At 54.9% G+C, this 66,576-nt stretch overlaps 17 protein-coding genes across 17 annotated transcripts in view, besides 7 other annotated features; 13 read left to right on the top strand and 4 right to left on the bottom strand.

Annotated features, from left to right (window-relative positions):
- Positions 1 to 1,050, bottom strand: part of LPMP_180610 (hypothetical protein) — a gene marked incomplete at both ends in the record, with an annotated part of 1,569 nt that extends 519 nt beyond the window's left edge. The window contains one exon of the mRNA XM_010699593.1: positions 1 to 1,050. This exon is cut by the window's left edge and continues 519 nt beyond it. Within this exon, the coding sequence (XP_010697895.1) occupies positions 1 to 1,050 (1,050 nt within the window).
- A 460-nt stretch (positions 1,051 to 1,510) lies between these two features.
- Positions 1,511 to 2,048: a repeat region.
- Positions 2,049 to 4,475: 2,427 nt separating this feature from the next.
- Positions 4,476 to 5,912, bottom strand: LPMP_180600 (hypothetical protein; the record flags this gene model as incomplete). The annotated part of the gene is made up of 1 exon (XM_010699592.1): positions 4,476 to 5,912. One exon carries the CDS (start codon positions 5,910 to 5,912, stop codon positions 4,476 to 4,478), a length of 1,437 nt encoding a protein of 478 aa, XP_010697894.1.
- Positions 5,913 to 6,557: 645 nt separating this feature from the next.
- Positions 6,558 to 7,610, bottom strand: LPMP_180590 (hypothetical protein; the record flags this gene model as incomplete). Its single annotated transcript, XM_010699591.1, has 1 exon — positions 6,558 to 7,610. The coding sequence occupies one exon, from the start codon at positions 7,608 to 7,610 to the stop codon at positions 6,558 to 6,560; it is 1,053 nt and encodes a 350-aa protein (XP_010697893.1).
- Positions 7,611 to 8,443: 833 nt separating this feature from the next.
- Positions 8,444 to 9,682, bottom strand: LPMP_180580 (vacuolar ATP synthase subunit c, putative; the record flags this gene model as incomplete). Its single annotated transcript, XM_010699590.1, has 1 exon — positions 8,444 to 9,682. The coding sequence occupies one exon, from the start codon at positions 9,680 to 9,682 to the stop codon at positions 8,444 to 8,446; it is 1,239 nt and encodes a 412-aa protein (XP_010697892.1).
- Positions 9,683 to 10,080: 398 nt separating this feature from the next.
- Positions 10,081 to 10,559: a repeat region.
- Positions 10,560 to 11,524: 965 nt separating this feature from the next.
- Positions 11,525 to 14,725, top strand: LPMP_180570 (hypothetical protein; the record flags this gene model as incomplete). The annotated part of the gene is made up of 1 exon (XM_010699589.1): positions 11,525 to 14,725. The coding sequence occupies one exon, from the start codon at positions 11,525 to 11,527 to the stop codon at positions 14,723 to 14,725; it is 3,201 nt and encodes a 1,066-aa protein (XP_010697891.1).
- Positions 14,726 to 15,601: 876 nt separating this feature from the next.
- Positions 15,602 to 16,573, top strand: LPMP_180560 (peroxisomal enoyl-coa hydratase, putative; the record flags this gene model as incomplete). Its single annotated transcript, XM_010699588.1, has 1 exon — positions 15,602 to 16,573. One exon carries the CDS (start codon positions 15,602 to 15,604, stop codon positions 16,571 to 16,573), a length of 972 nt encoding a protein of 323 aa, XP_010697890.1.
- Positions 16,574 to 20,870: 4,297 nt separating this feature from the next.
- Positions 20,871 to 22,181, top strand: LPMP_180550 (RNA binding protein, putative; the record flags this gene model as incomplete). The annotated part of the gene is made up of 1 exon (XM_010699587.1): positions 20,871 to 22,181. One exon carries the CDS (start codon positions 20,871 to 20,873, stop codon positions 22,179 to 22,181), a length of 1,311 nt encoding a protein of 436 aa, XP_010697889.1.
- A 2,328-nt stretch (positions 22,182 to 24,509) lies between these two features.
- Positions 24,510 to 24,996: a repeat region.
- Positions 24,997 to 26,965: 1,969 nt separating this feature from the next.
- Positions 26,966 to 27,403: a repeat region.
- Positions 27,404 to 28,982: 1,579 nt separating this feature from the next.
- Positions 28,983 to 29,144: a repeat region.
- Positions 29,145 to 32,009: 2,865 nt separating this feature from the next.
- LPMP_180540 (hypothetical protein) lies at positions 32,010 to 33,938 on the top strand (the record flags this gene model as incomplete). The annotated part of the gene is made up of 1 exon (XM_010699586.1): positions 32,010 to 33,938. One exon carries the CDS (start codon positions 32,010 to 32,012, stop codon positions 33,936 to 33,938), a length of 1,929 nt encoding a protein of 642 aa, XP_010697888.1.
- A 2,039-nt stretch (positions 33,939 to 35,977) lies between these two features.
- Positions 35,978 to 36,238, top strand: LPMP_180530 (40S ribosomal protein S27-1; the record flags this gene model as incomplete). Its single annotated transcript, XM_010699585.1, has 1 exon — positions 35,978 to 36,238. The coding sequence occupies one exon, from the start codon at positions 35,978 to 35,980 to the stop codon at positions 36,236 to 36,238; it is 261 nt and encodes an 86-aa protein (XP_010697887.1).
- Positions 36,239 to 37,426: 1,188 nt separating this feature from the next.
- Positions 37,427 to 38,017, top strand: LPMP_180520 (hypothetical protein; the record flags this gene model as incomplete). Its single annotated transcript, XM_010699584.1, has 1 exon — positions 37,427 to 38,017. The coding sequence occupies one exon, from the start codon at positions 37,427 to 37,429 to the stop codon at positions 38,015 to 38,017; it is 591 nt and encodes a 196-aa protein (XP_010697886.1).
- A 1,124-nt stretch (positions 38,018 to 39,141) lies between these two features.
- Positions 39,142 to 40,944, top strand: LPMP_180510 (ATP-dependent zinc metallopeptidase, putative; the record flags this gene model as incomplete). The annotated part of the gene is made up of 1 exon (XM_010699583.1): positions 39,142 to 40,944. The coding sequence occupies one exon, from the start codon at positions 39,142 to 39,144 to the stop codon at positions 40,942 to 40,944; it is 1,803 nt and encodes a 600-aa protein (XP_010697885.1).
- Positions 40,945 to 41,782: 838 nt separating this feature from the next.
- On the top strand, positions 41,783 to 42,427 carry LPMP_180500 (60S ribosomal protein L10a, putative; the record flags this gene model as incomplete). Its single annotated transcript, XM_010699582.1, has 1 exon — positions 41,783 to 42,427. One exon carries the CDS (start codon positions 41,783 to 41,785, stop codon positions 42,425 to 42,427), a length of 645 nt encoding a protein of 214 aa, XP_010697884.1.
- A 2,516-nt stretch (positions 42,428 to 44,943) lies between these two features.
- On the top strand, positions 44,944 to 46,641 carry LPMP_180490 (hypothetical protein; the record flags this gene model as incomplete). Its single annotated transcript, XM_010699581.1, has 1 exon — positions 44,944 to 46,641. The coding sequence occupies one exon, from the start codon at positions 44,944 to 44,946 to the stop codon at positions 46,639 to 46,641; it is 1,698 nt and encodes a 565-aa protein (XP_010697883.1).
- A 792-nt stretch (positions 46,642 to 47,433) lies between these two features.
- On the top strand, positions 47,434 to 48,249 carry LPMP_180480 (serine/threonine kinase-like protein, putative; the record flags this gene model as incomplete). Its single annotated transcript, XM_010699580.1, has 1 exon — positions 47,434 to 48,249. The coding sequence occupies one exon, from the start codon at positions 47,434 to 47,436 to the stop codon at positions 48,247 to 48,249; it is 816 nt and encodes a 271-aa protein (XP_010697882.1).
- Positions 48,250 to 52,730: 4,481 nt separating this feature from the next.
- Positions 52,731 to 56,573, top strand: LPMP_180470 (hypothetical protein; the record flags this gene model as incomplete). Its single annotated transcript, XM_010699579.1, has 1 exon — positions 52,731 to 56,573. One exon carries the CDS (start codon positions 52,731 to 52,733, stop codon positions 56,571 to 56,573), a length of 3,843 nt encoding a protein of 1,280 aa, XP_010697881.1.
- A 161-nt stretch (positions 56,574 to 56,734) lies between these two features.
- Positions 56,735 to 57,316: a repeat region.
- Positions 57,317 to 58,564: 1,248 nt separating this feature from the next.
- Positions 58,565 to 58,924: a repeat region.
- Positions 58,925 to 60,713: 1,789 nt separating this feature from the next.
- On the top strand, positions 60,714 to 62,843 carry LPMP_180460 (hypothetical protein; the record flags this gene model as incomplete). The annotated part of the gene is made up of 1 exon (XM_010699578.1): positions 60,714 to 62,843. The coding sequence occupies one exon, from the start codon at positions 60,714 to 60,716 to the stop codon at positions 62,841 to 62,843; it is 2,130 nt and encodes a 709-aa protein (XP_010697880.1).
- A 2,178-nt stretch (positions 62,844 to 65,021) lies between these two features.
- Positions 65,022 to 66,576, top strand: part of LPMP_180450 (hypothetical protein) — a gene marked incomplete at both ends in the record, with an annotated part of 2,691 nt that continues 1,136 nt past the window's right edge. The window contains one exon of the mRNA XM_010699577.1: positions 65,022 to 66,576. This exon is cut by the window's right edge and continues 1,136 nt beyond it. Within this exon, the coding sequence (XP_010697879.1) occupies positions 65,022 to 66,576 (1,555 nt within the window).

Raw genomic sequence — 66,576 nt, 5'->3', positions numbered from 1 at the left:
GATCTCAGGCGGGCAATCCAGAGCACCGTAGCTGGCGTAGCGATCCTCCATCGAGAGGTGGTGATCAGGGAAGTGTACGTCAAAGTGCGGCTTCGGCAGCTGCGGCTCCGTCGGTGTGAAGTCGTACACGTGGACAAATCTGTTCGCCTTGGGGTCCAACCGAGCCTCCGCAAACAGCCGCCGAAGCCCTGGTAGGCGCAAGTGAAATGGATAGAAGGAGATGTGGTGGCTCATCTCCACGACAGGGTCGGTCGAGGTGAAGATGTACAACTTGATGTGTTCGCAATCGCGCGTGCGGAGCTGCTTGCACGCCACGTGGATCGTCATGTTCTTGCAATTACGTAGGAACACGCTCCCTTCGCACGCGGCAATCACCAGCTCGCCACCCTCACAGTCATCGACGGTCATGCTGTCTAGCTCATCTAGCACCGCCGTGTGGCAGTCTGTCAGATACTCGATCTGCACCTGCTGCCCGGAGACTTGATTGTGACGCATGAAATGACGCTTCTTCCACTTGGAGATGAAGTACGTCGTGTTCTCGCCACCAGGCTGATTGTGGTCGGAGGCAGTATCATCGATGTCCTCGGTGTTAGTGTCCTCTTCCTCAGCAGCAGCAGCCGGTGTCCCAGTCGCAGCGGTGGACGGCACCACCCCAGTTACCCTGCCATGCACAAGCGCCGACAGGCAAGGATCGGATCGATCGTCGACTGCGATGTGCAGCTGTTCCTGCAGCTCTGCACTGGTGCGCAAAGCCACTTCTTGCAGCCCAGCCTCTAGCTGCAGCACTCGTGCCGTGTACTGCAGGCCGAGGTACTGCAGATACTCTTGCACAATGCTCAGCTCTGTGACACCATTCTGCTTGGCATCCCTGAGTGCAACAGTGGGGTGAAACACCAAAGGCTGATGGACACCTGAGTTGTTGTTGCCGCCGGTGCTGACAGTTTGCAGTGCTGCCTCCATGATCATGGCCCGCATCTTTCCGTACTGCCCGGATGCCTCGAGCTTCTCGCGTATGATGCGCTCCGTCTCAACCAGGGTGCTAGACGCCATTACGAACGACGCTTTTCTGCGCGGGCTGCTGTAAATGTGAGCGCGTTCGTTCCGCCTGCTCTCTCCCTTTAGTGCTGTGAAGTGGAGATACTGCTTGGATCTGTGGGGAGGTGCGACACTGTGGTACATGCCAGTCCACACAAGCAGAGACGCGTGGCGTGTGCGGATGTACGCGACAAGTCAGAGCGCATAAAGATAAAGAAGGGAGAATACGCCAAGCAGAAGGAGAGAGGTTATGAGAACAATGAGGACGTAGGGGAGCACGTCAGGCATATAAAAGAGAGGAGATTCAGTAGGTGAATAGAGGCAGAGGAAGACGAGATGAGTTGGGATAAGTGAAGAGAGGGAGGCAGTTCACCGTAGAGAAAGAGAAGCACACGCAGGCAGGTATCTATAACAACTAAGAACCGACGTTTCTGCGAGTCTGTGTGCGTGCGCGCCTAAGAGCGTTTCTTGTTTCAATGTGTCCATTCTGCCACCGAACACGAGTCAAACTCTACTCTGCACCCGCCCCTGCCACAGACCCATCACCCGGTGCGAAGCAGCGGCAGACACACCTTACGGCATTACCCCGACTCAGTCACCTCAGCACGACCTCTGCATCAAGCACCACCCACCCCTGCCTCGCATGTAGCCTCAGAGCCGCTCTCATCATGCCGGCCGCTACCTGGTGCACCCCTCGGGGTGGCCCACGCTTCCCATACGAGCGGGCAGCGAGGGCCTGGTGGGATGCGTTCGAGTGACGCTGCCCTATCAATGTAGATGGCACAAGCGTGTTCACTGCTGCAGGTTGCTCCGACGCAACGTCATCCACAGCAAGACTGGCGACATCAGTGCCGATACATTGCTCTGACCTCCTTACGTTCTAGACGCTTGGACCTGTCACCGCCAGAAGCGGTTCGGCATTGGCAGGGATGAAGGGAGCCCATTTAGCCTCTTCACACAGAGTGAGTACTGAACCTTGAGATATCACACCAATATATTTCCCATCATCAGGGCTAAGCGCGGACAAAAGACAGCAGCCGCTGATCAGTGAAGAAGTGTGTAAAAGATGAGCGTCGCATATTCCTCTCCCAGAGCAGCCTCACTACACTACCCGCTTTCGACTCCACAGGCGACCTTTTTTTTTGGGGGGGGGGGCGAAGGAGCACGCACGCACGCACACACAGACACACAGGCAGATACATATACATACATGCATATGCGCATAAATGTACACTTTAACACAATCGAAAGGGGGGGAAAAAAGAATAGGTGGCGTAAGTAAAAAAAAAAAGCCAAGTAATCGTGGAAAGTGTCCACACCTTTGGTGATCTCTCTCAGTTACTCTTTCCACGCACACACAACCGCTGCCCTCTCTCTCTCCTTTCTCCTTTTAATACTCTGTTCACCTCTCCAGTGAGGTAACACGCCATATCATCGTTCTCCGTTGTTGTCGGTGTTGATGTGGAGGTGTACGCATGCATGTCTCTGTGTGTAGAGGTGGAAAGAATGTCATCAAGAAGGGGCTTTCTGTATGCTCTATCTTACGCCTTTCAGTCATGTCGCCGGTATAACTCACGTTGCCTCCATACTTCCTGCCCCGTCTTTTCTTTTTCCGAGCATCTACGCCTATGCATTATCCTCGAAGCCGGTACTTTTTTTTTCTTCCTTCGTCGCCATTCTTTGTGTGTGCGTGTGTGCTCCACTACTACTAAAACAAGTTGAAGAATATGCGCGTACCCCCACCGTTGACGACGATGACTCGGAAACGACGTAAAAACAAATGCAAAAGAGATACACCGCAATGAGCAAGAGCGAGTAAAGAACAGAGAGAGAGGTGATGCGGAGAGGTCATTCAGCCTGAACGACGACAGGGCAGAGGGAAGGAAAAAAAAGGAAAACCAACAACGGGGCGCGAGAGGGACACAAAACGGCGCGCGTGGTCAGCTTTTGCATTCGCTCTTTCGCACACCAACTTTACCCAGTTTGAGAGGAAACGCAAACAAGAGGGGAAGAGGTAGGTGGAATTGTTGAGGTCGTGGTAGTGGGGAGGGGGGAGCAGCGGGCTCGAGATCAGGAGTCGAAAACCAGACAAGCATCCTTAAGTTTCTCGCACCTTTTCTCTCTCCTCCCCGATTCAGCACTTCCTAGGCACAAAGACATACTTGCACAGTTTCCTCAGGGCCCACGCATTCACACGCAACCCATCACCACTTGGAAAGTGTTACCCATGAAGATGTCACAAAGCGAAGCGAAGGGGAGGAGGAGATGACATAAGCCCATGGAAACCACACCCCCCCACACATACAGGCCAATAGGGGAGAAAAGCAGAAACGTGCCCAAAAATGGAGAATGCAAAAGAAAAAAAAAGATGGAGGCTAACACAGACGCGCAAAGTGCACGCACGCACGCGGAGGATGTGATGGGAAGAGAGAGGGCGGCGGTGGCCATAGTAATGACTGCGGTTATAAAAAGAGAGCCGATTCCCTCATCTAAGCAGGCAAACCCAGAAGGAGGAAAACATCAAGACAGTACTGCACAAACGCACTCTACATACGCATATATAGATGGATGAAAATGCAAAGCAACACGCAGACATCAAAAGAAACAAGGTAACGCAGACGCAGCCGAGCGATGGAGAGAGAGACGGAGAGAGACGGAGATCAAAAGGTTCACCACGCTTACAGACAAACATACACTAGGCAGGGAGAAGCACCATGGGCACGAACAACGAAGAGAAAACAAAATCAGGTGCACAGAAACGATTAAGAAAAAAAAGGGTAAGAATAGCACACATGCACCGAGAAAAGGAGAGAAAGAGGAACACAAGGAAGAAAAGGTGTAGAGGTTTTATGTGGTTGTATGTTTTTTTCGCTTGTCTGTGGCGAGTGTTCCCCCTTTTTTCTGTGTTTTCCTCGCTCTTCTCTCGTTTCCTTTTGGTTCTTGTGGTGCATGCGGCGGCAAACAGTGAAGTCCTGGAGGACGCACTATCGCAAAACAAAAGAACAAGAATGGCAGCCACAACGAGGCAGCTGGGAGAGAGGGACATCAAAGAGACGCAATGGGGGAGAGAAGAGGGGGAGGGAAGCGGGTTGTCACTGTATAGCATCAGCGACGATCAGAACACAACACACAAAAGTAAACAAAAAAGTGACTTCGCAAACGATGGAAAACATCGACAGGAGGAGGAAACCGTACAGTTCGCTCAAAAGTCTGCGCTAACTTCTATTACATCCAACAGTCATTGTGAGCCCAATCAAAGCAAGCCTTACTCGCAAACCTGCACATACAAAAATGGTTGCCTTGCTTTCCCACTCACTCCCCTTTCGTCCTACGCTATTGCTGTTCCTTGAAATTCGCCCAGGGGAAAGCTGCGATGTCGCGTTTGTAGTGTCACCGCTGCTTCCCCATTCCCTTTGCTACCTCCGCCTACTATGGCATGTCTAAGTCCCTTGACGTGTCGACCCAATGGATACGGTACTGGCGACTTCTGGCTTTTCCTTGGTTTTGCCGGCAGTGGGGCTTTCCGCAGGCGCATCCGCACCCGCACTGTCGCCTGTGGACACGGCAGCGCTCGTGAACGGTGACGTCTCCTCTTTCGACACCGCGGGTGACGGCTCATCTAGCAGGAGGTGCAGCGCCGTGCGGACGCGGCGGTCCAACAGCCTCGGCTCCTCCTCATACTGATAAAAGAGAAATCCGACGGAGAGCAGATATACGGTGCACACGAACCAGTGCCGCGGATAGGGCAGGCGGCCGCGCAGGTTCTGTGTCAGTAAGAAGGAGCGAAGTGCTTGCATGGAGCAATACAGGGCGAGATCCATGCGACGTCTCTTCGGTTCTAGTAGCGTTGCCACTCCGGCAAGGGAGCACAGCGCCGTCACTGTCTTGGTGCCTCCGCCGCGGTGTTGCACGCCAAAGCAAGCGGAGCGCAGGATAACCCCAATGTACAAGGCGAGAACAAGGGAGCTGATCAGCATCGAGCGTACGTTGTGCGTGATTGTGGAGACCGGGTTTGTCATGAGGCGTCTGCGCTGGAACACCAGCATCGACACGAGTCGCTGCGGGCCGTAAAGCGGCATGCCAATGGTAAGTATGTTCTTGACGATGAAGACAACGGCCCACATGTTGCACGAGTAGCCGCTGTGCGCCACCTGGCAAAGAATATTAGCGCCGCGTTGGCCAAAGTTCTCGATCACGGGAAGTTTCTTCGACCAGCAGTAGTCTACAAGATCGGGGATAAGACGCTCGCGGCAGAACCCAGAGTGGCCGCGGATGAGCTTTTCATGATAGGTGGAGATACGGTTCAGGAAGCCTTGGTACGACTTTGGCAGAGTGTTGGGATTGAAGAGAGTGCCGTAGCCAATTTGGGCGGAGCTCAGACACATGAGCACCACGTCGTAGTAGTAGAACTCCTGGACGACCTTTGGCATGCGTGGCAAAAGGTGGCGCTGTGAAAAGGTGTGGGCACTGCGAACGAACAGGTACAGGCACAGCTCCGTGCGCGTCTCCTTGTTCATGACAAAGGCAGGTGTGGCACTAATACAGCCGGCCAGCAGCGACACGAACTTCTCCGAGGCTCCAAATGGCTTGAGAGTGCGGAGGAGCGTCTGCCGACAGAAACGGAAGCTCGAGAAGCCGGCGAAGACGGTTGCCCACTTTAGAGGATCCAGCGAGAGGAACTCGGACGGGATGCGGGCTAAGAACGCTCTCGAGACACCACGCTTCACTAATGCCTTCATAACTCCTATGAGAATGCGACCAATGGCTGCGTAGATGCTATTACGAATAACAACTTTCATTGTGTGCTTCAATGAGTAATGTTTGCAATGCTGAATCTCTCGCGACTCACTAGTGCTGGGGCTTCCGAGCTCCTGCATTTTCGCCCAGCAAAGTAACGTTTGCGAGGCTCAACCTACTCTTCAGATCTTGCCACGATTTCTGTCTCTCAGCACCGTCTGGTGTTGATAACTTCTTCTCTGCACCAGGGAGATGCTAGGTACCGTCTACAGTGTGGGAGAAAACTTGTAGCGCAAGCTCCCTCTACCACTGTTTTTTAATGTCAACAACAACAAAAAGTGGTCCTTGTGGTGATTTATATGATTTGCTTCCGAGGCAATTAATTCATTAGCTGATCAGCACAGAAGGGGAGAAAGTTCGTGCTGTTAACGACGTTGGACAGGGGGAGGGGTCGAGGTAACAGAAAATGCAAGAGGAGTGAGCAAGGAGAGAGCAGTTGTCTTTCGTTTGGAGCTGCATGTGCCGCAAAGAGAAACAAAGTCGAGATTTTCGTTCTTGCTGAGTTGCTAGGGCTACCTCGTCACAAATCAAGAATCGAAAGGCTTTTTTCTGCCTACTTCCGCTTGTACGTTGGCGGAGATGACACCACTTCAGAATGACTGCGTTGCAGCGAGAATCAAAACGCGAAAAAAGTGGTAGAGACATGAAAAGAGGCATAGGACACAAAAGTCATCGCAAGGACGCATCAAGAAAAAGAAGACCCCCAAGCGAGACAGACCGCAGTACTAGAGATCAGAAAAGAAAATCTCTTTCTCCCACGTGATCGAATCTTTGTTCACACGCCTCACAAGTATCATCTCTCCATCTTTCTCGAGGAACCCTTTGGCTGCCCGCACATTTGATTCGTCGAGGGTAATAAACCGCGCCTTACGTTCCGCCTTCTTGCGAATCCGCTCGCGCCGCTGCGCTTTCTCTCGCTCCAGTCTTTCACGAGTCGCTTGCAAACGGGCTGCTTCTTTCTTCTGCTGCTCCTCTAACCCCTTTGCCATCCTGGCCGCCTTCTCAGCTTCCTCGGCAGAGTCGTCAACATAAAAATGAAAAGCGCGAACGTGAGTCTGTCTGTCGCCCTTAGACTCGGCCTGCAGAACAAGTAATTTTTTCTCGTCGCTGTCAGGCGCTTTCAGGGCAAACGCAAGAAAGGGAGAGCGGGCTGTAGCGCTACTGACAACGGGTAACTCTGGGGTTTCTGTTGTAATAGTGTGTCGCTCTTTGCCGTCGGCGACATACCACTTGGCTAGCTCAGACGTTTCGTTTGAGCACGCGTACTGAAGCTGTACTCCAGAGGAGAACATGACAGACGCTGGTGGTGTAGATACGTTCAACATCTTCACAGTCGACCAGTACTTACCAGCATAGCCAGATGACACACTTGTGTAGTAAAGTCTGTTGAAGGATGATACTACAGACAGCTTTCGACCTCCTTCATGAATCAAGTAATGCTGCTCAGCTTCTTCCAACTTCGAGATGACGGAAATCGCATGGTAAACAAACCCATCCTCTGAACGGAACACAATAACCTTCTTTTCGTCTGCCTCGTTTACAGCTGTCGACACAAAGATGTACGCATCCTCTTCTTTCACGTAAACCGCATGCCCGTTAAAATAAACATCACTCAACACCCCAGTCAACTTGTCGCCCTTGAACACAAAACGTTTAATGCTACTTTCTTTGTGGATGGCGCCATCGCGGGCCACGAACGAAATAGCTGCATACTCCACGTCCCCATCCTCCGGCTGCTGAGCTTGCTCGTGGGGGCAGAACAGCTGATGGCCGATCATGACCCCCCTCAAACAGATGTCGCCCACATTTTCCACTGCTTCAAATGTCAAACCACTATCAAAGGTGCAGTGCGTAGACTTAATCGAGTCTAAGTTTTCACCATCTGTAGCAACAGTGTGGAAGCAGAGCGAGGTGTTAGAGAACTGAACAGTATGTTGTGATAGCTTGGCCTCCGTTCCAACAAGTGTATTTTGAGTCAACTCTACACGCAAAGCACCTGCACCAATGCAAACAGACGCAGTAAGAAATAGCACAGCAACAATATAGCAGGGCATGATTATGTTACCCAGAGTAGCGTGTTTCTCAAGAACCAGGAAAAGAAGAGTGAATGCTAAGAAGTCGATAATACACGGTAAGATGCTAGAGCAGGGGAAAAAGAAGGACTCAAAAGATGAACGGAAAAGGAGGTGAGGTATACTTTCTTGACATTTAAAGTAGGTGTCTTGTGGCATCAGCCATGATGACATTATTATTATTAGTTTATCTCAGCGCTTTAGGTTCGCGATGAGCATCCGCTACCTATCTTTGCTTCTGCCCTCAATCTATGTAGAGGCATTTCTGGCTGTGCGACAGAATAAACGTTACAGAGGTAATACTGGGCTTGAGGTGCTAGAGCAATGCTCAATTTTTTTCTCCTCTTCCATGCACAAGCCTTCTCAGCCTGCACAAAGCAATGCAACTATTTTTTTCAAGCATTTTTTACGGTCAGAGTTTTTTTTTTCGCAGCTTCTTTCAAAAATCCTATTCTCTCAGCACCGACATCGCACTTTTGCATACAAAGGGGAAAAAATGATTTCTAAAACAGAAAAAGACCCTACGACAACATCTGCCGCTACTTCTGCATGTTCGTCACTTTCAGGGAAACATAAGGATATTCCTGCTGCAAAGCACCAGTATCAACAATCACATCATTTGCCAACGGTGTCGTCAAATCAGGGTACACCTGGGCAATTCGTTTGCGGATTTCAGCTTCTTTATCTACAGGCACCTGCAGCACCACAGCAATGAAACGTGGCGGAAGGCCGAACTTGAGCAGCGCCTCGATAAACACTCGCACCGCCTTAAGGTGAATCCAGGCAACGTAGCAGGTGCAGTATTGCTGCCATAGCAGCGTGTAAAGCGCCTTCTTCTCCTTTTCGGCCTTCTGCTGCAGCTTCTTCAATTCGGCGAAAGAAAGCTCGTCGGTCCCTTCCACCTCGCGAATGACATAACGCTTCTTGCGGCACGCCATCTTCACATCATCCATAACTTTCCTAAACATGACAATGCTGTTAAGTACGTATTCCTTGTCTTCGGCCACCATCCGGTTGGACTGCGGGCACACGTACTCGTTCATCTTCCAGTACGTCGCCAGCCACTCTCTCTGTGCTGCTGAAGGTACCGCTACAAAAACGGTGACTAGCAACTCTGTATCAACAAAGCACTGGTAGTTCCGATTATAGAGTGCGACAAGCTCGCGAATCGGGCGAATGGACAGGTTTCCCTCACCCTTCCGGTTCGCTGCTATCAGTTTGTTGCGAGTATCATTGTACTCCGCTAGCATGGCTCGAACACGCTCATCAGCGGTAGTATTAATTCGAGCAAATTTCTCAATAAGGCTTTGAATTGTCTCTTTGGGGTCGAACTGCGCAGTGCTCCACAGGAAGTTCTTGACGTAGCCAGCGGACGACATTTCCTGGGTTTGGTTAATTCGGAACGTTGTCACTACGCTACGAGGCTTTCCAGACGTTTCCTCCATCAGTCCAATCAGCTTCTGCAAAGTGTTCTCCATGATAGGGTCCAGTTTCGCCAACTCATCACTTGCTTCCATAAGAGAGTCCAACGTTCCAACCTTTAGGCTGGGGATGACAAAGTGGCGAAACGTCTGTCCCAGAGGGCCCATGTGACGCACAAGGGCTTCATATTGAGCGGACTGCAGGGAGTCCTGCGAGTGCTGCAAGTAAGGCAGCGCAAGAATGAGAAAACTCTCACTCATCTCTCTCAGGAAGACTACTCTGCCTGTGAAAGCCTTCTGAAGAACGGACAAAGGGTTGGTTTTAAGCGAGTAGAAAATTACATACTCCAAGACCATTGAAGTGTGGAGTGATTAGAAGATCTGAAAATTTCTAACAGCAGCTTTATTGATATGCTCGTTCCCATTGTTTAAACGGCGCATTGGGCTCGCAATGCCGCAAGCTGGTCAGTTCTTTGCAATTAGCTCATAACACCACAGGTGTGAATGAAGCTGCTGCGGGCCACATTACACCCACTGACGCAGTTGCCCCACATCTTCCTAAGTACTTGTCATTTTCATTGCCGTGAGCTCAGTGATTCAGGAACACTGAATAGCATAGGTGCTACTACAAGTGCTTGTAAAGGTTCATCAACACTCCTACAGCTGCAGCCAGTACGAAGAAAAAGCAAGATTTCGTTACCTGGAAAATCACTCGCCTAAATGCGCTCAGGCAGAGAAGGAAAATCATTCATTACCAACGCGCCCATCGTCATAAAACACACGAGTCAAACTTCACTCTACCGGGAACTGCCGCAGGCCCATCGCCCGGTGCCAAGCAACTGTAGACACACGCCTCGCAGCAATGTACCCACTCAGCCGTTGGGGCACGGTCTCTTTCGCAAACCTGAGCCAACCGCCCCCGCTCCTCAGGTCGTCCCGCAGTCGTTCTCATCGTGCCAGTTGCCGCTTTGTGCATTCCTTGAGGTGCTTTGCGTTCCCCATACAAGTGGGTGGAAGGGTCTGTGCGGGATGCTTCCGGTTCGCGCTGATGCTTCCTATCGTTCGAATGGCGCATGCGAGCCAGTTGTCGAGCGTCCTCCCGACAGCACACGGTCTACGACCCAATCGCCGACAGTGTCGCCGAACCGCTGTGGCTTCTCCGTCGCGGGTGCTTGGGCTTGTCGCCGCCAGGCGTGCTTCGACATTGGGGGGGGGGGGGGGGGCTGCTCGACTTACAAAAACAGTAAACGCTGCGCTGCAATCCTGGGCACTGGGGAACGCCTTGTCAGAGCCGTTGGGGCGGGATGCTTTCCATGGGCGGATCGATGGCACCCTCGTATATCTGGTGCATCTCCTCATCACTTGGTGGCCGTGGGCGGCGGTGCTGGGTCGGTTAGCTGCCACATAGCGGTTGATGCCGCCGATGGTCTTATCTCCACGGTGTGGGGGTTCTGGGCCAAGTACGGTTCCCCCTTCTCGGGCACCAGTGGTTCCCGTGGTTTCTCCGGCACACCGTGCCCCAGCGCATTCAATTAACTCAACGACACTGTTTTTTTCTTTCCTTTGTTCAAGGTGAGAGGGAGTGAATAGCATAGTGATTCAAAGAGTTTTGGTGCGGCACGCTTCTTACCTTCCAAAGTTATTCATTTAGCCCTTCACCAGTGACGCTCATGACTAACAAACGCGCTAGAATGCATTTCAAACATTTGAACAAATGTTTACTTCTGAGTTTTGCTTTCGCTGAGAGCGCTCTTTCAAGCAGTCAACGGCGAAGGTTGTTGTGGTGAGGAGGCTGCTGCACAGAAGCTGTCGTTCATAATGACCAATGAGTATCTGATACGGCTGCAAAACGGATGATGTTGGGTGTCTTCACTGCTATCAAGGACATGATCGTTTTGTCAATAATAAAAAAAAAAGACGCACCCACACGCACACCCACGTCGAACCGAGCTTGCCCTCGCTGCCTTTTCTATCGTTCCGTCGCTGAGGCCTTTTGTGTGTCCTCGACTGAGAGCGAAAAAAAACTGTACAACTGATCATTCGATGATGTATACATCTCTTACCATGCTGCCAACTATCACTCTCGCTTGACTTCTGCCTGCCATACTTTCCTCACCTACTCCTACTTTTATTTATCGTCCGTTATGTAATCATAAGCAATGCTCTCAATTTTTAGCAGGCTTGCCACAGAACAGCGAAATGGACTTTCTTTCCTTTGACAACGGTGTTATTAAAAACCCATTCTATTGGAAAGACGCTGATGATGGCGACTGCAACTACAGCACGCATCGAAAATGGAGGCGCCAACCGCGTGATGCAATTAATAGTGCCAGAGCGGTATATACTCGCTATTTGCTTTCCAAAGAGAAGACACCATTCCAATTCAATCCCGAGACTGTGTGTTTCGCTGATTATGATGTCGGCAAGGAACACAAGATGCTTGTTACCTTCACAAACACGGCGACTGTTCCCAAAACATTCCGAGTGATGCCTATTCCGTCAAGGTATGCAAATATGGTGAGCATTGAGTACACTGTTCCACCAAAAATATCCCCAGGACTTTCGTGGAATATCATCGTCAAGTACCGACCAGGCGATCTTAGTGATATCTCCACCGCCATATATGTGAAAACCGACGAGGGTTACTTTGCAGTGCCACTGACCTCCTCGAAGAAAGCGTTTGCTTTTTCTGTGGAGCCGAAGGACGTTAATTTTGGAACCGTGATTGTGGGCGAAAAACGAGCAAAGACAATTAGATTGCATAATAGCGGAGCGATGCCTGGGACTGTGATCCTTGGTGGAGATTTCAAATCTCTTCTCGAACAAAGAAGCGAGCATCCTATCGATGGTCAAAAAATGAGCCTTTTTCGGATATCACCACAGCAGTACAGAATAGAGATACCGCCCTTCTCCATGTCGCAGATAGTTATCAGCTTTGCCCCGCTGTATCCGATGCAGATTAGTAGCGAGATTACATTCACGGAAAAGGACAATTCTCAGCTAGCTCATACTACTTCAATTACAGGCAGTAGCACAGATCTTCCAGTGTTTCTTACAACCGGGAAGCTGGAGTTTGGGGCGTGCTTTTACGGCGAGCGGTACTGGGATGAAGTGAGTATCGTCAATAAAAGTAACATTGCCGCGGTTGCAGAATTTCAAGTTCCTGTTCCATTGCTTGGCGCCCTTGCTGTTTTTCCATCTCGCGTGTGCGTGCAGTCTGGTGAAGAATACAGCGTGCGGGTTGCTTTCACGCCATCGAAAGACTTGCCGAAAGATTTCTTTTCGATGATCAAGTGCATTGTACGAGATCAAACACTACCTCTCATTTTGAACATAGACGGCGTGCTGTCTCACCGAGCGCCTCGGTTGCCGCTGACTGCCTTTGATATTGGCACAATTCCGCTGCAAACGATGCAGTCAGTACAGGTGCCTGTCACAAACGAATCGAGTGTGAAGCAGCTCGTTGGATTCGAAAATCTTCCTTATTGGGTCGCGGCAACTCCTGACGTTTTGGAACTTGTACCTTTTGAGACGGCGAGCTTCACCCTTAAGATGGAGGCTCCGCAGGAGGGCCGTTTTTCACAGACCATAAAGCTCACAAACGAGTTTGGTGATACGCAATGCATTGCTCTCAGTGGTCAGGGAACACGTCCTGCGGCTGCACTGTCAGCGCGGACACTGCTGCTTCCCCCCTGCAACATTGGCCACAGTGTTTCTGCTACAACGGTTCTTTCCAATACAAACGGGAAACTGATTCAATTTAGCTTTCTTGTCCCTTGTTCTTTTTTCAAAGTCTCACCTAATGCGGGGATTTTGCAACCGGGAGAAAGTGTTGTTGTGGCTATCTTTTTCCATGCGCCGATGGAGTTTGAGTATGTGGATCCCCTGCAATTGGCCGCACCAGCGCAGCGGTCATCAAGGCCGAAGAAGGACCCCCTCAACGGAATTATTTCTGAGGCCTCCGCACCGCAGAAGCACGCTATGTATAATGACTGGGAGCAGGGAAGCGAAAAAGAGATATGGAGCAAGCATAGGCAGTTTCGAATCCAGTGCTGCTTGAGCGGCTCAGACGATGAATGCTGCTTCATTGTAGTGCGGTGCTGTGCGGTGATGTCACCTGTAAGGATCGAGGAGGTAGGAAATGCACCGGGCACGCTGCCTGGAAAGCAACAGAAGCCTACTGACATTGATATTCGACAGGGTTTTGCAAAGGCTTCCGTTGTCGCTGACAAAGATGAAAATGGCGCTGCGTCGCAAAGTTACAAGGGAGAGGTGTTCATGGATTTTGGGAAAGTTCCAATTCATCACGCCTCCATTCGTATGTTCAAGGTACGTAATACTGGCAGTGCGCCTTGCATGATTCGCGCCCCGCCGCTGAACCCGTTTTCCTCATTTTTGGTTGTGAGTGTGACATTCGACGAGGTACCGCCGCACACCGAAGCAGAGATACCTCTTTCCTTTCACCCACATACGTACGGGAATTTCAATGAGACGATAAAGGTGGAGTTGGTTATGCTCGATGGCACAGTCGTTTTTGCTGCTGTGAACGTGCAGGGTACATGCACTCCGACACAGTTGTCTATCACTCCAGCAGAAAGCGTTTCGCAACAGGACGCTGCTTCTGCTGCTTCTGTGCGATATATTGCGTTTGATTGCACACAGAAAGGCGAATCCACGCGGACGAGCCTGAGCTTTCACAACGTGGGCTCGTTCCCTCTTGATATCTTAATACGCAGCCACACGGAGGAGGATGAAGGGGTACACGCGGGGAGTAACGCTGTGCATTTTGATCCAAGAGACACACGGCCCTTTCTGGTACACCCGTGGGCGTTTACTATACAGCCGAACACAAGGCAAGTTGTGGATGTTGTGTTCGCACCGTTGGACGCTGGGGTGCACTCGAAACGACTGAGCATTGCTGCCAGCGGCGAAAATCGTGAACTCGTTCTCGAGGGACGAAGCGTGAGTAGCAGCTTCTACTGCTGTGTACCGATTTCCGACGTGAGGACGGGTAAACCGACAGCAATCTCCTTCGAAGGCGGGATCGGTTGCCGGCCTGACTACCCGGTCACGTTGCTTTTTGCGGAGGAGGAAAGCAAAACACTGATACTTGGTAATCTTTTCAAAGGCCTCAGTGTGGAGTATGAGGTGCACAACTGGGAGCAGTCGCGTCTTCTCGAAATGCACCCCGGGTGGAGTGTGGCACCGCTTTCGCAAATGATTGCGAGCGGAAAAGAGGCACGACTGTCTGTGCAGCGCTCGTTTCCAGAGGATGAGGAGGCTGAAGGTATGGCGTGTAGCAGCAACTCGCTCTTCCCGTTCCGATTCACAATTATTTTGAGAGGTGCTGGTGCCGGGATGCTACCTTATCGCGCCCTTTACGTTGTCTGTGCTGATTAACGTTATCCTACGATGTATGCTTATTATTATTATCCTTTGCGCGATTATGTGGAGGTTTTCAGCTGCCTATGTTTCGTGCACAGTCTCCGTACTGGTGACCACGCATATGCCTTTCTGGACCTGCATCCTTCATTGAATAACGAGGGGATGTACACAGAGAGGGATGTAACTTTTTTTTTGTTTGTTTCGTTAGCATCTTGTGCACCTCGTTTCTTTCCCCTTTGTGCGTAAAAAGAAAAGAGAACCAGCACCTCCCAACTTTGCCCTGTTGAGGGAACTGTGAACACCTTGCACGCAAAAAGGAGACCAGCGGCTTCCCCTTTACAAGCGAAAACAAGATCAACAACAAAACAGAACCAAAGGGCAAACGAAAAAACTAAACGCCTGAAGCATCACCGTTAGTACAGCGTTGCTCGACTGGTGTCTATCTGTCACCGTGTGCGTGCGTGCTGGATGAGATCAGCATGCACGGTGAGGCAGCATCCTCTATTTTGTTCTCGAAAAAAAGAAATGGCTGACCTGAAAAGAGAAAACATAAAGAGGCGATTGCCATTGCTTATACTCGGGAGAGGTGTTTCCCGATCCTACCCACATGACCTCAACCTTTTACTTCTGCATGTGCTCTTTTTTGTGTTTATTCTTGGCCAACCCTTGCTTCGCCTGTTGTGTGTCTCTTCCGGACTGCTTTAATGGGTTCTTCAACTGTGAGCTCCCTCTTTGCGGGTTGCTGCGCATTCTTGCATCATTTCATTTCTCTCCCTGGGGTCCTACACTGTTGTGTGTGTGTGTGTGGCCGTACGCTGAGTACGCCCCTCCTGTACATTCGCTCATTTTTCATATTGAACGAAAAAAAGGAGGGATCAAAACGCATAGGATATGAAGGTGTGCTGCCGGCTGCTCTCTGCCGCAGATGCAGCGTCGCTCATACGATGCATTGGCCCCTTTTCAGTGCACCGTGGTGAGGCGAAGGGTGTAATTGAGGTGTTCTCCGGCGACCCCCAGCACCCCGTGAAGAAGCTTAACCTTCTTGACCTCGCCTATGTGGCCGCTCTCCCAGAGCTCACCAAGCTACTCTCCGAGGAGCTCAACGCTGAAGCACGTGTTGCTATTTTCGCAGCACGTGACGGGTGCTCGTTTTCGGCTGGCATCGACTTGAGGCTGCTCTCGGGGATGTCTCTGCCTTCTGGCGGCGGCGCCGTTGCCACTGCAGCATCTTTGAGCGACAGCAAAGCCCCTGCAATGCTTCTTCAGCATCAGCACCGTACTGTGCGCGCTTTTCAAGATGGGATATCATCGCTGGCACGATGCCGCATACCCATCATTGCCGCAATCGATTACCACTGCATCGGTGGGGCAACGTCCGTCGTATCTGCGTGCGACGTGCGGTACACCACAACACGCGCAACCTTTTCTGTGAGGGAGGCGGCAGTGGGTCTCGCGGCGGACATTGGCGTCCTGCAGCGTCTTCCCGCCATTATTGGTGAGGGACGCACGCGCGAGCTTGCCTTCACGTGCCGCGACTTCAACGGCGTGGAGGCAAAGGCAATGGGCTTTGTCGAGGAGGTGTGTACTGATTATTCAGCGCTCCTTGCCCATGCGCGTATGCGGGCAGCACAGATTGCTGCCAACTCGCCACTGGGCGTGCAGAACACAAAGCTAATACTGAACTGGGAGCGGGAGCGCGCGGTCCAGACGTCACTCGAGTACCAAGCTGCAATCAACGCCTTTAGCCTAAAGTGCAACGACATCCCAGAGGCAGCGCGTGCATTTGCTGAGAAACGGGTACCCATGTTCACTGATTACATGGCAAACCTCACAGGAGGCTTCCCGCAGTCAAAGCAATCGTGACTGTAATGGTTCAGAGCAGTTTTCCTTGGGAGAGGGTTTCCGCGTGTGTGCGTGTGTCCCCATTTCTTCCCTCACACACGCTCAAGCGAACGTGAGGCTTTCTTCTGTACCTCCTTTCCCCCACTCTCTCCATGTAGCGCTCATTGTGCCTTTCATGTTTATCTTTGTGTGTATGTGTGTGCTGTAGCGGATTCTCACTCTGGTTGAATTCTAGTTTGTGTTTCTTGTGAATACTAGCGACTTGTTTGCTTGCTTGTCTCCCCTACAATGCTACTATTTTATCATTATGTTTCGCATCGTGTGCATGTCACTCCTCTGTTATGTGAGCCCTTCTCATCACTTCTTTCGCTTCATCATTTTCGTTTGCTGCAGCACAGAAGCTGACGGGGTACTCCGTCTTATCTCCTGTGCTCCCTCTCTCGCTCTCTCACGACCTTCAACATGCTTCCCGCACGAAGTGGCTGGCGGGAGTGCTGTTCTCTGATTTCTAGGAGGTGTTGAGCTTATCCACAGCAGCAAAACCAAGAACACGAGAATAACCGCTAGGGCTGGATCCTTGCCCTGGCAAGTGATCACGATGCAACGGAGGAGGGGGAGAGTACGGAATTGAGCAAATGCTTTAATGTGTCTGCGTGCTTCTTCCCTTACTCTCCACCCAGACATGCTGAGCGCAGAAGAAGCAGGCAAGCGCTGGCCTGTATGATTGCTTACCCTGCCCACCACCCGTTTTCCCTCTAAGCGCTTAGCAGACTGGAACGCAGTGACTTCTGCCCCTTGACTAAACGCGCGTGAGCTGCTCTTTCCTTCAGCATGTTCGACCCTCGCCGTTTCTCGTTGTTGCGGCCTACTCTTCTCTCTCTATGCTTTCTCTTTCCGTGATATCTGCGCTGTACACTTTTTTTCGTGTTACTGTCTTTTCCCGACCCTCATGACTCACATGCTCACCGTTACCCCCCACTCTCCACCCCCACGTGCCCTCACTCACACCAACTTGCGGGTCTGTATTATATATATATATATATATATTTACTTCATCTTTACACGAAACAAAATCCTATCGATCTCCAGCACCTCCAGCACCTCTCTCTCTCCCCCTCTTTCTCTTAAGCAACAGCAACAAAAAAGAAATAAAGCAGGAAAAAAAAGCCCCCTCCCCCCACCCCCCTTCCCCCCTCACTGCCGTTGACAAGGTAACGAGAAGAAACAAACGCAAGCCTTCATCAGCCCCAAAGCAAGCATCACTAGTAACTTACTGGTCTTTATTGTTCTCTTTCGTGTACGCGTGTGCGTGTATCCTCCCTCCCCCCTTCTTCCCCCCTAACCCTACACCCCTTCCTTCATTTATTGTACTCGCGACTCCGCTCCCCACGTATTATTGTGGTACAAACGGTCCCACTTTTTTTTTCGGCTTTCGCTTATTTGTCGCGCCCCCCAAACCACTCCCTCTCTCACTCAGCTAAAAGCATTTCCCAGGTGCCTCTCTGTCTTTGACCCCCTCCTCCCCCTTCTGTGTTTGGTGTTTTCAGCGGTGTGTTCTTACTACTACTCTCCTCTCACGCATCAGCTTGTTGCTGTTGTTGCTGCTGCTGCTGCTGCCCTCCCCCTGCCCTTCTTTCAACCATCTCCCTTTTTCCCTTAGCGTTTTACCGCCTTCCTTTTTTTTTTTGCTTCCCTACTGACTTGCTCGGAGAAGAAACGAAAGCAACAGCAGCAATCTCATCTTTTTTTTTTTCAGTATTTCAGTCGTTTATTTGCTTCTGGGTTGAGATTCTACCTTTACCTAGACCTCCTCCAGCTGCTCTTCTCCCTCCCGCACACATCTAGCTTTTCCCTTTGTGTGTGTGTGTGTGTGACACAGTTTGTGTATGCGTGTTTTTTTTTCACGTTATTGTTGTTTCCCTGAGTTACTTTTGACTGTGTACCTTTTTTTTTCCCGACTGACTGCCACTCAAAAAATCAGCTGTTGGTGTTATTTTTCTGCTTCTTCGTTCCCTTCCAGTTTCACGCGTACCTCTCTGGGTGTGCATGGGCAGCAACAGAAGCCAAACGGATTGCCTGCAAGAGGAAAAAAAGGGAAATCAAGGGCAATCATAGTTGCAGCAAGACGTTGAAGAAAAAGTGGAAAAAAGGTCGAGTAAACAAGAAGGTAATTGCTGATTGAAATAGCGAAAGGAGACCGTTCAAAACAGTGGAAGTCGCAGAAGAATTGTGCGCGTGTGCGTGTGTGTTTTCTCTTTTTCTTGTCTCGCTGTGTATTTTCACAGGCGTTCTCTTTTTTTTCGTGTGAAGTCCATTTTCCCCCCCACAGAAAATCTTGCCTCTCTCTTTTTCTCTTCTTCTGGTGGTCTCGTTGTTCTCTCTGTCTTCGTAGAAACGTCTTCCCACTAGTGTGTGTGTATTTGCGTTTTACTTGTCTCTCTGTCGTTTCCTGTTCTTTTCTTTCCCACCATCTTCTTCAGAGACTAATAAAAAAGAAAAACCAAAGCACTAGATAACAAACAGAGAACGACTGTGTTAGTGTGTGTTAGTGTGTTAGTGTGTGTGTGTGTGTGCTTTTTGATTGATTCACTGTGCTCCTTTTATTTTCCCTTTGCCGCCTTCTCTCCTCTCTCTCTCTGTGCATCTTCTTTCGCAGCGTTATTTTTCACCGTCGCCCTCTGCCCATCTCGGTGTGGGTGTGTGTCTCCGCGTCTGTGCCACTTTCCATATCCCGTCTCTCTCTCTCTCTTTTTTTTCCTGATTTCACTGCCCATTCACGTACAGAAAAGGGGGAAAAAAAGAAGACGGAGAAGAGAACAAAGGCTCCAGCGCTCTTACCTCTATTCTCTTCTCGTTCTACTTTGCTGCTCATATTCATACACGTATTTCTAGGGAAGAAGTGCACTGTTCTTTTTTCCCCCTAGTCCCCCTCCTCTCCCCCTCCTGCTTCATTCGGTGCTTTCATTTTCGTCTTTTATTGTCGCTCTTTGCGTGTCTGTGTGCCCGTGTGTATTTCTGTGTGTTTGCGTTTTGTGTGTTTCTTTTTTTTCTTCTTTTGCGCTACCCCACCCCGTTTGTCTGCTGTCTTTTTCTCTGTCTCTTTGGCGCTCGCTTGTCTCGTTGTACTGTGTGTGCAGGTGATCTGCCCTGAGATTGCTCCTTGCAGTCGCTTCTTGGCTTGTTAATCTCTCCATTTTTTCTATTTCTCCTTGTTGTTGTTTTTCTCTCGTTCTTAGTTGCTTTCGTAGTTGCATTCTATCGCTTTTCCTTTTCAGTGTTATCTCTTGGTGTTTTTCTTTCGTGCTTGCTGTTGCCCCTCCTTCTTTCCTCTTCACCTCTCCCTCTCCCTTTGTGGAAGTGTGGGAAAAATAAGCAGGAGACAATAAAAGAGGAAGAAAGCTTGTACTTTTTTCCCTTGCCTCTTGCCTGGCCTGTGTGGATCTCTGACTCTCTGTCCTATTGTTTGTGCGATTCGCACATCTATTTTTTTTTTTTTTGCTTCACTGTAGCTTTTTTTTTTTCAGCCTTAGCGTGTGTGTACGTTTCTAGCTGATGGTGTTGATTCACCTCTCTCTCCTCTACCCTTTCTCCCTCTCTCTCTCTCTCTCGTATTCCTTTTGTGTTTCTCCTTTTCAAACTCTCCCTTTCGCTTACTTGTACGAGTGTGGTGTGCTCTTCTTGCGTGCGTGATTGTGTGTGTGTGTGTGTCTTTTTCTTTTATTTCGGTGGTCACCTACGGCGTCCTATCGCCCTCACAGGCGCTTCTACTGTAGGACACGGATAACCAAACACATTCACAGTATTACGAGTGCCCCGTGTCGTCGTTGCCCTCATCGTTGTCGTTTTGCGTGTTTTTTTTTCTCTCTTCGGTTTCTTTACTTCTTTTCTCTTTCCCTCTCTTCTGCTTCCGGTAGAAGCACACAAAAGGAAGCGGTGCAAGAAACAGAGAAAAGAACGTACATTCGTCTGCACCTCTCGCGCTCTTCTTTCTTCTCGGTTCGTTTTTTTTTGGTCATTCGTCCGCTTTGTTATCCACTCTGCCCTGTGCACGACACAGAAATTCATTTTTGCGTCCCACACACCCACTCTCTCTTTTGGTTCTCGCGCTACCACCCCCGCTCTTCTCCTTCCATCTTTTTCCCACATTCTTCTCTGTCATTTTGTGCGTCTTGAGTAGAGTTTGTTGTTCTGTCTGAGTGTGTGTGTTTTTTTTTTCGTTTATTCATTGGCCGATCCCTTCTTCTTTTCCTCCAGCAAGCGAGGGAATATCACTGCGTCACAAACATACGGACAAAGAGGCGCACCCTATACAAGAAGAATGGAGCATGCTGCCGCCCAGACTCAGAGCCTCTACTCCAGTGCCAATCCCCACAGCACCAACATCAGTACCTACGGTAACACCGTTTCCCCCTACCTCTCCAACAACAGTCCGAACGCCGTCATGTACGCCGGTGGAAGCAGCAGCAACGGTGGTTTGCCGTCGCCTACCTCTGTCGCCACGGTGTACACTCCCACCACGCACGCCTCGGCAAACCAGGTGATCCGCCAGCAGGCGCAGAGAACTGCGCAGCAGAATATGAATCAGTCGCAGACGAGCACCACCTTCAGCGCCTACGGCGGTGCTGCGGGCAGCGGCTCTGGCAGTGGCTTTTTCTACTCTACTCCGCCGACGCAGGCAGCAGGGGCGCAGCCCATATACTCTGCCAATGCATCTGCCGCTGCGATGTTCCCGATCCGTGGTGGATCCACCTCCATGTCTCCAGCGCAGATGGCCCCAACCCAGATGCTGACACCCCAGACCAACGTGGCCGCTGCCGCGGCGGCGGTGTGGACCAGTGCTGCGGCCAACATCAACGTTGGCAGCAAGCTCTTCGTTGGTCAGGTCCCTGCAGTGTGTACTGAGGACCAGCTACGCCCTCTCTTTGCGCAGTTTGGCAACCTGCTAGAGATCAAGATCATGCGGGAGCCGAACGGCCGCAGCAAGGGAAGCGCGTGGGTGCGCTACGAATCGGAGGAGTCTGCGCAGCGTGCTATCAGCTCCCTCAACGAGAAGCACGTTGTGCCGCCACAGACGAACCCGCTACGTGTGCAGTTCGCCGCGCCCAGCACCAACCGCATGTCGCAGGTTTCCCAGCCCCAGCCCCTCTCGGCCCTTAGTACCATAATGCCGCCCTCTGCAGTCATGCAGCCGCAGCCGCAGCCGAACTACGCTACCGCAGCGACCTATGCCACCCCGCAGGGCTACGCGGGTGCTACCACGGCGTACATGCAGGGGCAGTACACGACCTCGTCCAACTTGATGACCTTGCGCACCTCTCCCCAGCAGCAGGCAGCGGTGCCGCCCCCTGCTGGCAAGATCGAATATCTGCAGAGCAACCAGCCTGGCGGACTTATCTACTCCACTACTTCCCCAACTGCTGTTGATGCGATGCAGCAGCAGCAGCAGGCACCACAGCAGCAGCAGCAACAGGCACCACAGCAGCAGCAGCAACAGGCACCACAGCAGCAGCAGGTGGTGTACACGACCGGCAGCCAGATGCGTAGTGTAATGTACACCCCGGATCCGTTTGGCATGACGAGTCAGATGACTGCTGCGCCACCTCAGCAGCATAACCAGTGGTGCAGCTAAAGCGAGCCAACCATCTCTGAGCCTCTCTTTTTTTTTTTTCCCTTTTCTTGCTTGTCATTTCTTCTCGTGTGTCTTGCGTTTCTACCCTTCTTCCTTACGGTACACATAACACATGGGATATGCGTGTCTGTGTGTCTGCCAATATCAGCGTACGAGGAAGGTGTTTTTTTTTGTTTATTTTCCCCTTTCCATCAATATGTGCCTTGCGTCTGTGATTCTCTCTGTGTACGAACGTGCTTGTGTTCATGTCATTTCTGCTTCTCTGTACTCATGCGTAGGCGTTTTTTTTTTGTGTGTGCGCGCGCATGAATGTACGTGCGCCTGTCTGTCTCGTGTGGGCAATCTTTATATTTTCTTTCTCCTTTACTGTTTTGTTTTGTGCTCTTGCGTCCCTCTTGTCACTTCTCTCTTTTTTGTTCACCGCTATCTCCGGTCGTCCTCGTAAAACCCACTTAGTGTGCTTTCATTTTGAGTGTGTGTGTGTCTTCTCAGCTAGTGTATGAGTTGAGGATACTGAGAGGTGGGTCTGCTTGCCGCGTGGCGTGTCCCATTTCGTGTGTGTGTGCGTGTGCGTGTGTGTGTGTGTGTGTGTGTGGACTTGAGTTTCCCCTTTTTTCTTTTATGTTTCACCACCTTTTCTAACGATGTACGCTCCTCTCTGTCTCTGTTTCAGTTTTGATGCTCGTTTTGCTTCCACTCGCATCTCGCATTCTTTTTGGCCTTTGTCTTCCCTCTCCCTCTACCCCCTCCCCCTCTCCCCCCTCTCTCTCTTCCAGGCTAATGTGATGCCAAATTGGTTCTGTTTGTGCGTTTATCGCAGTCTACATATGCGCCTGTGTGCCTGTGTGCCTGTGTGTGTGTCTCACTCTTCGTAGTCTTCACCCACCACCGCTGCTGCTTCCACACTCACCTACGCCAGTTGCCTTGTGCTTCGACAGCGTCTCCTTTTGTCGCAGTCGCGTCTCTGAGACGGTATTCAAATCCATAAGACAACCCTCCCCCTCCACCCACCCACCCACAGGCACACAAAGAGAGGCACATCGATACAGGCAGCGACGGAAGAACACTGAAGCCGCCACGCGCTTCTTACTCGTTTCTTTCCCCCTTTTGTTTGGACCTTCCTCACCTCTGTGTTCGACATCTATGCTCGTTTTTTTTGTTTTTCTCGATTATAGCGAGCCTCTTTATCTTACTAGGTTCACTCTTCATTTTCTCCTCGCTGTCTTTAGCGAAAGGTAGGCGCCCACCTGCTTAGAGAAGAGGATCGTTGCCATCCCCACACCCTCTTCCCCATCGTCCCCCCTATGAGCCTGTGAGTGTGTATGCACACTTGTTTATGTGTATCAAAGCGCAGGCCACAATGTTTCTTCACTCGTTTTTCTCTCCCCTCCCCCTCCCTCCCTCCTCGCCCCCTCCCAACTGACATCCCACTCCCTTTCTTCCTTTCCCTCTCTTTTCTTTTCGTTCTCTTCATTTCACCATCTCTCCTTGTTTCTCTTTTCTTTGTTCTCGCCCACGCCCTCATCTCTCTTTCCCCCCTCCCCCCTCTTCCACATTCACTGTCTCGCCCTTCAAGTAAGAGAGACATGCATATCTTTCACACGAGTACACACACACACACTTATGTGGCTCTCAGACATCTATGCATGCATGTATATAAAATTTCTTTCGTGGTGTTTACTAACTATGCCCGTGTGTGTGTGTGTTTTCCCTTGCTTTTTTTTCCTCTAATGCGTTCCTTTTCCTCTTTTTCTGTTCGCTCTATAGCTTTCCCGAAGCTTCCTCTTCCTCCCCCTTTATGTCGCTGCTTTTCTGCTTCCTCTGGTCTCCCTGCGCTAACGTGTGTGTGTGTTGATGCATTCAGGCTCACTCGTTGTCTCTTTCCATGTTTGCTGTTCCTTGTCTTCTCGGGTCCGGCGCTTTTCCCCCACGTCTCTCGCACTACATCTACCTCTGTTGCCTGTTTGTTTTGACTGCCCATGAGACGCCATCGCCTACACGTTTGTGTATGCGTACCACTCACAGCAGACAAAACTGTCACCACCGCTTTCTCTCTTCCCCTCTCCACGTTCGATGTAGCCGCTCAAGCAAACCTCTCTCCCCAACAACAACAACAACAAAAAAAAAGTATTAACGAAACAGAGAGAGATGCGCCTGAGTGCAAAAAGGGGAGAGGGGGTGGCAAGGCGACAAGGAGGGAAGCGCAGTGGAAGCGAAGACATGAAGAGGAGGAGGACGGTGTGCTCATTTGGCGTCCGATGGACAACACACGCAACCGCAGAGGAGGAGGAGAGAGAGAGGGGCAGGCGTTTTTTGTTCCGTCTTCCAACATCTCCACCTCCACCACGAGCAAGTCAGCACGCACACGCATGTACGACCACAGCCCATCCATGCCTCTGCTGGACTGCAGCTCTGTCCTGGTCGTCTGGAACGAACCGTCTGCGGCGGACTCCGGCCACGCGCCTAGCTGGCCCGTCTCACCCTGCCTCATTCCTCCCCCGCAGACGTGGGGCGCGATCGGCGCCAGACGGACTCGGGTGGGCTGCGCGCCTCGGCACAGGGGGGTAGCGTCCAGGGTCCTGCTCGAGGACGGAAGCGGTGGCGCCTGTCAGGAGGGCTAGTAGAGGGTGCACCAGGTGCATGCCGGATGTGCGCAGGGAGGAAGCCGGCCAGCTGCAGGCCACGCCCCTCGGACACCCTGCACCCCGCCTGTGGGTCATGCCTCTCCCTCAGTCGCCTCAAGCCGCGGCGTCCCAGAAGGTGGTGTGGAGACTCTCCGCAGTGGAGCCTGGAGGGCGCGATGGTGCCACTCAGGCAAGAGAAGGCCAACTCTCAAGCGAAAAAGTGGGAAGAAAGCAGGAGGGGAAAACACAAAAAGGACGAAGATCAGACGACAGAGTAGCTATGTGAGGGGGGAGGGGGCAGCGTTACTGAGGAAGAGCTTCAGCTGTCGTTTTCACTTGTCGTTCTTCTTCTCATCTTCCTTCCCTCTCTCCCGATTTGTATCGTCCTCATTACCGGGTGAGTCGTACGCGCGAGGCAATTGTGCCTCTATGATGGTCGGACTGAAGCGCCCCTCTCTTGCTCGTCTCTCTTTGTTCGACCGTGTTATATCGTCATTTTCTCTCTTTTTTTTCGTTTCATGTCTCTCTGTTTCTCTCTGCATCTCTTTAGTTCTTTGCCCTTTCCCCCTTCTCAGAATGCGTGTTTTCTTTCCGTTGTCTTGTTCCACAGCTTTGCGCTGTTCTTTTTTTTTTTTGGGAGAGGGAGGCTTCATTTCTTGTCTTTCCTCGTGCACCTTCTCTCGATTTTACCTCGCGCTGTTTTGTTCGCGCGCTCTCTCTCTCTCTCTCTCTCTCTGTGCGCCTTGTGTTCAATGGTGTTCTTCTTATCTTCTTCTGTTCCCCTCTTCATTTTCTTGTTTACTTCATCCACACTTTCTCCCAACTTGCCTTTTTTTCCCCTTGATCAAGCCGTCACCTCGCTTCTGTCTGTGTCAGTAGCGAGTGAGTATGTCGGTGCGAGTTGGGTAATCGATAATATTCGTTTTTTTTGCATCACGGCGTTTTGGCTTGCGCTGCCATCGTCTCGGTGGTGTTTTTTTTTTCTCTCCAGGCCGCAATCTTCTTCACTTGATACGCTTAAATCATCACCGCTGTTGTGCTCTTCTACTCGCACCACCAGCGAAGTGCAGCTTTAGCAACAGGCCTGCCTCTCTCTCACACATTTTCTCTTTCTGGGGGTATTCCCTGCCAACCACTACTACTACTACTCTGCGCTCCCCTACGAATCCTCTCAAGCACACAGGCGTTTTGCTCAGACTGGTGTGCGTGTGTTGAGCGCTTGTGTTTTTTCGAATGTGTTGGGCAAGACACCATGATGTCTGCGGAAAGAGGCGAGTGATGGAAAGTAGGCAGAGCAGCACTGCTGAGTCTGGCAGCGTCCCCCTACCCCAGTGGGGGATGGCGAGGAGGACGTTGCTGGGTAGTGATGTACCTTGTGGATGAGGCGAATCAATTGAAAGCCTCTGATAGCATTATCAGGCGACAGAATGGATTGATGCTGATGATGGAGACGAGGCTGTTTCGTCAACACACGGTCATCACTCATTTCCCTAAAGAGGGAAGGGTTGACCCAGGCATACACATACGCAGAAAGGGGGGATGAGTGCGTGTGAAAGTAAATGGAAAGGAAAGGCAGCACAGTACGTACCTGCATCTTCGTCTCCTTCGACGGGGAGAGGAGTAGACTTTTTTCTTGTATCCCCTCCTCTACATCTCCCTTCACCGCTGTTTTTTTTTCCTTTTTCCTGCCGGCTTGTCTTTATCCCTTTCTCTCTTTCTCACACACACACACAGGCATCAGGCTTTGCTATGTTGCACTGCTTCCTCGCCCCATTGTTGTTGCTGTTCCTTTTCTCGTCTGTCTCTTATGCTGTTGTTGTTGTTGCCGTCCCCACTCTCTTTTCTTTTCTTTTTTTTCTGGTGCCGAATGTTCTCTCTCTCTTACTGATGTTCGCGTTGTGGCCCCCTCCCCCCTCCCCCTCTGGCCATGCATGTATAGGTATGGGCACATTCATGGACAAGTTGCTTACTGGATGGAGTGTGATTGTTTGGGCGGTTGAGACGATGGAGCGTTTCACACGCTCGAAACAACTGCGGTTCACACTCACTCCTCCTCTCCGTTTCACCAGCTGTGCATCACTTCACTGTTCGCCCCTACCTACATTACGCCGCTTCTTTCCCTCTTTTTTTTTCTACTGGACAAGTGGATCCTGAAGGAGGCGGCCACCTCACTCTGGTATCAGAGCCCAATACCCCTCTCTCTGTGGAGAAGCCAGGCAGCCTGCAGCGTGCCCTCGGGTACGCGGCGCTGCGGGCTGCCTGGTGTCAGCGGACAGGTCTGGGCAGGTGCTGTGCTGAAGAGGTGGGCGGTGTGATGATCACGACTATACCAGCTCAGCACGACTCGTGCCGATGGGTCGATAAATCGAGGCATCCATCTACTGTCTTCCGACTTCAGCTGCGTTGCAGTGACGCCGAGCCTAATCCTGGGCCTGACCTGCCCTGTATGCAGTGGCATTGCAGTGGGCGGAGCGACGCCAGACGGTGCTGGGTGGGCCCCGCTCCCTGGCATCGCCGCAGTCCAGCAGAGGCATGGGTGGTCTGCGGTCGTACGTGCGTCTGTTAGCTGACCTGCTCGTGGTGGAGTGAACACGTTGGAAGACGGAGCAAAACATGTTTCCTGCTGTGCGCGTGGGTGTCCCTCTCCCCCCTCCCCGCCCCCCCCACACACAGTCGCGCACAGGTACGCCCCTTCTTCTCTATTTCCCTTCCTCTCTCCCTTTCGCTCTCTCCTCGTCTTCATTGCGTTCTCTTCTGTTGCCCATGGGATCCTCTTTCACTACCGTCCTAGCTGGCTCACTTATTCTTGTCTTTCATCTCTGGCAGCGCTCGTTTAGGTCGAGAGGAAAAGGATGGGATGTGTAGTCCCTGGCACTCCTGCTAGTCGCATGCGCCTCTTCGGCATTCCTCCACAAATTGGGAGGACAAGTGCACCGCATCTTTGCTGTGCGCGCGGGTCTCATTTCCCCGGTAAGCAGCCGTGCGACCAGGGCCGAACCCTCGTCGATCCGCCGTTGTGTGTCTTTGCGCGTGGGTGTATTTGCACTTCATATGGGTTGTGCCCTTTCTCGTGTGCATCCCACGCCGTCAGTGCTCTCAGTGGCTGTGTAAGCAAGGAGGCTGAGAAAAGATTCCCCTGGGTTCTTCGGGGGAGCGGATAATTCCCAGCACGTCGACCGGCGGAGCCGACTTGCGGTGGCTCCGTGGGATTTGTGGTGCGAGGGCGCAGCGGAAAAGGGCCCAGCACCGGCCTAGAAGCCCCCACGGTGGCTCCTCCTCCACGGTGGCTCCTCCTCCACGGTGGCTCCTCCTCCACGGTGGCTCCTCCTCCACGGTGGCTCCTCCTCCACAGTTGCGCATGAAGTCAGCGATCCCACGCTGAGCCCTGCAAAGAAAAATAAAAGCTGAGAGAAGTCTGTCACCCGCCAGATCGCGTTGCCACCTGCGGGGACAGCCTTTCAAGTGCCTGCCCGCATAGCGGAGACTTCTCAGACCCGAGTAAAGGCAGTGCCGAGTCGTCGGCGGGGCGGCGCGTGATACCTCGAGTGGTGCCGCAGTCCTTGGCGAGGCTGCGCGGCAGGTCATTCGCCAAGCTTTGCTGTACTGCAATGTAAAAGAGCGCCGCATCTACGCCCCCTCTGAGTAGAAGGTTATTGTGTGCGCGCACAGCCGGCTCAGCCATTGGCCTCTTCCAATTCTGCCGAAGCCGTGGTGCGTCCCCTGCGTTGCCACGATTGCAGACTGACCCGTGGCCGGTGCGATGCGCAGTGTCCGGCCTCTGGCGCCCACCAGCCCCTCTGACAGCAGGGACTGCAGACACAGCATCGCCGCTCGGGGCTCTGCGTGTGCCGAGTGCTTCGCTGTGAGGTACTCATGGTTTGTCAGCGGGTCCGCAGCCCGCCGTTGCGGCTGGACTCCGCCGAACCGGCCTGGCGGGCGCACGTCTGTACTAGTGCGTCACGTCCACAAAGAGGCGCTGCAGTGGACGCCGACACTTCATCCCCTTCAGCTGCAGCAGCGCGTCCTCTCGCGGCAACGGCTTCCCTGTCGCACACGGCCCGCGGAGCTTCGCACCGTTTCCATGGCGGGTCGTGATGCGCACATTGAAGTCGCCGGCAAGTTCTCCGAACCTTCGGATATTGCCCCATCCTTCGTGCGGAGTGCCACGCCAGCTTCAGGACGAGTGCGGCGCGTGGGTCGGTAGAGTTGGGAGCTGTGGCCGTGCTCCGATCAGAGGTGGCGTTGCTCTACGGCGCGTCTGCACCACTTTGATGGGCCTGCGAGAGGCTGGGGTAGAGTTGGGTTTTACTTGCTTAGCATGGCAGAATGGACTTGTTGAGTGCACGTGTTTGGATATTCCTTGTTTTCCCCAGTGCTTTCATGTAGCGCGTTTGTGTTATCATCCTGCTTTTCGTGCGTTGCGGCCTCTGAGTCGTGTGGCCTCTCAGCCTTTGAGCGGTGGTGAAGGAATACGACTGGAATGCTCCGCCTTTTTTTTTTTCTCGCCTCTCCAGCACCAGTCTTCACCTGTCTTTGCAGTGCGTCCGTTCCCAGTGGGCTTCCTTTCTCTAAAGCACGACTCTGCGAGGTGAGCGCGTGTTGCGAAAGTCAAATGTGGCTCGGTCAAGGCGGAGCGCAAAGGGTGACGCTCACACGAAGGAGGGCGATACGGCAGGGACGAAGAGACGTGAGGACTGTGCCTCAGCCCATATCAGCACAATCCGGTGTGACTGAAGCTTACTTTACGTTCCCCTTCATCTACACCATTCTGCAGCACAATTTAATCTTGACCGAAGCGTTAAACTTCCGTTGCCCCCCCCCCCCCCGCGACACCAAAATAGTTGGGCGAAGAGGTACCCCCCACCCCGACCCTCGTTTTTTGTTTCCTTTTCCCCGCCTCTCTCTGGTGTTGTGAGCGTCATTCCTCGTATTCGTCCCCCTTCGTGCCCCTTCCATCGAATACGCCACAGAAGAAGACACGCCGGCTCTGTCGGTAGGTCGAGTTCTTCTCGTCAGTTTTTTTTCTTTGTAGCCGAGGGGAGTGACACAGATGAGGTGGCGTTACGATGCGTTTTCCTGCTTTGTTTCTCTTGGTCGAAGACAGGACACTTGGACTTTGACCGTGTGTATAGTATACTCGTGATACCCGCATGTGGCCATAATTTCTTCGACATTGGGATCTCATCATGTACGGTACTTTCCCGTCGCTTTATCATTCTGTAGCTTCATCCTCGTTTCTGGTGTAGTGTTTTTTCTTTTTTCTTCCTCTCATTTGTGCTCCCAGTCAGTGTTTTGTGTCACATACCGCTTCTCCCGTTTTCAGTTTGTTAAGAGATGAGTATGGCGACAAATCACTTCCCCCCGGTGGTTTTCAGCGGATGACGCTGTCTGCGCAGACTGCGTGATAAGGAGTCCCCACCACTACGTGCAGACGTATTTACCACGGCGCAAGAGGGTGCCGCGGCCCGTCTTGTGAGCTGCATAATGTCTGCGTGTGATCTCTCTCAGGAGAGAGATCTTGTGGTTCTGCCTGAACAGTTTCATAGTGGTGTTACCCTCGTCACCGCTAGGGGGATGAGGATCCGGCCCCGGTCGCACGGCTGCTTACCGGGGAAATGAAACCCGCGCGTACAGCAAAGATGCGGTGCACTTGTCCTACCAATTTGTGGAGGAATGCCGAAGAGGCGCATGCGACTAGCAGGAGTGCCAGGGACTACACATCCCGTTCTTTTCATTCCTTTCACCTTTCCCTCTACCCAGTCGTGTGGCAGCATCTGTGTGTGTGTGTGTGTGTGCATATGGTGAGGTTTTGTGTCTCTGTCTCTGTTTCTCTGGGTTCTCTTCTTATGTTTCTTTCTCTGTCGCTCTCTCCTTTCTCTTTTGGTCGTCTGTTGTCTTGGCGGAATTGACACTACGACTGTGCCGCAAAGAAAGCCTAGAAAAGAAGAAGCTGAGCTGCAACAACAACAACAACACCAACACACACACACACACTGAAGAAAAACCCCGAGGCGAGACCTCTTCCTTCGCCTCCTCTTCTAGAGGAGCCAATACAAAGAAGAAAAGGAGGAAGGTCGGGTATCACCACTGGCGACAACGGAGGTGCTGTGCTTCGATGTGTGTCCGACAGCAAGCAGCTGAAAGGCATGCAGACACCTCTGCAAACATAGCCGCAAAATGTTGACACCTGTGCCAAGTACGCATATCTCTGTGTGTTTATCAGCGACGGTGTACACCAAGGCACTTATGCGAGTGCCGTGAGTCTAAAGATCCCTTTTATCCACTCATTCCTCTCTCATTGTTTTCCCAACTCACTCTGACTACGACAATGACCTGTGGTGGTTTAGTCAACCCGCTCCTCCTTTCCCTTGTCACTGTACGTGAGAGCGCTCCTGCTAGTCTCTTTGCTCTTTTTCCCCCTTTCACCTTCACTACTACCCTTGTATCTTCTAGTAGTTCCCTATCCCCCCCTCTCTCTCTCTGCTTCTCGCAGAGGTGCCGAGAATCACACACACCCGCATACACACGAAACGGGGAAGCCACAGCCACAATCGCAAGCAAACAACAAAAAACACTCCTAAGTCAACTCAGCAACGACGAAGGCGTTACTCTTTGCCCCCCCCTCTCTCTCTCCAATCCATATTTCGCTACACTGGCGCATTCCCGTGACAGAGGCACGGACGCCTGTGCTGGCAGCCTATCCACACACGTATATCCACCTGAACCCCACTGCACGGGTGAGGGAGGAAGAGGTCATCACCTGTGCCTGCACTCGAACGTCGTCAGGGCTTCGTTTTGGTGTCTTCCCTGTGGTTGGCCTGTGCGTGTGACGTCTTTTTTTTTTCGTGTGCGAAAGACAAGAATTGGAAGGGCGGTGAAGGGGGGGGGAGAAGCAGACCGACGGACGTACATGCAGCGAACAAGAGCTGTCATTGTGTCCTATTTGACCCCACCATCTTCGCACGCTTTCCCTTTTTCCTCATCCACCTGCCTTTCTCCACTTGTCACTACTTCAACGTCCGTCGAAGGCATTTCTCGCTCACCATTGCGCTTCGCCAGCCTTTAACCTCACCGTATCTGCACTTGTCCGCGCGCGCGCGTGTGTGCGTGTGTGCCGAGACTTTACCGGAGGGTACGTCACTTCTCTTTTTCTACATTTATTGTCCTGTGGTGGCGCACTGCTTTCGCTCTGTTTTGCTTACAGATGAACCCCTACTACGCCGCTCCGCCGCCACAGCAGCAGCAGCATCTATCGCGGCCTTCTGTGGACTTGGACGACCTCTTCGGAGGTCCTACCACCGCCAATGAACACAAGCCCCCCCACGTTGCTCCAGGCGAGCCGGTCCCACCCCCGTACGATGCCCTTAACACCGGGTACTCGTCAGCGCCACCTCCGGGGCATCACGTTGCTGCACCGGCGCTACCGCAGTCGTACAACGGATACAGCAATGGCAATCAAAGTTTTTACTCCGGAGCAGCCCACCACCAGCAGCAACAGCAGCAGTCGTATAACCTGCCGGCTGCTGTTCCGGTGTCTGCGTCTCCTTACGGGATTCCGGCTCCACCTAATGCGTCCTCGTCACCATCGCTGATTATGCCTGGCATGGCCCCGCCACCACAGCTACCCCAGCAACAGCAGCAGTACGGGGTGGGGCCACGCTCTTACGACGCTTGCCCTTCTGCGCCCGCGAATGGCATGGTTGCAGCAGCTCCTCTGTTTCAACAGCAGCCGCAGGTGTACGCCCAGCAACTGCAGCTGCAGCAGCCGATGCCTGAGCCAGCGCAGCAGCAGCAGCAGCAGTTGTTTCCCTCGAGCAGCAGCGGCAGTGTTAATCCCAGTGGGGCTGCTGTTGTTGCGGTCCCGACGGCGGCGGCTGGGGTTGGCAGTGGCGCGGCGCCTTCTAGGTCTGCGGAAGAAGACGACCGTCTGCAGCTGGAGCGTATCATCCGTCTGCGCCGCGAGCTGGAGCAGGAGCAGGAGCGGGAGCAGCGCAAGAAAGAGGAGCTGCAGACGTGGGGCTGCTCCGTTTGCACCTTCCGAAACAAGCTGAACGAAGTCAAGTGCGAGATGTGCGGCTCTACGAGGTCTGGGTACACCGCACCTGCTGCGACGGAGCAGCCAGCTCAGCTGCGGCAACAGCAGCAGCAGCAGATTCCTTCCGCGGCGTCCCCCTCACACATCAACGCTGGCGTCACGGACTGGCAGTGCGGCATGTGCCTCGCCCCGAACGAGGCGCATGCGGAGCGGTGTAAGGTGTGCTACGCCTACCGTAGTAGCGGCACCCCGGTCCCGAGGGCGTCTCCGTCTGGGGCCGCAGCCAACGCGAATCCACTCGGCGTCGCCTCGAGCACGCCGTTCACGACAAACTGGAAGTGCAGCGTGTGCGGTGAGGTGAACCCGCCATCGAAGGCGAACTGCAAGGTGTGCAGCGGATTCCAGCGCAATGGCACCCCGGTCACGGACGCTGTCACGGCGCCTACCAACGAGAGCAGCCACAGGGCCCACGCGAATAGCAGCGCGGACCCGCCACTGCCGACGGTGTGGTCATGCTCCGTGTGCACCTTTGAGAACTCGGTCTCCGCTGCGCTCTGCAAGGCGTGCGAGAGCGGTCAGCGTCCACGCCACCTGGCGCCCAAGGACAAAGAGAAGCGCACTGGTAGCAAGCACAATGACAGCCGTGACAGCAGTTCCAAGGACGGCTACAGCGGCGGTGAGAAGAGCTCATCGTCTAAGCATCAGTGGCCGTGCGGAACGTGCACCTTCTTGAACCCAATCGGTCGAAAGAAGTGCGACATGTGCGGCGCGAAGCGGCCAGAGTCATACGCTGCGGAGGCGGACACGACGGAGGCACAGGCGGCGGCCAAGCAGGAGGCGCAGGACGACGCCGAGGAGGTTGCATGGCAAGACGACGACTCGGTGACGGAGTGTAACAACTGCCACACGACTTTCACGTTTCTCATCCGCCGCCACCACTGCCGGCTGTGCGGGTACGTGTTCTGCGCGCACTGCTCCAACTACAGCTTGCCGCTCACGATGGGCGGCCTCCCGCAGCGTGTGTGTGTGAACTGCTACAAGGCACGATTAGAGGAGGAGAAGAAGACAAAGAAGGCGCGCCGTTGGCTGGATAATTAGCGACGGTGTATGTGTGTAGACGGATGGGGCGATATAGCAGAGCGGGCAGAGCAGCACACGTGTCGTTTTGTTGAATTTTGTTCTCCCTTTCGGCTAGTACCGCTTCTGCCCATACGCATGCTTGGATGCATGCGGATCACATCTTCTCCTCCTCCTCCTCCACCTACTCGTTCGCCATTCCTCCTTCTCTCTTCCTGCTGCCTTTGTCTCCACTTCTGCCTCTCTAATCAACTTTCCTTTGCCCTTCCTTTTCCCTTTCCGTCTCCCTCTCCCCCTCTCCCCCTCTCCCTCTCCCTCTCTCTCTTTGTTTCTCGCCTGTACATCTTGCCCGTCTCTTGTCTTGGTCTTCGGGGTTTCTTTTTCATGCGAGGGTGGCACCATTGTTGTTGACGCTCTTGTTTGATTTGCCCACTTTTGACCTGCCACTTCGTCTACTTGTGTTTGTGAGTCAGTGCAGCCGTGTGTGTGTCTGGCTCTCGCTCTTCCTTTGTTGCTCAAGGCGCTTGTGACTGGACTCATTCCTGAGCGTGTGCACATGTCTAACCTACTTCACCACCATCACCATCACCACCGTCTCTTGTCGTGAGGCATTGCAGTGAGAGCTGCTGACTCCTCCTTCAAGCTGAGCTTGTTCTTCTGATCTTCGAATAGTCCTATCGCCGTGCTTGATGTTCGGAGTGTTCGTGTGTGTTTGCTAGCGTCTTCTGTCCGTCGGTTGCACTGGTTGTGCGTTCTTCTATATGCTCTGTGCGGCTCTGCGCGACTAGTTCTCTTATTCGCTCTCACTCTGCTTGTTTCGATTCTGCCGCCGCCACTGGCGATGTTTTCTCCCCAGCGTTGCACCGTTTCCCCCCTTTTCAAGCTTCGCCGCTATTTTGGCCTTGGGTCGTGGTAAGCAGACACGACCACCATAGTGCCACTCTCATTACCTCTTTCTCGTTTCACCTCATTCCCACGTGTACACAACTATGATACTTCTTCTTCCGGTAAGCGGGCTCACTGAAGAAATGTATGTGTCTTCTCCTTCACCTTAGCAGAGTGTGGGGGGGGGGGGCGAAGAGGGCTGTGGATGCAGGAGACCAGTCACATTGATGCTGCTGCTTTCTTGGAAAAAGAGATTCACCATCATCATTGTTCTCCCCCTCCCTTCACCCACCCCGCGCTCTTCGGACTACTCCCTTATTACCTCACGCTTCCGTGTGTGTGTGTGTGTGGGTGGGTGGGTGCTGTGGTGGTACTACGTGCGGGGCACCTCCTGCGTGGTTCGTTCGTTTTCTTTTTTTTTTCATCTTTGACTTCTCTTCGACATCTTCATGTTGGTGTGCGTGTGTGCGTGGGTTTGATGACCGCATCTTCGCTTCTTCCTGCCCGCCTGTATGTTGTTGCTTCGACACGCGCCCATGCCCGAAAATCAAGCAAAAGGCGTGATGTGAACAACATGAAAGGCGTGGGGGGGAGGGAGGAGGGAGGAGGGAGGAGGGACAGCGGGGAGGGGGGGGGCGAAAGCACGAGTAGCACAGCAACGAAAGCGGCTGTGCTGGCCGTAGTCAGTCGACAGTGGGAAGCCCATGCGACAAGAGGGTGGGAGATGGAAAGAGGGGTGGGGGGATGGGATGGAATTGCACTCTCCCCCACCCTCATGCCGGTTTCTTTCCTCCCCATTCCTCACTTGTGCACCTCCACCGATTCTCGTGTGTTCGTTTGCCGTGTTCCCCCCTTCCTACCTCTTCTCAATCTCGCTGTCTTTTGTCATCTCTCACTCTGCTGCCGCTGCTGCTGTACGCCTGCCACTTTCTCATGCCCGCTGTCATTCACCATACTCTTCACCTTCCTTCTCCCTTTTTCTGTGCTCGAACACACCCACGCACACACCCACACACACGCTGCTGCTGCTGCTGCTGGGAAACGTTTGCCTTGTCAAAAACGCCAATCAGGTCGGTCTACCGTCTGATCATTTTCTCTTCATCTTCGCGCTTCATTCAAAAGCAAAGAATAGGAAAAACAACATCGGAAATTGTTGGCTTTCTCGTCTCGTCACCATGGGCTTCTTCGATGCTGACCTCAGCTACCCCACCGTGCGCACGGAGCGCATGAAGCACAAGCGCCGTCGTCTTGTGCAGGGCCCAAACTCGTACTTCATGGACGTGAGCTGCCCGCGCTGCCGCCAAGTGACCGTGGTGTACAGTCATGCCACCACGGCGGTGGAGTGCAAGGGCTGCTCCAAGAAGCTCTGCCGCCCCACTGGTGGCAAGGCGCTGCTTGTGGAGGGCTGCGGGTACCGCCGCAAGCCGGACCACTAATCACGCTCTCCTCTCCCTTTCGCGAGTGTGTGTGTCTCATGCTTCGTCTGTGAAGCATGAGACACACACACTCACACACCCTCACCCACAGAAGAGAGAGAGAGGGAGGGGTGTAAGAGGTGCGAGGCGTGTATGTTTCCCCGTTTGTTTGTATTATCCTTGCGAATCAGGAGCTGCAGACGAAGAATGAAATGGTGTGGCGCGAAGGTACACATGTGTTCCTATGGTAGACACGGAGGAGGGTAAGGGATTGGAGGGACTCTCTCTCCCTTCCCTACCTTCCCCTCTCTGTCTCCTCTCTGCGCTCTCTGTCGCCGCCGAGTCCTAATATTTCTCCTTCATTTATGTGTTGTTGTTTGGTCTCCTTTCCCCTCCCCTTCTGTCTATGTGTGTGTCGTGAGCAGGAAAAAGGGGAGCTGATGTTGACGCAGGTGTGTGTGTGTGTGTCTGTGTCGGAGGCTCCGTGTGTCTCATGGCGTACCCAAGCAGGCACAGAAGCCTTGGCACAACTCACACGGTGCCCTCTTCCCACTTCCCCACATCGCACAGCTCTCCCAATCGACGTTCATAAGAGTTGTAGTTGCGTCTACCGCTACCGCTGACTGCTACACCCTTCTCTACACACATACGCGTATGCGCACGTATGCATGCACTGAACACCCGTAGGGCGGAAGGAATCGCACCCCAGAGAAAAACAACCACAGGAAAAAGCAGTAATGAGCAGAGTACAAGTTGCTCAGCATCCCACGGCCAGGGGCTCGAAGTTGCCGGCATTTCTTCTCTGCGCTAGTCGTGTGCCCCCCTCCTCTCTCCCTTTTGTTGGTGCATGTCGCCGAGAATGAGCAAATGGCAAGGGGGACGTGGCTGGTGAGGGTGGAGGAGAGGACCGTGAAGACAAGAAACTACCCGCTACCTGGGATGGGGGAAGTAGGGAGCACGAGAAGCCCGTTTACTTCAGGACGCTGACACTCGTGCAACAGCTCTCTTTAGGTCTCCATGAACGTGTCTCTTCCTCTCCCTCTGACCCCTATGCAAGCGGCACGTGGATGGCATGCCCACCTCTCCAATATCTGTAGCAGCGTGCGCTCTTCCTAAGTGTGATTTTTTCGTCATCTTTTTCTCTCGGCGCACACTAGCGCATTCTTCCGCCACCACTAACCCAATAACAATAGCCACATCGGCACATCCATGCTTAGCAGCTCTGTCGAGGCGGTGGATGAGGAAACGCTGCACACCCTTCTCATGCACCTTGGAGACGTACCCAGCGGCGCCATAGCGGCAGCAGTGCAAGCGGCGCCAAACGCACCTGCCAAGCTGGAGACTACTTCCTCGCCTGCCTTCCTGTCGGGTACCTTTTCTGGCCTGGCAAACGAATGCGGCAAAGGTGACGCCAACGCCGACGACGACATTCCCGAGTACGCGCTCCCCGATGCGCAGTACATTGAGCGCACGATGCTCCCCCTGCTGCTGCGTGGGTTGGAGGTGGTCGCGCAGGTTCGCCCGCCTGACCCCCTCGCCTTCCTTGGCGCGTACATGATCTGCAACAACCCACAGAAGCCGCCAGCCGAGAATGGTTCCTCAGCTTCGGCGAAAGGCCTTGAGAAAGTGATCCCCACTAGGGGAAGTGCACCTGTCGATGACACCGCTCCTCCTGCGCTTGAAGAGGTAGTGACGCAGGCCATGAGCCGTTTTTCCACCTCCAAGAGCAACACCAGCGCCACCCCGAAGCCCACCGTGGCTGTCGGCCGTGGTGCCTCAGCGGTGACGAAAAACGCCTAGAATGTCTTGCAAGCCGCACGCGCGTCGCCATGGCACTCTCGTCTTCTCTCACCACTCGCATTGACCAGCGGCTTTTTTCTTCTCGTGTGTGTTTGTCCACAATGCACAAGAGCAGCGGCAGCGGCCAATGCTGTAGCAAAGCAGCGAAAGCGGAAGACGTAGAGGTGTGGCCCCCTTCACGATGTATTGGGCATGTGCAGTGCCTTGCACGGTATGATGGCGCTTGCAGTGCGGTGCCTCCTCCTTACGCACACACACACACACACACACACACACCAGAAGGTGACATGTGCATGCCTCGTCAGGGCGGAACGGAGCCGGGATCAGCTGAACTACTGCATGCCCATCTTCTTAAGTGCTCCCCCCCTTTCCCTCGTCTACATCTTGGTGTGTGTGTGTGTATTCCCCACGCACGCGCAATAAGAAAAGAGGAGAGCGAGAGGGTGTGCGAAACTTTCGTCACACGTGATGCTGCATTACTGTATCTCTGCCTTCAAAGACTCAGCAATGCCCCCCCTCCCCAACTCCTCGTCCAAAGGCTCGCACCTAACATCTACTTCCCTTCTCTCTCTACCTTCTTTTCATTCTCTTTCTTCCTCTTATTTACTTTTGCATTTGATATGGTGCTGCCGCGCCAGTATCATTCTACTTCTGAGAAACACCTTCATCTACGTGCACCAAGGACTCCATGACTCATTGACTGACACTCACAACACTTACATTCGCCTTGCCTCTCTTTTTTTTTCGTTTGCCTTCTCGCTTCGTGTGTATTTCTGCCTTCTTGCTGCTGTAGTTAACGTGACACGCAACATTCAGAGACACATACACATGTGCGTGCGCTTCTGCTTCATAATCTAGTAAGCTGACTGGAGGTGTCACGTCGCTGTGTGCTGCTTGACTGACACAGTAGCTCATGAATACTCATACAAACATCGGCCCTACAGTCCTCCCCTGTGTTCCTTCTCATTTCCCACCTCCGCTGCTCATTAGCCTTAGATCAATTGCCCACAGCACGTAATCGTTCTCGCACTCGTTGCATCTGCCAGCAACCTGCGCCGGTGCCGAGTTGAAAACGTCGAGGCTTCTCGACTTGCGCGTTTTTTTCCTCCTTCCTGGTCATCTTCATGGAGATGTCCTCCGCCGGTGCACAGAGCCCCGAGTACCAGCAGGGAGTCAGCGATGCGGAGAGGCATCGCAGGGCAACGGAGGAAAACTGGATACGGCCGGCCCTTGGCCCAATCGTGTGGCTGGGCGTGCCTTTCTTGTTGGCGTGGCTGCACATGCGCCGTGTCTCGCTGGGCAGTCCGTTCGGCAGCAGATCCCCCAGCGGCAGCGGCAACCCTTTCCAGGACATGATGGCTCAGATGATGCCCATTAAGAAACGCCAGTTTCGTGTCGACGTGAAAGGCACCAGGTTCTCCGACGTCGTTGGCATCCCGGAAGCGAAAGCCGAGGTACGCCAGTATGTCGACTTCCTCACGGAGCCGAACAAGTTCACTCGTCTTGGGGCGCGGCTGCCGAAGGGATGCCTCTTGACGGGAGAGCCCGGCACGGGCAAGACACTGCTGGCCAAGGCCGTTGCCGGTGAAGCAAACGTGCCTTTCTTTAGTTGCAACGGTGCGGATTTTATTGAGATTATGGGTGGCAGTGGACCAAAGCGGGTGCGTGAGCTCTTCGAAGAGGCGCGGGCGGCCGCGCCAGCAATCGTCTTTATTGATGAAATTGACGCCATCGGTTCCCGCGCCGGTAAGCAGGGTGGCTCCGTCAGCAGCGAGGAGAATCGCACAATCAACCAGCTGCTCGCCGAGTTGGATGGGCTTAGCACGAGCGCCGACCCGATCGTTGTGCTGGCCGCCACAAACTTCCAGGACAACATCGACAAGGCGCTGCTGCGCGAGGGTCGCTTCGACCGCAAGGTCGCCATTGAGATGCCCGACCTCGCAGCCCGCCGAGAGCTCTTCGAGCACTACCTCAGCCGTATCTGCACTGGTGACCCAAACGGCCGCACAAAGGATGAGGAGGGCAGAGATCTGGTGCTGGACACCAGTGTGAGCAACAAGGCATTGGCAGATGAGCTGGCGGACCTCACTCCAGGGCTATCGCCGGCCACGGTGGCCACGGTGGTAAACGAGGCGGCACTGCAGAGCGGAATCGCCGGTAAGCCGCTCGTGCAGCTGCCGGATCTTCTGGAGGCACTGGACAACACCCTCATGGGCCGAAAGCACCGCAATCGCCAAAGCGACCAATCGGCTCGCCGCACCGCGCTTCACGAAGCTGGTCACGCCCTCGCAGCGTGGATGCTGCCCACTGTGCAGAAGGTGTTGAAGATAAGCATCACTCCGCGCGGGAACGCGATGGGCTACACGCAGCGCGCCGGGACTGAGTTTCACGAGTACCAAACAAACGCGACGCTCTTTGCTGACATGGTGGTCATGCTTGGCGGCCGCGCAGCAGAGGAGGTGATGCTAGGCGACGTGTCGGCCGGTGCGATGGACGACTTGCAGCGGGCCACCGACGTGGCGCTGAAGCAGATGCTGGCGTTCGGCATGAGCACACACACGGGGCTATTGTCGTACCACCCCGACTACACCCAGGCCGGGCGGGACTTCACGACGTTTTCGAACGACGCCCAGTACCGCGCCGAATTGGAGGCGCAGAAGCTCCTTGCGGCTGCCCATTCCACTGCTGTGGACATCATCAAGCGCCACAAGGACAAGGTGGAGATTATGGTGAAGGCGCTACTAGAGAAGAAGGAGCTCTCGACACGCGATATTGAGCAGCTCTGGGGCCCGCGGCCGTCGACGCCGACAGTGGAGGACATTGTGCACAAGGTCATCGAGGTGACTGGCAGCTACGCCGAGATCGCTGCGACCGTTGGTCCTACGGCGGCAGCCGTGGTAGCGCCAAACATGGCGAGGGTGTGTTAGTGCTAGTGGGATGAGTGAGGCATCGGAAGGAGCGCCTCTCTGCTCTGGCAATGTGTCCGCGTGTCGTTTTTCTTTTTGTGGCGCCGCGCTCAACGCCTGCGGTTGTCGTCTTCACACACACACACAGACACACACACACACACCCACGTGCCTCGTATGTGTGCCTGTGTGTGTGTGTTGTGCGTGTGTCATTATCTTTCATTATCGCCTGTTCGCATGACATCGTGGTCGGCAGGTCATACCTCTCTCTGATGAATGTAAAAGGGGCAAGAAAATCTATGAAGAGAGGCACCCATGCACACCCGCTCTCGTGCCCCTAACCGTGAATACATGCGCGTATGTACGTTTACTCGCCCTCTTCCTGTCCGTCTTCCCCCCTCCCCGCCTTCGGTGCTACAGGCTTTCATTCTGCTTGCTACCTCTACTGCTGATGGATTCTGATTACCCCACTCACCCCTTCCTGCCCTCGCGCCATTTCTCTCTCCAATACCTCCCTTCTCCTTCCCCCCCTCCACCCCCCAACGCGCATACAGAGTTGCTTTTCGCGCCACAGAAAACCCTCATGAAAAGAGCCACGACGCACGCCGCATACTGAAGACGACGAAGACGACATCATTAGCAGAGCCCAGTGTAGCTCCTCTCCAAACTCTTCTCCACCTTTTCACCCCCTCATCCCTTCGTTTCTTTACTCTGTTTTGTTTGTGTTTCTTTTCCTCACCCCCGCTAAGATTGTGTTGCCTCGCTTTTCTGGCCCCCTGTCGCCTCCCGCTCGTTGTCAGCGGCACACTCACTTAAATACATTCACCAGCGCAAGGAAGCAGATATCCTAGTCATCCGCATGTCCAAGATCTCCCCGCAGACTCTGTCGGAGGCCATTCAGGCCGTTCTGAAGGTGGACAAGGAGCGCAAGTTCAAAGAGAGCATCGATCTCCAGGTCAACCTGAAGAACTACGACCCCCAGAAGGATAAGCGTTTCTCTGGCTCCCTGAAGCTGCCGAACGTGTGCCGCCCGCGCATGACGGTGTGCCTGCTGTGTGACCTTGTGCACGAGGACATCGCCAAGAAGGAGGGTGTGCCGACCATGAACCAGGAGGAGCTCAAGAAGCTCAACAAGAACAAGAAGCTGGTGAAGAAGATGTGCAACCAGTACGACGCCTTCCTGTGCTCGGAGTCGATCATCAAGACCGTGCCGCGTCTGGTGGGGCCGCACATGCACCGTATGGGCAAGTTTCCGACGGTGTGCTCGCCCAGCGAGTCGCTCACAGAGAAGGTCGTGGAGCTGCGCTCGACCGTGAAGTTCCAGCTGAAGAAAGTGCTGTGCCTTGGCACCTGCATTGGCCACATTGAGATGAACGAGGAGCAGCTCCGCCAGAACGTCATGATGGCGATCAACTTCCTTGTGTCACTCCTGAAGAAGAACTGGCAGAACCTGAAGTCGGCGTACATCAAGTCGACCATGGGCAGGCCGCAGCGCATCTATTAGGCAGACAAGAGCGTTCCTGTGTCGGAGAAGCCGTTCTTGTTGAGGGTTTGGCTTTTGCTCTGCCCCTTTCTCTCTCTTTCGCCCCAGCACATCACGTGGTGTGCCACGCCCGCGGGCACGCTCGTATGCGTGTCTGTTCGTTTTTTCGTTTTTGTGTTTGCCTTTTCCTTTGATGTTTGCCAGTTGTGCTTGCTCGGTGAATGCTCAGCGAACGATGTGTGCCTGTTTGCGGGCCCGCCTACCTGCCTGTCTCTGTCTCTTCTGCCTCTTCCGTGTGTGCGGCGCAAGGCGAGGATCGCGGGAGCGAGCGAAGCGGAAACACGGAAAAGCCTTTTTTTTTGCTGTTCTTTTTCTTAACCAAGGAGAGTTTTGCTTTTGAGGATGACCGCGGTCGTCGTGCCAATCTTTCTCGTTTTCGCTCTTGCGCCGCGTTGCCTGTGTGTGTGTGTGTGTGTGTGTGTGTCGGTGCTACCGCAACACAACGGCATCGGCAGAAACGGTGACAAGTGCCAGTCGCGGAAAGAGACGGGGCGAGAAAGAGGAGCATCGCCGTTTCTATACGAGGAGTGCCCGGTAGATGAATAGGCGAGAAAAAAAAGAGAAACGAAAAAGAGTTATACGGGTGAACGAAGGAACGCCCAGCAAACGGACCCACAGCCCCACCGGAGACAGAGAGAGAGGGGAAGTGAGTTTGAATGGGAAAGAGAGAGGTGGGGAGGGGAGGGGGGGGCGGTCACGTTGATTACTTTCTCCTCTTCCCACCCCCTTCACGGCCTTCTCTGTCTTCTCTCTTCACTCCCCCTCCCTCTCTCAGAGTGCTGCCTCCTTTTCTCGCTTCGTTTTTATTTTTCTTTGGTCTCTTCTCTACCCCTCCTCCGCCCAACTCGTAACGGCTATTGTGTCTGTTACTTCCCTTTCGTCTTCAAGTAGGCGCGTGCTTTGGCGGCTCTCTCTTTCTTTGCTGAGTCTGTTTTCATCGTGTGCGTCGATGTGCTTTCTCAATTAGCGTCGTCTCTCTTCTCCTCCTCGTCCTCGGCGCTCCCTCTCCCGTCCACTCCAGTGCCCCCCCCCCCCCCCCCGCTCCCCCTTCTCTTCTCCGCACCTCTCTCTCTCTGTCCTCTCCTTTGGGTCCTTGTATGGAGGACAGAGATAGAGAGCAGTCAAGCGTGGTGGCATAGATGTGTGGGGTTTGGGATTCAGATTGGTATGAGCGAAGAGGGCGTGCAGGACTGCGCGGCGGCGGCGGTGTGGGGGGGGAAGCGTGAGGCGCTGTTGAAAGGAGCGATGCACGCATGGACCTGTAGTAATCTCGAGCGAAGTCAGAGAAAACCCAGGAAGCGATGACAGCGCAAACCAACAGTCCCCCGCCCCCGTCCTTGGCGGACTGACTTTGGATTTGTAGCCACTCACCCACTTTTTCTCTTCATTGCTTGATACCCTTCCACGTTACACCTCGTATATATCACAATGGGGGGTGGGGAGGGGGGCTGAAGAAGAGCCACAGGCGTTTACATGCTCGTGCGTGTGTTTTTTTTTTTTACAGGACTCTTCTCGCATCTTCCTGATGCGGTTCAGGTGTTGTTTTCATTTCAGGTGATTTTTACTGGGTAATCTAAAGGGAGACGAAGACAGAGAGACGGACAGAGGCGCGTGCGAAAGGGTTCTCCTCTTCTTGTGGTGGTCGGTGCCACTGTTTTGTTATTCCCACACGCGCTGCCACACGCGTCCTGGACGCACGCACGCATGCAGAGCCAAGTGAGCTGGGGGGGGGGGGAAGAAGGGAGGAAGAAGTGTTCTTCTCACTTCTGCTCATAGGATCATCAGATTTACCCCCTCCTCTCCCTCCCCCTCTTCTCATATTCTCTTCTGCTTCGAGATGCGTGGGGCTGCTTAAATTCTCCAGCAAGCTGATGCATTCAAGTTTCTATCCCTCTCTCACTACGCTCTGTATGCCGCTCTCTTCTCATTATGCCCTCCTCTCTCTCTCTCCCTCTCTGCTTGCCAACCCACATAACGACTGCGTGCGGTGTGTACTTTTTCTGTCCACACTCACCCCACCGATGTCCTCTTTTTTTGAGGGGGGCGGGTGGAGGGTCGTGGAAGCGGACCGACAGACGGGCAGTGGCTTCGCTTGTCGTCGTCTGCCCCACTCTCGCAAACGTCCCTACGAGTAGGCCCATTTTCCTTATACTACGCATCCGTAGACGACTGGCCCACCTGCAGGAGCCCCAATACTGCAGGCCATCTCTTTTATGTCACGCTCCCCTCGCTTTGTTGCTTCTCTTCGCTCTTCGTAGATCTCCAAGTTCCCGCTTTCCTTTCGGCGTTAGCGTAATACTAGTCACGCCTGCACAGCATGAATAACGTTTTGCTCGTTAAGTTGCAACCGGTTCTCTACTTCCTCTCTTTCCTTCCCCCCTCACCTGTCCCTATTAGTCCTTCGTCGCTGTAGTGCTACGCAGTCCTCTTTCTTTCTTTCTCTGACTCCCGCTGCTCCACCGCCGCTCTTCTGCAGGATGCAAGCCTACATTGATAGCATCTGCAGCCGCAAACCACCGTCCACGGCGCTGCCGGTGCGGCCAACGAAGAATGCGCTGCTGCTCCAGTCTCACAGAGAAGCAAAGAGGCGACAACGAGATCAAGCTCAAGCAGACGGCACCAGCGCTTCGTTGAGGCACTCGTATCCGCAACCGCGTGCGGCTGCTGCTAAATGGCCCCTGAAAAAGGCTCCCCCGCTTGGGCCACCACCCCGCCCTCTCGCGCGTCGTCCTCCGTCGCCAGCGGCGCATGATGAGCTCACTCGGACTCCCGCTGCTTCCTTCGTGGCGGCGGCGTCACCGTGGCACCCGCTTTTTACTTCTCCCTCGCCGTCCCCGTCGACTTCGCCGCAGCGGCAACAGAAGGGACGCCATACATCGGAGGCGGACGACACGGCTGGTACTCGAGAGACACACTGGCCCACGCTAAGTCAGCTGGTAGAGACTGACAAGAGCACGTCCGTCGCAGTAGCGGCACACAGTAACCGGAGGTTGTACAATGAGAACGTGATGAATGGAGAAGATGAACGTCGAGAAGTGGACGCCATGCACTCCTCGGCAACAGTGAGGAGCGGTGGTGCCGCGGTGTCGCCCGCTCGTCCTTGGAGGTCCGTATGGGCCCTGTGGAAGCCCCCGTCACATGAGGGGCACCTGGATGTAGTTCAGAGCGGCGCGGCTTCGCCGTACCCGACTACTTCCCGCCCCCAGTATCCTTTGTCGTCATCATGCGTACCTCTCGCCACCCACCCGCGCTCTGAAGTGGAGCTGCTGCACAATCTACGTCTACCTGCAGTGCGTCCATCGATGACCACCGGCACGCCTAGTGGCAGCACTATTGTGGCCATTTCTGGTCAATCCCCCACTTCCTTGCCGAGGGTAGTGGATGTGAGCGAGGCTCCCCAATGGCGTCACCCGGTCTTGGCACCTCAGCAGCAGCAGCAGCAGCTGGCAGGAGTGGACAAGAGTCGTGTGGGCTACTACGTTAACGCTAATTGCCCAGTTGATGTTGATGGCATTGCCACCACAGAGCGCCGGCCAGCCTCTCCACCGTCTCGCCCGTCACTCCCGTCGCTTTTCTCCTCCGGATTCTTTGACCGAGGGCCCGAGGCAGCCATGCGTCGCCGTGCTGAGCGACATTCCAAGGTGGCGCACCGTGCAGAGAACCTCCGTGCGCAGTCGTCTTCTACGGTGCAGAGCGCAGCCTCTTCGTTTACGAAGCAGTTGCAACCAGCGAGACAGCCGCGACCTGGCGCAGATCATCGCTGCCGTGATGTGGACAACTACAGTCTCCGCGACTTGCAAGACGGTTTGTACACTCGACTACAGCGACGTCTGCACAACCTCGCCACCTCCTCCTCGGACAGCGCCTCGCCAATGGACTCAAAGGCTACCGCGAGAAGCACTTCATCAACCCCTCTGCTCACCGATATGGATGCAGCGGTACGCCTCTGGCGTGATACACGGCTCGCATTCCGGCAGCAGGTGAAACATCGCAGCTGTATACATAATGTGCAGCGCAGCGCCACACGGAAGGGTCAATTGCCCAGTGTGCAGGAGGACGAGGAGGATGTAGTGATGAACGGTGTTGTGCGTCGCATCCTCGCGGAGCGGGCCGCCTCGCGTGCATACCTGTTTGCGGGTGCCGCTGCTGCGAACCGCGAGGAGAGCACTCCATGACCCACAGCATGTTTCTCTGTGTGAGGATGCATGTCTGCGAGGGGTGCAGTGGGGTGAGGGGGGACACGTAGCTGTGTGTTGCTCTCCCCTTTTTCTTTCACGTTTGGTGCCTCCATATTGGCCGCGCTGCCGCTCGACTCGCACCTCCTCTTCCCCAAAACACCCAGCAAAACGGAGAAAAGAAGAGGAAACGTCCCAATAAGTGCGCAAAGGTTTCCTCTTGAGCTTCCTGTGTGAGGGGATTCATGCACGTAGGCAATCTGCTCGTGTACTGTCGTGCTTTGAATGGTATTCACGAGTTTGGGTGTAGTGCACACCACGCCGTGCATCTTCTTGCGCTGCGAATACTCACTTACCTTCGTGCTCGCCTTCTTCCTCCCGCGCGGCTTTCACTTGTACCGTCTCTCTTTTTTTTTTCGCTCTCTTCTTTCGCCGCCGCCCACCCTCTCCTTTGGCGTTGTTGCCGTTCTAGCGCTGCTATCGGCCACAGCAACGTGCCTGACCTGTGAGTTTTTGTCTGGCCGCCTGACACCTCCGCTCACGCACCCTCTCCCACGGCCTCTCTCTCTCTCTTCCTCCGTTGTATTACCTTTTTTCTTCCTCTTGTCTGTTCCTGCTGACGCAAGCTTTCCTCTGAGCCTCTCTAGAGACTTCTGTTTCGCCGGCACCACTACTACGTCTTCCTCCTCCTCTCTCCCTTCCTCTTCGCCGGTTTGAGTAACGTCGTCGAGGACGGTCATCAGCATATAAGCATACAGGAGCAAGCGGCTACAGGCAACAGCAGCAACAGCCATGGATCATTCTATCATGGTGGGCCAGTACGCGCTGGGCAAGCAGATCGGCTCTGGCAACTTCTCCAAGGTGCGATTGGGCACCGATCCGCAAGGTCGCACGTGGGCCATCAAGATTGTGGACAAGCGCCGTCTAAAGAAGGAGAACATGGAGGACCAGATGCTCCGTGAGGTCGCCATCATGCGCAGTCTGCGCCAGCAGAATGTGGTGAAGCTGCAGGAGGTGCTTCAGTCCACCAACCATTACTACCTGGTCCTCGAGCTAGTTACAGGCGGCGAGCTCTTTGACAAGATTGTAGCCGCCAAGCGTTTTGACGAGCCGACGGCGCGCCGGTACTTCCACCAGCTTATCGCAGGTATGTACTATTGCCACTCGAAGGGCTTCGCGCACCGCGACCTGAAGCCAGAGAACCTGCTGCTCGACGCGAACGGTACACTGAAGATTTCCGATTTTGGACTCAGTAACCTCCAGCAGGACGTGCTGCTGCAGACGATCTGCGGCACGCCAAACTATGTTGCGCCGGAGGTGCTCATGGAGCGCGGCTACAACGGGCTCTCGGCAGACATCTGGAGCTGCGGTGTAGTGCTGTACGTCATGCTGGCGGGGCGTCTACCCTTCGAGGATCGAAACATGAATGTCCTTCTCGGCAAAATTGAGCGAGGTGACTACCAGATGATCCGCCACATCAGCGACCCTGCCAAGGACCTCGTCGCACGCATGCTGACCGTTGATCCACGCAAGCGTATCTCGATGGAGGATGTCATCAACCACCCGTGGTTCCAGGTCGAGTGGGATCCGAAGCTGCTTTCCACATGAGGGGCGGTAGATTACGGAGGTGATCGGGTAGGGGAGTGAAGCCCATAGCGCGAGTGGCAAGACATGTCGATCTTCAACCCCACCTAACCTTTCTTCTTCCCTGTGTGTGTTTTTTTTTCTTTCAAACGTAGGGGGCTTATTCTGTCAGCAAAAAGCTTACAAATTTCTTCCAAACTCCTCTCCCCCATCCTCGTGCGCATACATGTGCACGCGTGCAGGTCTCTCGAGGTTTCGTCACCCCATTCTGCAATGGAGGCCATTGTTGTCTTCATAGTTCTTCTTTGCTTTCGTTTTATTGGTTGTGTTTTTTTTCTTTCGTTTGTTTGTTTGTTTTCGGTCTTTTGGGCACATCCTTGTCACTGTGCGTGTGTGTGTGTGTATGCTGCGGACCCCTTCCATGTTTGCATCTCTTTGCCGTTTGTGTGTGATGGTCGTCGTGACGCCGTCTTTCTCTGTCGTTCTTGAGCTCCTTTTTTTTTTCGCCTGTTGCGTGTGTGCAGGTGGAACACGCCACTTCGTACGCACACATCCACCCCCCGGCACCTCCGCAGTACGTCTCTGCACCCCGTCCTTGTTTTGTTGGTCCACTTCCCCCCTCCCTGCACTTCCATCTGCTTGTGACCTCCTTCTCCAATAGGCCAACTCGTCATCTTTGAGATCGCCGCCCCCCCTTCTCGTTCTCACTCCGTATTACGTGTCAGTGGGGAGTTGTCTGTGCCTTGCGTGCCCATGTGTGTGCGTCTATCGATCTGCATTGGAGCGTGTGTGTGTGTGTGTGTGTGCGTGTGTGTGCACGTGACGCGTTTTTTTGTCCCTCTTTCCCCCTTCTTTCTCTCTCCATCGTGACTAACCTTCCCTTTCTCTTCCTCCTTCCCCCCTCGACCTCGCACTTGTCTTCGCGTGTGTGTGAGGGTGAGTGTGTACAGTTGTGTAAAGTTGATTCCAGCTCCTCTTTTTCCTCTTCGTTGTCTTTCTGACAAACCCACTCACCCCCACCTTCGACATCCCCTTCCCTGTCTCCCTCCCCTACCCTTCTTCCTCGTGCTCCTTCGCTCACCCTCATGCACACACACACACACGCTTTCCCTTTCGCAGTTATGTAGCGCTCTCGTTGTCGAGTATCCGCTGGTGTTTTGCAGTGCAAAGATGTATAATTATACAGGTGTGCGTGGTGTGGTGTGTGTGTGTGTGATGTTATAGTCTCCGGCTTGCCTGTGCTGTACTCCACTCTTCTGTGTTTCTTCTTGTTTGTGTTCAGTGTGGCTGCGTTACGTCAACCGCTGGCATCCTTTCTTTTGCTTTTCACTCTCTTTCTCTTGCGTGCGTGTGCGTGTGTGCGCCTAGTCTTCCCCGCTTGATGCTGTTGGCTATTTCTCGCGTCGCCGCCGCCTGCCGCGCTTGTTGCACAGTTGTGACTGGGATGTAGAATCACGGAATCCTATTCCTTTCCTTTTCTCTCTTTTGCTCGTGTGGGGTTTGCTGGTGGATCGGTGCGTGCGTGCCTGTACCTGCGTGTGCATGTTCAGTCGTCTAATGCACCTGGAAACAGCGGGGCGGGCCAGCCGCTTGCGTACGCTCACCCGCAGAGATGCCCCTCCCACTCCCACAACATCCATCCCCCCAAAAGGGAGTGCGCGATGGTGAGAAGGATGGACGCACACTCACGCACATACTCCCGCTAGCAGACTGAGTGCGCAACTCGCGCAATCCGATATGTGCAGCGGCGAGCGACTCTCCCTTTTTTTTTGCCTCGCTTTTTCGTTCATTTGCCTTCACCCCCTCGTTGCTTTGTACAGTAGTTTGCCAAGCACCCGCGGCAAACATGCAAGGGGGGGGGAATGGGGGCGGGTGGTTTGCTGGTTACGTTGGCATAGGCGAGTTCTTAGTTGTGTGTAGCCTTTCATTTTTGATCGTTCGGGACAACACCCCCAAGAGCGAGCTGAGTGGCGGGGGATCAAGTCAGTGTGCACGTCTGCCAAAAGGCATCGAGACAGAGTCGTGGAGGTCCTCGCGACTGCGATGCGCGCGTGTACGCCAGTATCACGTCTCATTCGACTATGCACCGTCGCACGGAATTGTCTGAGCATAAGCCCCTCTCTATTTAGGTCGATGCGCTCAGAACTGTTGCACCTAAGCACCTCAGGCGATTCTGTTGGCTTCCTCCATGTAGTTTTCTTTCGCCTACTCCCCACCACTGTTGACTCTTTCCCCGTCCCCTTCCCCCACCTCTCAATCTATCTCTAATGAGCGCTCTATGTTTGGGTTGCGTTGGGGCTTCTTCTTGTACTTTCCCACTCTGTGTCTTTTCTCGTCACTCTTACTCACACGCATTCTCCTCCACTCTTCCTCTTCCTCTTCCTCCTCCTCCTCGCTGTTTGTCGTGTGGAGATGTGCGTATGTGTCGCTACTCTTGTGTATCAGCTGCATTCCTGAGGATCTCCTCTCTTTCGAGCTCTTTTCGTGCGTGAGTGCGAGCCACTTTGCGGTCCTTGTTTGAGTTCGGTGTAACGTTTCTTCTTGATTTCCCGCTCCTCTCAGTTGTTATCCTGCGCATGCGGACATACAGAGAGAGAGAGAGAGACAGAGACAGACAGCTTTTACACGCGCACCACACTGCTTTCCCCCTCTCATTTTCTCTTTGGTGCCCCTCTCTCAGTGGCGCGCGCACACAAACAAACAGAGAGAGGGAGAGATGTGTGCCTCAGCTGGGGTGACGCGGCTGCATCTTTCTTTGCATGCGGGAATGGCTGTCTGTGTGTACCCAGCGAACGGTAAGGTTGCTGTTGCGCCTCTCTTCCTTTCCCTCGTTGGATTTCTTTCTCAGAAGCCGAGAAGAAAATTACTCTGGTGCCCCCTCGAAACCAACATAAAATGAGAAAGTCACAGAGACAGACTACCACGACGTGCACCAAACGCTCACGGACATGCTGGGTAGTAAGTCCCACCATCCTCAGCCCTGCTTCACCAACTTCCTCACCCTCTCTCAGCAATATCCATGCACGCATGGTTATGGAAGTGCGGGAGCGGTGCACTGATTATGTTCTGTGAAAGAGAGAAGTAGTCTGCATGTGTGTGTGTGTGTGTGGGCTTCTTTTCCCACTTTTCGCTTTCCCTTTCCTTCCACCACGCAACGGGACCTGCACCAGCCGTCCTGGATCCTTGCGAGCTCCTGCCAAGTGCGACACGCTCTGCCCTCTCCTCCCCCCGACGCCGCTATGCTTCTTGGCGCTCTCTCCTCACATTGTATCTCAATCCCCTCTTGTCCCTTTCCCTCCACCTCTGCTCTTCCCACCACCTTCTTCCTTCCCCTTCTCTGTGCGAGTATACCTCTCCTTCACCGGTGTTGCTCACATACACACACACACAAAGTGTAGTGTGCACCCTCTCGGTTGTTGTTGTTGTTGCCTTTCCTATCTTTCCCTTCGCTGCTTTCTTCGTGTTGGGGCACAGACAGACACGCGCCGGTAAAGTATCACCTATCGCCCTCACTGTCCCTTTCTCTGTTACCCACAACTGTCCCACTCGCCAGTGCACTTCAGACGAGGTTCAGTATAGTGGACCTGTGATAGTGGCCGCGAAGCTGTTTGTTTCTTTCTCCACCCCTACCCCAACCATTCCTCTGTCTATCGAGGCCGTCTTGTGCGTGATAACTGTTTTAATCAAGCAAGTCAGAGCAGGCATTGTCCTTTGCTTTTCGTGTGACTGTGGGTGGGTGGCTTGTGAGTGCGACAGGTCCGCTTGTGTCCACCCGTCCTTCCCCCTTCTTTGGGTTGCCTTCCCTTTTATTCATCTCGCTGCGTGGTATTGGGTGAGCGTGTAAGTTGTGTGCAGGTGTCCTTCCCCCTTCCCCAACTCCCCACTGGTGTGTTTGTGTGTTCTAGTACTTGTGTTTGTCTTTTTCTCTCTGTCGCTCCGCTATACTGCCCCCCTCTCCCTCGCTCCACGTAAAGCTCTCCTTCTCGCCAATCTCATCGAAGCTGGCCTCACCACCCTATCCTTCTCGTTGCCCCCCCCCCTTCTTCCCCCCTCCCCCTTTGCGGGCGTAGCGAATCACTTCTCTCCGTTCGTTGACCCTAGCCCTCACCCACTGAAGCACCGTCGTTGGTGCTGTGCTACTGAGGACGCCCACCAGCACACAAGCGCGCAGAAGAAGTAATACCCGCGCTGTTGTGTCTTCTGGTGTCTGCCCAGCTACCTCCATTGATCGATACCGGATCTTGTAGGCAATTCGTGCCGCTGGTGCTGCTGCTATTCCCCGCTTCTTTTACCCTCGCCTCTAAAGTTGCTCGGTGGATGTTCGGCTCTGCCCTCGGTGTACCGTTCGTGAATATCGCTCTCTCGCTTGCTTGTACTCAGACTCTTCAGCTCTCTCTCTCTCTGACGTGTGAGTCGTCGGCGTACCTGCACCGAAACGTGGCTGTCGCTCCTCTCTTAGGTCTTTTCGTTGCCTTTGAGAGTGTTTTGAGACTACTGCCGTAGTCATGCCGAATATCGCGGCATCTTGGGTGCCTCCGCACCCAGGCGGGGGCCAGTGGAGTGATCACTCAAACAACGGCAGGGATGCTGCAGCGGCCGCCTTGGAGGTGTTTCAAGACTTCACGTGGTACAGCGCGACGCTGCTCTCGCACCTCTTTGCGTTGGAGCATGCGCAGCTGGAGCGAGCCGCGGCAGTCGAGGAGAGCCACCGGCGCGCCGCCGCAGCTCACAGCCCTCAGCTGCTAATGAGCGCCGCTGTTGAGGCTGTGAAAGCGACTGCTGGTGTGGCACCTGCTTCCGCCGCTGCAGCGACGTCAAGGAAGATAAGTGACCGTTGCTCTCTCGGTCAAAAACTTGAGTTCGAAAGTGGTGAGGCCGGCGGTGGTGCTGATGGCAGTGGGAGTAGTGGCGCCGCAGCACTGGTAACACCGTCACTGTCACCGTCTGCCCCCGACGAGTCGCAGAAACTGTCGCAGATTGCCACGCAACATCGGCCACACATCTTATTAGGGTTTTCCATGTTGGGTGATGCCACAGCGATGGGTGTAGTGGATCCAGTGTTAGCGGACTCTGCCACGCGATGGGTGCTTCCGCAGGCTACCAAGGTTGCCGGGCTACCAGCTGCCCTTCCTGCTGCTGCTCCAACAGCTGCGGCCAAGACGAGTGCATCGGACACTGCCATCACGGCGTTGCTGACTGTCTTTGATGCCTACTACTTCCCGTCGGACCTCTTCTACGCAGCTGACACTGTCTCATCTGCCATGGCTGGAGAAGATGGTGAGAGGGAAGATCCTGCACTCCTCGGCGGTGACTCCAATGCCATGCATGTGGCAAGAGATGGCGCGGGGAACATGCCACAAGGGGGCACTACCTCCGCCGAGGCCACAGGTCCGGGAACAGGCAGCGGCACCAACGCACCTTCGGTAACAGCAGAAGCGCTACGCGAGGCCTTTCACGCCCTCTTGGTACTGGGTCAGCGCTGCGCGGTCTTTGCCCTCAAGCACCGCGGCATTATCGGTTGCAGCGGCGACGCAGCGGCAAGTCTCACTGGGCGTGGCTGTGCGGACTTTGAGAGTGAAGGCGGCACCGACCGTCGCTACTCTCCTCGCATTGATGACGAGAATCTGCCCACTACCGCAGCCGCTGCCCAGATGGATGATGTGACAGGTACCGGTTTCTCCTCCGAGGACGACGCGAGAGCAAACGAAGCGGTGCAACAGGCGGCCTCTGCGTCGCTGCAGTTTCTTCTCCAGCTTGCGTGCAGCTGTCCATGTGCCTCTCTCGCGTACGCGGCGCAGCTTTGCGTCGCTCACGCGCTGGCTGTGCAACCGCCTCCATGCAACTCGACCGGCTGGATCGCACGGCAGCAGCTGATGCGTTACCTACCAACGCTGCAGCCACAGTCCCGCGGCACGTCTGCGGCGGATGCAAGTGTGAACAGCACCTCCGTTGGTGGGCTTCAGAAGCATTGCAGCCTCGGAGGTGGCGGTAGTTCAACAGCGTCGGCGAGTAGCAGTAGCGGGAACAAGAGTAAATGCGTTCCTACCACGCAGCACGTGCGGCCGGAGGACGCGATGCTGTGGTTTGATACAGCTGGTGAGGTGCACTTGATGACTGCCCAGCACTGGTGGGACGCTCAGCAGCCGCAGCATAGTGCGACGTGCCTCGCGTACTGCGGCCCACTGCCGGCTACCACCGCCCTCCCAACAGTCCAGCGTGTGCTCATGGAGGAGGAAGCATACATGGGGCCTAACGGCAGCGCCGCGGCGGCGCTAAAGTCCGTGTTGGAGGCGGTCTCGACTGAAGTATGCCTTAACGCCCGCGCTATTCCAGGCTCTCCGTCGTCGCGTGTTCCTACGTCCTTGCGACGGCGCCGCGGCGTGCATCACTTCGTAGGGACCAGTGCTGGTGGGTCCTGCTTGTCCACCGGTGACGGTGAAGACGGCGTGGCTGGTGGGCGTGAGCAAAATCGATCTTCAAGGCTTGCCGGCGCGTGTGCTGCGGTGGCAGTGACCAGCGGATCAGGCGCTTCCGTGGGACGCGCGCAAGGAGCCGCTGTCGTGGAAACGTCCAGTCGCTTGTCAAAGGTGGCAAAGCGGCGCCGAGCTCTCCTGTTCGCACTCGCCCAAAGTCATTTGCTCCCTCCTGTGCAGCAGCTCGCGACGTCCAAGACGCTTCTATACGACGTGTTCACGGATGGTGGGGAGTGCCCGTCCTATTACAAGCTTCTCTCTCTCTACCCCGAGGTGCTTCGCGCGCATCACGCAGCGCTGAACTATGTCCTCTTTGGAGAGGGCCCGCTCTTGGTGGACATGCGGCTGATGGTTGCGGTTATGGCAGCGAGCAGGCACCGCTGCGAGTACCTCGTCTCTCGCTTTTCGGCACTGCTCTTGCGCTACGCAGAGGAGACGAAGCTGGATGAGTATGTGGACGACGACGGCTGTGGCCCTGGGGGTGGGTGCGGTATGATGCGTGGTAACCACCACGGCGGCCTCTACAGCAGCAGGGACACCCGCGGTCATGCTGCGTACGGTGACAAGGATGCTGCCGATACATACGAATACGATGATGGCGCCCACTTTGCAAGCACGTCGACTGGCCTGCGACAGCAGAAGCAGCGGCACCATGACACATCGGCCACTGGCTGCTTTCGAGGTCACTCTCGCCAGCGCTGGATCACGCACGGCCCACCAGAGCGGTTGCGCGCCGTCCAGCATTTCATTGCCCTCGCCGCCCACACACCGTGGACTCTCGGCGAGGAGGAGATTCGCAACATCCTGGCATGTGGTTGGACCATTCCGGAAGTCTTTCAGCTTGTAGCCATCGTGACGCAGGTAGTGCCGCTCTGTGGCTTCGTCATGGGCCTCTTCGTGCCAACGGAGCCGTGGACCATGACGCTGCTGCCGCTGGAAGTGGTGGAGCAGCTGAGTCATCGCGCCGTTACGGAGGACGTACTTGCCGGGTCTTCTGGCAGCATGGGTAGTATCGGGATCGGCGGTGGTCGAAACGGCGGCGGCGGCGAGCGCGGTAGCCAGACGGGCGGCCGGGCACCATCTGCGCAGGAGGACGTGTATCGCCGGTTCGCTGGCGACGACAACGTGGTCAGTGAGCAGCGCATCAAGGGAGGTACCACCGCCGCCAACCCGCCCACGCTGTGGCGCAGTCGTTTCACCTGGAACGATGTGGGGGCTACTTCGATGGAGCACTACTACCCCGGTGCTGCAACGCTTCTCAGTGAAGAAATGGAGTGCTACTTCGATGTGGTACGGCAGCTAACCAAGGCGGATTGTGTGGGGCTGATGAGCCCCGACTATGACCCCTCCTACGCTTTCCGCTCCCTCCAGCTCTACGTGCAGAACCTGGTTGGCTTCATGGTGGAGGACTATTCCTACAATGATATCAACAAGGTGCTGCGGCGTCCAGCCAAGTGGTTTGCGCAAGTGCTGACGATGCGGCCAGAGACACTCTCTCGCAGCGAGGTAGTGCGCTGGTACGTCCCGACGATTCCGCCGATCGGGAAAGCGTCCAACACGAGCGCCGAATCTTCGCTCGTGACGCACCAGCTGAAGCGAGAGATCGAGCTACTGTCGGTCGTGGACAGCGCGCGGGGTGGCCACCGCGGTGGCATCGAGTCGGCCAGCGCACACCAGGACAACGGTGATAAGATACCCCCCACCCCTGCCGAGGCAGCACGTGACGCGGTCGAGTCGGAGGCCCTGCAGACCGCCTTGACCCTTCAGGACGAACGAGTACTGCTGCTGATTGCCCTCGCTACGATGGAGGCCCGCAAAGAAGGCCTTCTCCACATTCTTCTGCGACCCGTATGTGCGGTCCTGAACAACATGTGAGCTCCTGCGGCGGTGGCGGTGGGTGAGCACGACTACCTGTGCGCGTATTTCTTCAGTGTGTCTGTCGCCAGTGTGGGCGCTGGTGTGCCCCACCCCCTCTTTCGCTCATCAGCTGCGCGCTTTCTTTCTCTCTTGCTGCGAAGGTGCAGCACTTGAGTCTGCCTTGCTGGCGAGGCATACCTCAGTGCGTGGCATCCGAGGGCTCAGTTCCTCCCCCCTCCACTGTGTGTGGGGAGACCAGTCATCCCCCCTCCATCCCTGCCAATACCGAAGGACCTCTGGTGGTGACTGGGGCAAGTGCCTACAACGCAGCAAGGCCAGGGCGGTTTATCACTATTCTTATTGGCAGTCACGTTCTGGATGGCGCTGCGTCGGAGCGACCTGCAGTAGTGAGCATACTTGTGCCATCTACATGATGGGCAGAGTGTCAGTGTGACTCGGACGCATCTCACCCGGCCCTCGCTGCCCACTGGTATGGGAAGCCTGCCCCCTCCCCCCTCCCGAGGGGGGATGCACTGCGTGGTAGTGTCGGCAGGATAGGAGCGACTGTGGGGCGACCAGCGAGATGAGGAGTGCGTAGAGTTTGAGGCAGGGGCCGTGCTTGAGATGACTGAGTCGGCGCAGTGCTGTAAGGCGTGTCTGCAGCTGCTTCGTACCACGTAAAAATTTTTTGATGGGCCTGCGGGAGGGGGGAGGCGAGTGGGGTTTGGGCCCGTATTGTAGGGGAGGGAATGGTCATGTGGTAGGGAACACAAGTGTGCTTGAGACTGTGTGCGGGGGTGGCGACGGCTGCCGCCCGCTCTTTTCTTGTGTTCTGTCTGGAGTCGTTTGAAGCCTACGTCTTATGTGCTGGACTGCTTGCCGACATGAGTGTTCTTGCTGCGCCCGTTTTGCTGTTGTCGTCGTTACGCCCTTCGCTTTGCTCTCCCCTCCCTTCTCTCTTGTGTGGCATGCCAGCGTGTTTCTCTGAGCGCCAAAGTGAAAGAAAAGAGATCGATGCTGTATGGGGCGGCGCCTTTGTCCACTTCGCCAGAAGCCCACTCACGCCTGCGAATACGTCGCCTCAGTCCCTGATGGGGGAAGCATCTCTCCGTTGTTGCTGTTTTCCTCCTAGGTGTGCACTGATTTGTCCGTCAATTACACAAAGAAAAGTCTGAAACAGCCACAAATTCGTCCCACTACCAATGGGATGATCTGAGACACACACCAACACAAGCTGATGTGACTATGTGCGTGTGTGTCTGCACGGCGTCCTTGAGCCACTGGGAGCTTCGATCCATTTTGCTCTTCTTTGTTGCTCTTCATCTTGTCTTCTCTCCTATGATCCGCACACTTCTTTCTCCCGTGTCGGTGCGCGCAGGTGTCTGTGTCAGCTTCACCGCAAACCGTGCTCTACTTCAACGCATGTCTCTTGCCCACCCCTCACCCCTCCTCACGTACCTCCTACCCCTGCACGGTTGTGTAGGCGCGTATATCTCCCAGCTACCGTTGAACCTTCATTACTCCCTTCCTGCTGTCGTTTCCTCTTATCTCATTCATGCAGGCTTATTCTCTCTCTCCCTCTTTTCTGCTTCGCTCCCGTCCTCTTCGTTCCGCGTGTTTCGCTGCCGTACCCCCTCCCCCTCCCCCCTCCACACACACACACACACATACGTCTTCCCCCAATTTTCTCCATCGCTTTTCTCCTCTGTTGTCCACGCGGTAGTCGCTTGCGTGTGGGCTCGAGTACTCATCCTTCGCTTTCCCTTCTGCGCTGCTCTCTCGACTCGCTTGCGTGGGTTTGTACGCGCTCCTGGGGCCGCTGCCTTTCTTCCCCCCTTCCTCTCCTGCAAGGCGCCTGTCCTTCGCCTGTTCTTGGGCACAGCCTTCGCTGTGGGGATGTGCAGCACCAGGCAAGAGGGGTTTCACAGCAGCACTGAGAAGCACACCGACAGGGGGAGGAAGGAAAGAAATGGGCGCTGTTTTATTCTTTCTCTTTAGCGAGTCTACTACACCACGAGCAGGTCAGCTAACAGACGCACGTACGACCGCAGACCACCCATGCCTCTGCTGGACTGCGGCGATGCCAGGGAGCGGGGCCCACCCAGCACCGTCTGGCGTCGCTCCGCCCACTGCAATGCCACTGCATACAGGGCAGGTCAGGCCCAGGATTAGGCTCGGCGTCACTGCAACGCAGCTGAAGTCGGAAGACAGTAGATGGATGCCTCGATTTATCGACCCATCGGCACGAGTCGTGCTGAGCTGGTATAGTCGTGATCACACCGCCCACCTCTTCAGCACAGCACCTGCCCAGACCTGTCCGCTGACACCAGGCAGCCCGCAGCGCCGCGTACCCGAGGGCACGCTGCAGGCTGCCTGGCTTCTCCACAGAGAGAGGGATATTGAGCACCGCTGAGCACCTGCCTTGTCCAGATCTGCAGAACCAACCTGTGCAGCCCAGGCTTGTGTGCGGCGCAAGTCGTTGTCGTTTTCTCGATCTGCAGTGTTGCATTGGGCGGGGACGCCATGACGCTACCAGAGAATCGCGACAGTACGCTTACCTGGAACAGAGTCCTCGACTTCCTTCTCATGCAGATGCAGCTTTTTCGCGGGCTTACCCGCGGCAGCGCACGTTCCGGCGACGAGCAGGTGGCGGGCCTCATGACTCTTCTGTTGGACCTCGAGCATGAGCAGGAAAGGGGAACACAGTAAGGAAAGAGAAAGCATTCGTTGCGGAGCCGGAAATCGTGGTGCCACTCTCAGGGGCCGAATAAAGAGGGGCGGGGCAGGACAGGGCAGGGCAGCAGACCTGAGCAAAAAAAAAAACAGCGGCGAAATGAGGCGAGAGCATTCGTGCACGCCGCCGCAGAGATGGCCAGCGTTACTCAGCTCGCCAAAAGCGCGAGACGCTTTGTGCCGAGTGTTCGGAATGCGACACGGTGTGCGCAGCGTCGCTGCTTCTGCCCACAATGCTGGCTATTCGCAGTCACGGGCGATCCTCCGAGGGACTTCCACATGGCACTCTCAGCATCGATGAACTTGATGTCCTCCTCACTTCCCCAAGCACCCGCTGGCCGGAGTGCTTTACGAGCACACAACAAACATGGCCTGCCTTGGCACGCACATCTTCAGGAAACCGCGCGCCGGGTGAGCGCGAAGCCTGGCAGTGCAGCTGCCCGAACTTCTCTAGCGACGACTATGATGGAGAGCTCGAGTCGTGCTGATTTCAACTCACCCCGTCTGGTGACTTCTCGTAGGGCGCATTGCTGCTGCTCTCCAAGTGATGGTGTTGCTCTCCGCATGGCGCATCGCTGGCCACCCTGTCTGCGAGTGCCACAGCGTGAGCTGAGCGGGTGATCTAAGTGGGGATTACAGCGAATGCACGACGGGGGGAGTGCATCACGCCGATGACAACGGTCGGCGCGGTGTGCGGCCTCTGCACCGACACGACACGGGGCGGATGTAGAGCCGCGTGCGTAAGCTGGGCGACAAAGCACGCCGTCACTACGGGGATGCGTTGGGGATGTCACGGGCCGACGGCCAGTATGAATACAGCAGAGCACTAAACGGTGCGCCACGCATTTTAGGCTTTCGCTTCCTTCTCTGCTGGGGCTACGACTCACCCTCATGCTGATGGCGGTTCTGCCCTCGCTTGCTTTCCGCAAGGGCTACTCACACAGTCACGCCATCAGCGCGGAGCACCACGGCTCCATTAACTGACCTGCCATACGTGATCCACGGCCTGCTACCACATAACATCTGGTGAACCGCCCCCCCCCCCCCCCCATGAAGAGGGGGTCGAGTCGCGATTCGTCATTCCAATCACGGAGGAATACAGCCGGCGACCCGGGGGGAGGTGAGGCAGGCAGACATGCGACTCCGCGCTCTCGTCCGTGCCTCAACGCAGCCCATACGCGTAGCAGTGCTTCTGTGTAAACGACTCGCTTGATTCCTGCTGGTATGGCCGCTGTGTAAGCGGCACGATTGCACCCGCGATCAACGAGTCGGGGCGACTGAGGCGAATATGTTGACTTGCTCTCACGGCCTCGGTGTAACTCACTCATTTTCTTCTCCTTCCCCTCCTCTTCCCCTCACTCTCTTCCCCTCACGCTGGCGAAAGAACGGAAGTATTCCATACAAAAACACAAACCAGCGCAGAAAATGCCGACCGAACTACTTGACGATTCCACCCAGGACGCCGAGGAGGAGTTTATCTTCAACGAGTACGCCATCGATGACAGCCTGGACCCTCTGAACCGGCTCTTGATGTACTACCAGTCGGACTTTTCTCTGCAGCGACTTGTGCTGGTGCGCGAGCTTTCCTCCACCGCGCACTTCGCCGGGTACGCCGAAAGCGCGCGCTCTATTGTGCCGCTGCTGACGACTTTCACCCAAGATGCTGAGCCGGTGGTGAGACAGGCCCTGGTGGAGCAGCTGTTCCCGCTTGCGGAGTTCTTTGTGCAGCAGGGCAGTGAAGCGGGTTACCAGTGTTTGCTCAACGTCTTCCTCCCAACAGCTTTCGAGTTGCTCGTTGATAAGAATGTGGAGGTCGGTGTTGTGGCACTTGAGGCGATTCAGAAGCTGGCCCAGCTTGTCCACAAGGAGGACGTGCAGTCACATTTGCTCAACGTGGTAATGACCCTCGCCCATGACGAGCGTGCAGAGGATTACCGCGTCGTAGCGGCGCAGCTCTTCAACGATCTCGCGCCGCAGTTCGGCAGTGAGTTCTCAACGACGGTGGTTCTAGGGGAGCTGGAGCTGCTCTCGAACGACTCTAGCTTCACGGTGCGGCGCACCGTTGGCAGCAACCTCGGTGGCGTATGTGCTGTGCTCACGACCGAGGAGGCTCAGCGGACGGTGTTGTCGCTGTACATCACTCTCTGCGGGGATGAGATCTGGGGTGTGCGGCAGGCCTGCGCCGAGTCTATTGAGAAAGTATCAAGTGGTCTACCCGAATTGATGCGAGTTCAGTTCATCGTGCCAGCCTTCCAGAAGCTGCTCGAGGATGACTCTCGCTGGGTGCGCACGCGCGCCTACGAGTCACTAGGCCGCCTCCTCCACACCCTGCGTAGCGAGGACATCAGCCCTGAGCTGCTGCGCCTCTTCACTGATATGGCCTTCCAGTCCGACAACGTGGAGAGCCCACTCAGCGAGTACTGCGCTTACTGCTTCCCAGCTGTGGTGCAGGCTATCGGCCCGTCTCGCTGGAACGAGATGGCAGATGCGTACGCGACAATGCTAAAGGATGTGCAGTGGAAAGTACGCAAATCCCTCGCCTACTCGCTGCACGAGATGGCTGCGCTCCTCGGGACGAAGGTGACGGAGGAGGCCATCGTGCCCGCATTTGAGTTGCTGCTGCGCGACCTCGACGACATCAAGCGCGGCGCCGTCCTTAACGCCGAGAGGTTCCTCGCCTTAGTCACCCCCGCCACACGCGACCGTCTTGTTCCTCTTCTGTGCCATGTGCCGCTGGAGAGCGAGAACTGGCGGCTTCGCAACGAAGTGGCGAAGCGTATTGGCGCCGTCGCCGTACTGCTCTCGCCCGACAGCCCCTCTTTTCCGTCCGTACTGGCGCTGGTGTCGCGCCTGCTCGACGATAGTGTCATGGAGGTGCGCACCTCCACGTACGAGCCCGTAGCTATTATCCTCAAGCACCTGCGCGCGGCAAATGACGAGAAGTACCAGAACTACCTCGCCTCGATTGTCAAGCTGGCGACGGCGTACAGCTTCCGTGGGCGGCAGATGTTCGCCTACGTCACGGAGCAGGTGGTCAAGGTTGGCGCCGACGACGTACTGGAGAGCGCATTGCTTGACGGGATTGTGAAGTTGGCAATGGACCCCGTCGTCAACACGCGCCTCGTTGTCGACAGCGTGGCGGGCCGCACCATTCTGCGCAACACCAAGTGGGCGGAGAATAACAAGGTGCAGGAGGCTATCTCAGTTCTGAAACAACAGGCAGCTTCGCAGGAGGTGGTAGACGTGGCGGCTGAGGCCGCAGAGGCAGCCGTGGCAAATACCCAGATTTTGAATGGCAGCGAGAACGGCGTCGGCGAGGCTGGCGGTATGGGGATGCAGCGCGAGGAGCAGCAAGCGGACAGCGGCGGCCCTTCCCCGGCTCTGCAATGCGGCCCTGATACCGTGGCCGATGGAGCGGAAGGTATCGTGAGTGAAGACAACGACAGCCCAGGGTGCGGGCTGTGGTCGCAGGGCACGCCAGCCGTGTCAGCAGTGGCACCTGATAGCACTAGTTCAGTCCCCTTAGGGGGTGCCACGGCGGTGGGGGATATTTGAGTATGCAACTCTTCTTGCACCTCTACCCTGTCTTCTCCATGTGTGAGTGCGTAAGTGTTTGAGGTTAAACGAGTAGCTCGCGCCTGTGGTGCATGTGGCGGAGGATGCGGGCATTTATGTATTTCCTTTTTTATGTTTTGTTTTGGCCCCAGGAAGGGGAAAAACTCTCCGTGTGCATGTGGGCGCAGGCCGTCACACAGAGATGCACGCAGGCGGGGCACCAGGCTGATGAGACCAGAGAGACTCAAGATGCACACGTAGAGGGGAAAAGGATAGAGCATGTGCAAAAGACAAGGAGAGAGAGACCGCTGTGTGCTTGTGTGTGTGTGTGTGTGTGGGTGGGTGGGTGGGTTGGGGGGGGGAGGAGCGGCGCGTAGTGCAGTTGTCCCCATCATACGCAAAGGCGATCCGGAAAGGAGAAGGGCAGGAGAGGTGTAAAGAGGCGGCCGACACCAAGGCACGCAGCAGGGGCAACATCATTCTAACTCAATGGGTTTCAAGGGAGGAAAGCAAGGGTACATGGCAAAGAAGAGTGTTTGCTGAATGCCTGTGTGCCTGCATGTATATTACGTATGCGTAAGGGTGTGTCGTGGTGGTGGTCGAGGCGGGTCTTTACTCCTTTACTTTTCTCCTGCCATCGTCTTTTCCACCGTTTCTCCCTTCGCCTATCCCCCCTCTCTCTTTCGTTTTTGTGCTCGCCTTTTCCCCGGCTTGTCACACCCGCACTCGCATGCGCGCGTTGGAGACGAACAGGAGCGCGCCTAACACACACACACATGTATGTGTGTATGCAAGCCCACTCCTCTCTCCCCCTCTCCTTGCTGCACTATGCGACGCAATGCTTTGGGTTCTGCGGGTGGGCATGTAGGCAATGCGTTGATGCGTGTGCTGATGTGTATGCCAATGCTTGTGTGTGTGTGTTGTTGACGACGACGTCGTCCCTGGTGGTGGTGGTGGTGGTAGGGATTCGCCTTGTGTTTCTCTCCGTGGCTCTTCTTGTGTCCCTCGATCCATGCCTCCAATGGGCACCCCTGCGCCTTTGCTGTTGGTTTTCCTCGTATTCTCTTGTTTGCCCCGCTTGAGTGTAGATGTGCGTGCGTATGTGTCTCCGAGCAACCTCTCTCCCTTGTTTCGTGCTCTTTCTCTTTATGGTGTGTGTGTGTGTTCTTCTCCCTCTCTTCCAGCCTTGCAGCTCTCGCAGCGTGTTGCTTTCGGGTGGGCTACTCGGCAGCGTCCCTCAGTAATGCAGGCGGTAGTGATGACGGTGAGGGATGATATCCGACTCTTCGTGTCTCTGTGGTCTCATATTTGTTTATATGCGTCATATGGTTGTGTTCTGTGTATCTGATCTCCCTCTTTTTACTGGTTTGCTCTGTCTCACTGTGTGTGTGTATGTGTGTGTGTGTGTGCTTGTGTGAGTGTCAGCGTGCAACTGAAGCGGTCCCAAGGATTTAGTTGCTTGGTTGTGGATGTCTCTCTCTCTCGTTCTGTGCGTGTGTTGTGTGCGGAAAGGGAGCGCGCCTTTTTTCGTTCGTTGTGTTGTAGAGGTGAGCGCGTTGCCTCCCTTCTCATCTCCCGTAACGCGAAGAGGATGAAAAACAAATAAGGCGACACAACAACGGCCCTCGTGAGGCGACAGTCGGGAGGGGAACTTGAAAGGAGGAGGAGGAGGGGGGGGGTACAGAAAGGCTGTCGCACACCCACGCACATGAACACCTTTGCCCACCTATTTCCTCTCTGCCATGAATCCGGTCGCAGCATAGACTTTCGCCCACATCCCTCCCCCGCTACTACCCCTCTCCCAAGTTGGGTGCTGCCGAGGGTTGATGTCGACGTAAAGCGAGAGAATCAACCAGGTCTGCGGCTTCCCTGTTGTCTGCTGATGTGGATGTATGATCTTTGTCAAGTCTCTCGCAGTGGTCGTCCCCCTTTCCTTCCCTCCCTCTTCCATCTGTGGGTCTTTTCACTCCGTCTCATGCTTGTCCGCTCTGCATTCGCTCACACCTACGCCCGCGCAGGGGCGAGCAAATATTAACCCCTGCTCCTTGTCCCCCCACGGCTTTACTTCCCCTCATACCTTTGGTGGCCTTGGCTAAGGCATTGCGGACCCGTTGAAACGTACTCAGAAGGGGATCCAGGCACCGATACCCCGGCGTTAGGAGGTAGGAAGCTGCCACCATGGTCGGCGTCTCTCGAGGAGATGCACAGAGAGGACTAGAGCCGATCCGGCCCCGCCAGCATCGCCTCCTCCCATTACCCCACCACCCCGCAGCGTCAAATGGTGTTTGCGCCGGCACTGATTGTTCGCAGCTTCTTCCATCACGGTGTTCTGCACGGCCCCCTACAGTTGCCGGCGCACCGTTGACTCATCGCCGCGAGAGCGACGTTTCAGTGGTGAGACCAGTGGGATGGGGAAATGCTGTAGCCTGTGTAGGCGCTGAACTGCGTCATACAGGTATGAAACCTCTGCTGCCCTGCCGACCGCCTGCACTGCCCACCAGTTCCTCCAGCGCGGAGACACGTTCATCCGAATCTGTTCCAGACAGTGCGAATGCTGCTGCCACCGTGGCTACGCTCAACTTTGGAGCGGCATTGAATGAGCAGTCACCAGTAACTACTGAACGTATTCCGTCACTGTCACCACAGCTGTCACTTCCATACCCACACTCTGGGACTACTCCAGGGGTGGTGGCGTCTTGTCAGCCGCATCCCCCTTCCTCGCCAACATCGTCATCGCCAGCGTGCAAACCGCGATGCTGTGCACCGGCAGCATCTTTAGCCGCTATTTCGGCTTCCAGCTCTCCCTCGCCAATAGAAGACGGTGTACTCGGTCGATATCGCGCGACCGCCACGCAGTTTATCAAAGGTATAGAGCGGCTGAATCGCATGACTACGACGATGTGCAATGCGGATGCCACCTTAATTTTCGCCCTGACCGAAGAGAGGACAGCGAGCGGCAAAGCTGGCGCTCGAAAGATGGCGCGTGTACCTTTGCTGCCCCTGACACTCTGCACAGACGGGTCCACCGTACTACTTGTTGATCCCAATGGCACAGAACGGCACGGCAACTACTTGCAAGCCGTTGACGGGTTTCATCAGTACTTGTCACCGTTCACAAGCACCGCCTCGAGCCGGAACGCCGCGGCGCCTTCTGTATCATCACACCCGCCATCAAACGTGCTGTGGTGGACCTTGACTGACCTGCAGCGAGAGCCATCTGCGGTACCATTCACCACGGCACGTGCGGCCCTCTCCGTGGAGCACCTTATCGACAGCCAAGATGGCGTGAATAGAAAACAGCGCTTCCCTCAACCAAGTCTCATGCACGCGGCAGGAGACGAGACTTCTTCAACCAAATGCCCTGCGAAGGTGGCGGCGATGTTGGCCGCCATTCAGCCGAGTCGGTTAACCCTTCGCTACGGGGAGCCGCTCGTGCTAGTCTTCGCCAGCCCTGGCGCACAAGTTGGAGACGAAGCACAGCGACACCGCATCATGGACGGCAGGGTTGGGGTGGAAGTGGCCGCGGATGTGCCTCCGCGGTTCGCTGCAAGTGAGGCTACTAGCCCGCAAGAGGACCTCAAGCGAAACGGCTTTCCCCATCTCGGCTACAACCTCCTCCGCGACATTTACCACGGCTATCTGCCATCATTTCTCGAGCTCCTCTACCCAAATGGGGGTGTGCAGCTACGTGGGTGTTGGTGTGATGTACCTGCCAGCGCCGTGGACGCATCGA

The sequence above is a fragment of the Leishmania panamensis genome, assembly GCF_000755165.1.
Source record: "Leishmania panamensis strain MHOM/PA/94/PSC-1 chromosome 18 sequence".
In the NCBI taxonomy this organism is placed as follows: Eukaryota; Euglenozoa; class Kinetoplastea; order Trypanosomatida; family Trypanosomatidae; genus Leishmania; species Leishmania panamensis.
Note: the sequence above shows the minus strand (reverse complement) of the source record. Positions and strands in the feature narration are given on the sequence as shown.